Source organism: Sphaeramia orbicularis, chromosome 20 (assembly GCF_902148855.1).
Source record: "Sphaeramia orbicularis chromosome 20, fSphaOr1.1, whole genome shotgun sequence".
In the NCBI taxonomy this organism is placed as follows: Eukaryota; Metazoa; Chordata; class Actinopteri; order Kurtiformes; family Apogonidae; genus Sphaeramia; species Sphaeramia orbicularis.
The window spans coordinates 31,979,379-32,051,467 of NC_043976.1; the positions used below are offsets into that span (position 1 = coordinate 31,979,379).

Here is a 72,089-nt window from a genome sequence, read left to right on the forward strand (position 1 = left end):
TTTTTTTTTAATTTTTTTGTTTTTTTTAATTTTGGTTTTTGAATATTCATTTTACAAATGAAGAAAGAGAACAATGGAACAAACAAATGTGACAAATACTGCCACCCTTGTTGAGCTGCATTATGTAATAAATTCCCATTATGTGATAAAAGTTCAAAATGTAATAAGAATGTCACGTCATCTTGTAACAAAGCCGCATTATGTAATAAACATTGCAATAAGCATTGCATTGTGGGTATTGGGCATGTTGTTGAAAATGTGTTATTTTTATGTGCAGGGGTTCAGCGGGGTTGTGGTGTTAGTGTTAATTTGGATTTAATGTGTGTATGGCAGTGTTTATTGGCCTTTGTGTGTTTGTTTTTGTATTTTTGTAGAGCTGCACCATGAGTCAGAGCCAGAGGAAGAACAATGGCTTTCCTATTCATCTGAAATTGTTATTGTACAGTGGAAGTCTTAATGTCTTGTCAAATTAAAAGCACTACCTGTACTGGCAAATAGCATTAAGTTAACTACCATTCATGCTACAATTTATATGAAGTTGAATTACTTCTTAACTATTTTAGTCAGGAATAGGATTTTGAGTTTGATTATTTAAAAAAAAAAAACAAAGTTGTTTAATCAATGATAAATAAATCTGGCTGCAATTGAGTAAATTAGTCAGTGTAACCTAAAATGCTGAGTTGAATGGTTGGATAGTGGGGTTGATTTTACAACAGATTTAAAGTACAAATAACTTGTCTTTTAATGTTTTCTACTTAATAGTTTAAGTTCAATACTTTTAGCATTAAAGTTGAACATACTTAAACCAATTGATTAGTCAATCATTACTCAAATCATTTAAGTGCAATCACTTGCCTCAATTTTTTTTGAGTAAACTCTACTTATCCGGGTTTACAGTGAACGAGCATTACAGTAGGATTAAAAATCTGATTGCGTAACCTTTCTGTCCATAAAACATTGGTCATTGTGTTTGTCTCTTCCTAATTCAACCCAGAATTTACTGAAAATACATAAATTACTTGAAAAACTGGTTGTTTTTTTTCTTCTTAGTCCTAAAATATTAGAAAAAAACTAAGGCTTCCACAACAAATAACTCCTTTTCCTTGTCAGTGAAGTTGATTTAAAGCATTGTGATGTATTGTTTGTATTTGTGTTGCGTTACTGGAGGCTTAACTCCCCTCAGGTTTTTCTTTACTTTGAGTGTATCCTACTGTATCAGCAGCAACAATAGCTTCAAAACAGCTTCTGTTTACGTGACACTTTTGCCACACGAGTGAGCGAAAAGGTGAATTTGCACACCTGCTGAGCTGTAACCTGCCCAGTGGGCGGAGTCTGCTTCAAAGCTCCACTTGTCAAATATGCTACCCCGCTGAAATACACCGCCTGAGGCCTGCGTCCTCGTCTACGGATTAAATTCTGTTTACAGCAGATGTAGAAAGTATTTTTGGTTTCTCTGTGCCCAATGGATGGTTGTGTTTGAGTAATGGGCTGCGGGACCGAGAAGGTGGTGCCTGAGGCGTCCAAGAGGGGCTATGTAAGGGTGGTGCAATCACTGGTGGCCTTCAGCAAAGCACATGAGGATGAGGAGGAGGATGATGGGTAAAAAGAAATGCATGGGGAAACAGAGGGGTCTGTGGTTTTCAGCCAACGTTAACAATCTGCAGCCGGCGTCAAATAACCAGCAGACGCAGGAAGTGAAATTCACCAAGTACAAAGATAAGTTTGATCCACGGGTGACTGCGAGGTAAATATTTAAAGATAATATCAATATATGAAGTTGTTATAAGAAGAAGAATGTGCAAATATATGGTAAATATGTGCATGATATTTAAATTTTAATCTAAATGTACATAAATACTTATTTTTTCTCTTGATATTTTATGCTTCATAAGTGTATATTTTCTGTTTTCTGTCTTTCCTGTATTTTATTTTTATATTTACAGCAGTCAAGAGAAAGTCAGTGCAGTCAGAGAAATTTCCCGAACTTGGTTTTATGTGGTTTTAAAACGGACTTTTATTGTGTTTTATGCATATTTTTAGTGTGGATGTATGGCTGTAATTTCTATTTTGTGTAACTTCTGCTGCTGCTGTCTTAGCCAGGACACTCTTGAAAAAGGGATTTTTAATCTCAGTGAGCTTTTTCCTGGTTTAAAAAGTGTTATAATAATAGAAATAATAATAGTGGGATCGATAAAGTCTATCTTATCTTATCTTTTCTTTTCTTATCTTATCTTGTCTTATCTTATGTTATCTTATCATGTCTTATCTTGTCTCATCTTATGTTATCTTATCTTGTCTTATCTTATATTATCTTATCTTGTCTTATGTTATCTTGTCTTATCTCATCTTGTCTTATATTATGTTATCTTATGTTATCTTATCTTGTCTTATCTCATCTTGTCTCATCTTATGTTATCTTATCTTGTCTTATCTTATGTTATCGTATCTTGTCTTATCTTGTTTTATCTTATGTTATCTTATCATGCCTTATCTTGTCTTATCTTATGTTATCTTATCTTGTCTTATGTTATCTTATGTTATCTTGTCTTATCTCATCTTGTCTTATATTATGTTATCTTGTCTTGTCTAATCTTGTCTTATCTTATGTTATCTTATGATGTCTTATCTTGTCTTATCTTATGTTATCTCATCTTGTCTTATCTTGTCTTATCTTATGTTATCGTATCTTGTCTTATCTCATCTTGTCTTATCTTATGTTATCTTGTCTTATCTCATCTTGTTTTATCTTATGTTATCTTGTATTATCTTGTCTAATCTTATCTTATCTTGTACACTGCAAAAAAGCGGTGTCTAAAAACAAGATAGATACACTACATCTGAGGAAAAAGGTACTCAAAACAAGTGATATATCTGTCCATGCAGCAAGATAATTTCACTTGACAATATTTCTTACAATTAAATTTCAGTTAAATCTAGAAATTAGCATGTCTACATATGTATGAACACTTAAAATAAGATAAATTAGTTAATAAGTTTTTCTTTTTTTTTTTTTTAATCTTGGTAAGAACCAAGCAATTTGCAGTGTAGGAAAGGTTGGCTGATGCCTGTGTCATATTAAAATATTATTTGTTAATAGAATTATAGTAGTTAAATAGTCAGTTTTCTAGTCTTTTCTTACATGCAGAGTCTACACAGCCTTTATCCTTTATTCATGAACAACCTATTTAATCTAATCTCAACTGTTAGTGCAGCGTTTTCATAAAGAGAAGCACTAAATAAAAATGATATAAGTGTGATTTAGGATGTGTTTTATCTCAATATGTGAGCTCCACTTGTCAGCATAAAATTAAATTATTTATATGAGCTCATAGAAGTGAAAATAATAGTAATAATAGTATTTTTTTTTTTTAAGATAAGGTAATTCAGAGGTTTAGACTTTGTCATATGTGAAAACGATGCCCCTTTATCAGCTTTAAGCAGGAAAAAAATTAAAGTGGGAATGTTGCATGTCTCTTTCTACATATGATAAGCCCCATCGAATACACTAGGGTACAAAAAAATGTTTTTTACAAGTTGTCTAGTCTTTTCAACTGAATTAGGACCATTTTGCGCCGCTAAATCCAAAATTGACATCTGTTTTTCTCAATCAGGTCAGGTTTTTCTGCTAATTTGATTTTGAAAAATTTGATCTTCTCACAAAATATAATAATTAATACCAAAATAAGATTGGTAAGCACACTTTATGAAACTTGTGACTTGATTCCTGTTAGGTACAATGGTGTATTCACTGCAGATGTAACAGAATACGTCAGGCTTATTTTTGCAAGATCTTCTAGTCAAAGCCATTTCATTCACCTGTAATATTAAAAAAAAACAATCATAAATTGGCAAAAGTACATTTTTAAAGGAAGGTAAAGGCAAATTTACACAATATAAGATATTACAAAGATATTATTGGACACCTGCAAGATTGAATAGATTAGGTCTGATGAATAACTCACTGTGTTGGAAATGTCAAAATGATAATGGTACTCTGATCCACTGTTTGTGGGAATGTCCAATCATCAAACGTTTCTGGATAGTTGTAATTCATACTCTAAATAATTGGCTGGACAGAACTGTGCCACTTTGTTCAAGGACTGGGTGAAAAAGGACAGATAGCTAATGTATCAAATGAAAAATGTTCTGTTATTATGGTTGGGGTTTCAGTAGCAGTCAGGATTATTCTTAAACACTGGAAAATACCTAAAGCCCCACAGTTTAAAGAATGGGTCAATAGGATGATAAAGACTGCTTCATATGAATGTATGCTTCATACGGTCAATAACAGGGATAAAACCACAGCACCAGTTTGGGAGTCATTCTGGTCTTACATAACTATGACTGACAGTCAGCAGGATGATAGTTGAACTACTTCCCTCGTATTTATTTAACTAATTAATTACTTATCATTTTTATTTTATTTTATTTTTTTTTCTTTAAGATCTTCCATGCTTTGTAGTTTTTTTTGTTTGTTTTTTTGTTTGTTTGTTTGTTTTTTATACTTTTCATGTATGTGCAGAAGCCCTCAATGTTATTGTTATTATTAAGCAACACTGTATGAATGTCATGATCCAAGTGAAAACTCTAATAAAAACTTGAATTATAAATATATATATATATATATATATATATATATATATATATATATATATATAAATTGGCAAAAGTAAAATCTTCAGAACTTGTTTATTGCAAGAAATATGAAAGAATTTTGTATCATATGATGTGAAAATGCCCATAAATGTAAGCAAAAATGTTAAAAAGCCAATATGTAGCATAGTTCAGATAGTTGACCTCATTGAGCAAAATTAATGTGGTTTTTGGATTCAGCACACCAAAATTATCCTAAATCAGCTCAAAAAACTGAAACAATACATTTGTTGTTGACCAGTGTTATTATTAGTTTTGAATAAACCAAAACATAATTTAACATAAACATGTCTAACAAATTGGTAATTCCTTTTTAAAAATTTCCAAAGTTCTGCCTCCTTCCTCATTAATGACAGTCTTGTAGTGTCACTGGAAAGGCCTCTGGTGAACGAATTCCTCCCCCTGGTGGATTATCTGTGTATTGCATGTATCTAATTGTATACATCAGGCTTTTCAAGACAAAAAATATCACACTGATCATGTAGAGGGCTTCAAAACTCATTTATCAAATATGATACATTTCTTTTTTTCCCCCATTTACTTATAACTACCTCGTTAACCCATGGGGATCAAAATTAATGTGGTTTTTGGATTCAGCACACCAAAATTATCCTAAATCAGCTCAAAAAACTTAAATAAATTTGTTGTTGACCAGTGATATAGAATATCACTGTGTTCATTAGTGATCTGAATGTGAATGTGTTGGGTATGGAAGTGACTTTTCCTGTGAAACTCTGCTGCAGTATTACTCCTGCATGCATTTATCTCAGCATACATCAAAGCTGCAGCTGCACTGAGGGACGCCGAGTGCTTTGCAACAGCGTGTCATGAGATAGTTATGCTGTAATGAGTCATCATTCCCCTTCTCCCCTGTCAGATACGACATCAAGGCTCTGATCGGTCGTGGGAGCTTCAGCCGTGTTGTGCACGTTGAGCACAGGGGGACTCGGCAGCCTTTCGCCATAAAAATGATGGAAGTAGAGGCCCCCGGGGGCCGTGAAGTGTGCGCCTCGGAGCTGGTGGTGCTGCAGCGGGTGAGACATGTTAATGTGATTCAGCTGATCCAGGTGTTTCAGTTTCCCCGGTGGGTTTATATGGTGCTGGAACTGGCCACCGGTGGGGAACTGTTAGACCGGGTTGTAAGCAGGGGCCGCTTTACAGAGCAGGATGCCACCCGGGCATAAGCAACAAAAAAAAATCTTAAATTAGGCAAAAAAAAAAAAAAAAAAGTGAAATTAAGAAAAAACAAATCTACCAATGGAACAAGTGAAAAGCAAAAATAAAATCTTGAATTAAGCAAAAAAAAAAAAAAATTCAGAAAAAAAATCATTGAATTAGGAAAAAAAAAAATCTTGAATTAAGCTAAAAAAAAAAAAAAAAAAAAAAAAAAAAAATCTTAAATTCATAAAAAAACTAGAAGCACTCGGAGAGCGCAGACCTCCGCCAAGGGTGATCAGTGGCCCCCCCGTGGGCCCCCCCACCCCCGATCACCACCAAAATTTAATCATTTCTTCCTTATCCCATTTCCAACAAACCCTGAAAATTTCATCCAAATCTGTCCATAACTTTTTGAGTTATGTTGCACACTAACGGACAGACAAACAAACAAACAAACAAACAGACAAACAAACAAACCCTGGCAAAAACATAACCTCCTTGGCGGAGGTAATCATTGAATTAAACCAAAAAAAAAAAAAGAAAGAAAGAACAACCCTGCCAATGGAACAAGTGAAAATGATTCAGCTGATCCAGGTGTTTCAGTTTCCCCAGCAGGTTTATATGGTGCTGGAACTGGCCACCGGTGGGGAACTGTTAGACCGGGTTGTCAGCAGGGGCCGCTTCACAGAGCAGGACGCCACCCGGGCCCTTCACATGGTACTGGCAGGGATGGGGTACCTCCACCATTTAGGTATAACCCACAGAGACTTGAAACCGGAGAATCTTCTGTATTACCAGCCCGGGCTGGACTCCAGGCTGCTGGTGACTGACTTCGGTTTGGCCACGTTTGGGGACAGGGGCCCGGACTCTGTTGGAGGTGACAGGTAGGGATGGGAATAGAGAACCGGTTCATTTTGAAAACCGGTTCCCAGGAGTTAAATTCCTTCACTGGAAAAAAATCTAAATTCTACCAAGTGTATTTTGATCATTTCTAGTTAAAATATCTCATCACACTTAAAATAAGACATGATCACCTAAAGACTAACTTTTCTGTGAGATATAAGAACAGATTTTTAGACAATAGATCTTGAAATCTTATTTCAAGAAATCTTACCAAGATAATTTTCACTTGTTCCATTGGCAGATATTTTTGCTTAATTCCAGATTTTTTTTGCTTAATTCAAGCAAAAAAAAAAAAAAAAAAAAAAAAAAAAATCTGCCAATGGAACAAGTGAAAAGCAAAAAAACAAATCTTGAATTAGGAAAAAATAAAAAAAATAAAAATCTGGAATTAGGCAAAAATAAATAAATAAATAAAAATAAAAATCCTTGAATTAAGCAAAAAACAAACCTTGAATTAAGAAAAAAAAAAAAAAAAAAAACTTAAATCTGGCAAAAAAAAAAAAAAAAAATCCTTGAATTATGCAAAATAAAAATCATTAATTAAGAAAAAAAAAAAAAAAAGAAAGTGAAATTAAGCAAAAACAAATCTGCCACTGGAACAAGTGAAAAGCAAAAAAAAATCTTGAATTCAGAAAAAAAAAATCCTTGAATTACGCAAAAAAAAAAAATCTTGAATTAAGAAAAAAAAAAAAAAAGAAAGTGAAATTAAGCAAAAACAAATCTGCCAATGGTACAAGTGAAAAGCAAAAATAAAATCTTGAATCAAGCAAAAAAAAAAAAAAATCGTGAATTCAGAGAAAAAAAAAAAAAAACCTGCCAATGGAACAAGTGAAAATCATCTTGGTAAGATTTCTTGAAATAAGATTTTCAAGATCTGTCGTCTTAAAATAAGTTCTTAAATCTCACTTGTATCTACTTAGCGATGCTTATGAATCTAGCGATCAAGATTTTATTTTTGCTTTTCACTTGTGCCATTGGCAGATGTTTTTGCTTAATTTCACCCTTTTTTTTTGTTTTTGCTTAATTCAAGAGGTTTTTTTTTTTTTCTTAATTCAAGGATTTTTTTTTTTTTTTTTTTTTTGCTTGAATTAAGCAAAAAAAATCTGGAATTAAGCAAAAATATCTGCCAATGGAACAACAAGATTTAGATTTTTTTCCACTGATGGAATCGAGCCACTGGGAACCAGGGCATCATCCAGGCCTGGTTCTGGGGGGGTGGGGGTGGGGGGGCAACAAACATCTTGGCCCCTAAAATAAATGTTTCCGAATGCAGGGAAAAGGAAAATGAGGTGCACAACAGCTGGAGACACAGAAGAAGTAGTAAAGCATCTTAAGTTTCACTTTCATTTTCACTTTGTATGATTGTATGGTGACACCCCCAACCGGGCCTGGCATCATCTGTTATTATTAACTGTGCGTAGTGTATATGTTATATTTTCTGTGCAGAGGATGGAAATATATAAGACACTTTTATTGTACTTTTTTTATTCCCTCACCCAATGAGAATTAATAAGAGAATCAATAATGGAATCTGACTCATTAAACTCTTATCAGTTCCCATCCCTAGTGACAGGACAGATGTATCCTGGTTCCTGAAAACCACATGTGGAACCCCTGAGTACATGGCCCCTGAGGTGGTGCTGAGGAAACCCTATACGTGTGCTGTGGACATGTGGGCCCTGGGTGTGATCGCCTACATTGTTCTGAGTGGATCCATGCCTTTTGAGGACGACAGTCGCACACGGCTCTGCAAATGCATTATCAGAGGCAAATACAGCTTCCACACAGATGTGAGTATCATCTGTGTTTCATACCAACTCATATATGTAGTGAGTATTTTTAGAAGAATGAAACATCTCATAACAGACACAAACTAGATGCACTCGGAGAGCGCAGACCTCCGCCAAGGCTGATCAGTGCCCCCCCCACACACACACCAAGGAGGTTATGTTTTTGCCAGGGTTTGTTTGTCTGTCTGTCTGTCTGTTTGTCTGTCTGTTTGTCTGTCCGTTAGTGTGCAACATAACTCAAAAAGTTATGGACAGATTTTGATGAAATTTTCTGGTCTGCGCCCCCCTGGGGGCCCCCCCACCCCCAATCACCACCAAAATTTAATCATTTCTTCCATATCCCATTTCCAACAAACCTTGAAAATTTCATCAAAATCTGTCCATAACTTTTTGAGTTATGTTGCACACTAACGGACAGACAAACAGACAGACAGACAGACAAACCCTGGCAAAAACATAACCTCCTTGGTGGAGGTAAAAATGTTAAGTTGTGCAACAAATTTGTATACCATGTTAATTAGAAACATATAAAGTCAGGGTTTTAGCTGCAAATCAAACCTGCTATGTTTAGTTTGTAAACTTTGAGTACCCCTAATTCAGTGTTTCTCAAGCTGTGGGGAGGGGCACGAAGCTCATTACCTCCGCCAAGGAGGTTATGTTTTTGCCAGGGTTTGTCTGTCTGTCTGTCTGTCTGTTTGTTTGTTTGTTTGTTTGTCTGTCCGTTAGTGTGCAACATAACTCAAAAAGTTATGGACAGATTTGGATGAAATTTTCAGGGTTTGTTGGAAATGGGATAAGGAAGAAATGATTAAATTTTGGTGGTGATCGGGGGTGGGGGGGCCCACGGGGGGGGCGCAGACCAGAAAATTTAATCAAAATCTGTCCATAACTTTTTGAGTTATGTTGCACACTAACGGACAGACAAACAAACAAACAAACAAACAGACAGACAAACAAACAAACAGACAGACAGACAAACAAACCCTGGCAAAAACATAACCTCCTTGGCGTGGGGGGGCCCACGGGGGGGGCCACTGATCAGCCTTGGCGGAGGTCTGCGCTCTCCGAGTGCTTCTAGTTACTGGGTGTGTTTTTTATTTTTTTACCTTTAGGTTAGAACAGCGGTTCTCAGTCTTTTTCTGTAGGGCCCCCCTTTGGAGGACAAAAAATCTCCTTCTTCGCTTGTTGTAACGTACGTCAGCATCCGTTTTTTTAACTCACCTGACTCTAGTTGCGAAAAAAGGTCTTTCCATTGCAGTTTTTCGTGATATACCATTTGCGCTATGCCTGAAAAACCACCTCTTGCCAGCGCAAAAACTTTTAATCATAAAATGAGATTTTTGGCGAAATTGTTGATTTTTCCATTGGGTACATTTTTCTGCGCAAGTTATATTTGTGCAATTTGAGAGTCAATGGAAAAGCGACTCCTCATTTTCTAGGAGCCACTGTTTTAAGTGAGTTTTAAAAGTGTTGTATGTTGGACTCTCTTATTGACAGGGGCAGGCTATTCCAAAGTTTACCTCCTACTATTGACAGTAAGTTTTGTCCAACAGTGGTGCGTCTCAATGGTGTCACACAATTCCCATTTACAGAAGCCTGTGTACTACCTCCACTTTCAAGTCTTTGGAAGAAGTCATGCAGCAAATTTCCTATTTTTATTTGGAAAAATATTGTCTCAGGGAGCAGTCTTGTTGAGTTTATTTGTATTGTTCAAGCAAAAATCTAAGTTATTTTTAATTTGGACATCAAATTATTCAAGGAAATGCAACAAGTATTGTTCCAATGTTGATGTTTCTGTCAATGAAACTTATAAATGCACCACTGTTTTATTGTTATTGGGGTTGAGGGGGGCCAGGAGATTTTTCGTCCTAAGAGAAAAAGATTGAGAACCACTGTAGTCACTTTCCATTGACCCTAAATTATGCAAATATAACTTGCGCATAAAAATTTACCTAATGGAAAAACTACAATTTTGCCAAAAGTCTTATTTTTCGATTAAAATTTTTTGTGCTGGCAAGAGGTGGTTTTTCAGGCCTAGCGCAAATGGTATATCACGAAAAACTGCAATGGAAAGACCTTTTTTCGCAACTAGAGTTAGGTGAATTAAAAAAAATGGATGTTGACGTACGTTACAAGTGAAGAAGAAGAAACATGTCACGGTATGTGTGGACACACCAGGAAACCACATCATTTTTTAATTTAGTTCGACATAGAGGGGTAATATATAATAATAATGAATATATCTGTAAATCAACACCATATTTACATTTGTCGCCATGTTTATGGAATGACTTCTCATGTCATCTCACAATAATAAATAAATAAATCATTGCATTTGTGATTTAATGGAAAAACCGACATTATGCACTTGTGTTTTTTTGACATTGAGTAAATATCAGTAAAGTTTTGCGCAGATGTCCAATGGAAAAGCGACTTGTCAAAATTTAACAAAAGCGCAAACTTAACACATCTTATTGCGTACATTTCACTCTCACACTGAATATTTTGGCCATAAAAGTAACATTTCTGCGTTTTTTTCTCACTATATAAGCTTCTATAATTTAGATTACCTAGTTTTAACCTGAGCAAATGATTATATTTCACATAAACACCATGTACTGCATTTTCTGTCAGTCTAACATGAAGCTGGTTGTTATGAATTTGAAACTAACTGTGCACCAGTGAAGCATGGGATTGTTTTCGCTCCTTTTATGAAGTGATTAGATGTTGTAGCTAAAGAATGAACAAAACTTGTTTGTGTGAAAAGCAGTTCCACATATTAAGAGAGTTTTTTTTTTTTCCACTTGGCAGGATTTTGCATTCTCTCTTGGATGCTTTAACCCATAAAGACCCAAACATCCACCAGTGACCGAAACCATTCACTGATAGAAAATGTTAAATACCTGCTGATTAGGGCTGTGTATCGGCAAGAATCAAGCGATACAATACAAATCACAATACGATATATCACGATATATCATGATATTGTTAAAAAGGGAATTTTTAGTTTGTTTCTTTTTTTTTTTTTAATGATTATTTCCTTGAAAAACTGAATTACACCAGAAATCTGCACAAATACTAAACACATTTTTATTTGATCACAACAGGATCTAATGCTATATCACAAAATGTTCCTGTGTTCAAACTGAAATAATGTTTTACAGACATTACAGTTTAAGATCCTGTTCAAATAATTTCTTTCTTTTTTTTTTTGGAGATGCATAATGAAGATAAATTAAAAAATAAATAAATAAATTTTAAAAAAAAACAAAGATCCTGTTCAAATGTTCATATTCTATTATTTCATAACTAACATCATAACATTATTTTGGTGCAATCCCAACAAAGGAACTAACATTGTTTAATAAAAGAGTGTTAAATAAATAAAATAAATATAATATATAACAAATAATAATCAATAAAATATAAACAACAAAGAAAAACAAACATCTACAAAATCTGCATCTGAATAAATATCTAAAAATATCGATGCGATACTTCTTGATATCGATACGGAATTGTGAAATGAAATATCGCGACATATTGCAGAACTGATATTTTCTTACACCCCTACTGCTGATCCACTAATCCCAGCAATACATGTAAATAATTGGTGTAAAATGCAGTTTATCATCTTTCATGGTCACTTGGACGTTCAGAGGCTCCGTAGTTACCATGGAAACACTGTCATCTTCTACAACATTGATTCACCAGTAAATCCATGGAGTTGGATCAATGAGTGTTTGCATTCTTCACATAGGCTACATGTATTTGTCTGGTACACCATATTGTATTGAAGGCCCCAAACTGAAATGGTTCAGTACAAATGAGTACACCATTACATCCCTATTGGTAACTGAACATAAAATAAAATAAGGCTACATTCAGACTGCAGGCAAATGTGGCCCAAATCCGATTTTTTTTGCCCATGTGACCTGTATCCGATCTGTTAAAGACAGTTCGAACAGCACAAATCCGATTTTTTTCAAATCCGACCTAGGCCATTTTCATATGTGGTCCTAAATCCGATAAGTATCCGATATTTTGCAATGCGACTTAAGTCTGAACGGCCAGGTTGTGTTTATCTGACCTTTACGTTATTGAAATGCGACAAACGTCACAATTTTGCGTCCCGGGTGTGTCACTTGTATAAACACAGTGCGTGCCTGTGTGGTCATGTCAGGACCTCTTTTACTCATGTGGGTCACTTCAGGGTCGCATTCAGTTCATACTTAAAACTGATAGAAGTCGCATTTAATGTGTAATATGAAAAAAAAAAAAAAAAAAATCAGATTTCACCTAAAAATCCAAATTGTGCATTAAGCCTGGTGTCTGAATGTAGTCTAAGTGTGTCCAATCATAAAACAGAATAAAGATGACGAAGAAGTCCGTTCTGAGCCACTGGAGAAACATGACAATGTTTGTGTCCTGTTCATTATGTCAGAACAGATTCAGCTATTTACTGCTGAAATGTCAGATTTATTTCCTTTGTAATATCAATATTGATTCTATGTTGCATGGCTGCAGTAGTCAAATAATCAAGTTACAACTCAAAATTGTACTTTGGTATCACGAAATGAATCTGAATCAATCAATTAATACTGAATCAAATTGAATCGAATCGCAATTACAGGAGGTCCTCGGGTTACGCGGTACTCGACCTACATTGTTTCAACTTTACGACGCCTGAGTCTAGAGTGTCTGTGTTTGTGCTCCGTAATTTTCTCGGTAGCCTCGCCTTTTTCACCCTCCTTTTTCACATCATGGCCCCAAAAAAGAAAGCAGGATCTTCTAGCGATGCTGGTCCAGCCAAGAGGAAAGCCATTACGATGGAAATGAAGCAGGATATCATCAAAAGGTCGGAGAAAGGTGAGACGCCGACGAACATCGGTAAAGCCTTAGGCTTCAGTCGGTCGACCGTGGCGACCATTATTAAGGACAAAGCCCGTAATATGTGTATTTGGATATTTATTTAGAGATTTAGGGGGTATTTAGGGGATATTAAAGGGTTAATTCCGACTTGCGCGGAAATTCGGGTTACGTTGCCAGCGTAGGAACGGAACTCGTTCGTAACCCGAGGACCTCCTGTAATCAAGTCAGAACCTTATGAATCGAAATTGAATTGATTAAGGAAATTGGCCGTGATACCCAGCCCTATTCGTAAAGCGTCTTTGAGTGTCCAAAAAAGCGCTATATAAGTGTGAATTATTATTATTATTATTATTATTATTAATAATAATAATAATAATAATAATAATAATAATAATAATAATAATAATAATAATAATAATCCTCGACTTTAATCTGAGCTTTAATGAACATCTTTATAATCAGTTCAGTAAATATAGGAAACTACCTGATTTTCACTTAACAAATGCAACATACAGAGCATCATATTAGAATAAATGGTGATAAATCACTTAAGAAAGGTTAAAAATAGAGAAAAATTAATTTGAGAACTGATACAAAAGCATCACTGGCTCTTTATGGGTTATGTTGAAAAGTCGAACTGCACCTCCTGCAGCAGATGAATACAGAATATTTTTGGAATTGACTGTCTGCTTGGAAAGTGTCTGTTAATGCTCCCCAGATGCTTTTGTATAATGTGGACTTGACCTTTGCAACAAGTGTGGCAGTTTGTCAGCTAGCTCTACTGTTATGCAGTCAAATGGAAACTTTTTTTTTTTTTTGTCTTTTGGGCGCTAACTATCAGCCTCAGCGACAAAATACAGCCGGGGAAGATGTCATTTTGGGGCCAGGGGTAATTTCTTTGGCAGTCTGTGGTTTAACTCAATGAATGAGGCAATTTCTGCTCCCAGGATGTATCTGCTTTCAAAAGCCATTTTTAACAAAAACTCCCATCTGCCATTTCCATTTTGACATCCAGCCTTTTTCACTGAAACGCAATCTGGTTTGCTTGGTTTGAGTATTAGGTGCATGGTTTGGAATTATACAACCTCACCAAGACTTCCATTCACACGACTGTTGCATCTTCTCTTACAAAATGATTCACACTGTAGCGATTATGCTGTTGGAACTTCTGGAAATAGCATCATTATTCCAGTCTGGCCTCGTATAAATAGAGAAGTTTTTACAAAGCGTGGAGCGGTTGCAGGTGTGGTAACAAATTTTTCCTCATTTCCCAACCCCTTTTTTTTTTTTTTTTTTTTTTCTTCTGCAGCATTTTTAAAGCACAAGTTTGTTGTGGCGTCTTGACTTTTCCGCTCGGTTTGGGTCTTTTGAAAATGCTCCGAAATGAGGAAAAGGCGTGTTTTTCCCTTTTCCTCTGTTATACGACTGAAGTGAGTATTTTTAACAGCCTATTCTGTTGAGCTGAGCGGTGAGTTCAGGCTTGTTCTTTCACGCTGATTACACCCAAGGCTGGATTATTCACAAGGCTTAAAGCTTGGCCCGATCCTCAAGAATACAGTCTGACATTTTAGTCTGGCATACAAGAGGTTTCCTTACACAGACCCTGGACTATTATCCTTGTGTTTACCGCTGCACTGACCACCAACTGAACAATAGTGCAAAATCCTCCCTAGACTTTATGCAGGGGCTTATTTCGCAGTTTTTTTCACGGTGGCTTTTCGACGCAGCTCATGTATGCCAAATCTGTAACGCCAAATTGAATACCGCAGTTTTCCTCCGCATCAGTTTGATAATTTATGCCAGGGGAAATATGAAGACATCACACATGGCTGAGTAGCAGTCCTCAGTTTGATAGATTGGCCATCACATTTCCATGTTGACAAGATACTTACTCTCCTTCAAGTGCCGCGATCCGTCGTCTCTGATGGACAACTCGGCACTTGGCTAGTACATGCGATAATGCCGTAATGTGCGCTGAAGGCTCACAAGAGTCCGCATGTGAACTTAAACGCCTCTTTGTGTCACTCAGGAGGGTGCTTCACTTCGGAACAAGAACACTCATGTATTAACCCTTTTATAGGGCGCTCATAGGAATACTCTGAAAGTCTAATTTTAACCGTAGTGTGTTATTAGAGGACATAATAAGACTTTAATACTTTTGGGAAATTTTCAAAATTTTTTTACCATCACGTGGAGAATCAAGGTCAATGAATAGGGGTGTGCCAAACAATTGATTCATATAAAAATCGCGATTCTCATTTACTATGATTCAGAATCGATTTAAAATGTCCCAAAATCAATTTAAATGAAAATAAAACAAATCCGCTGGCAGTCTGCCTCAGTTTTGTACGTGGGACATCCTGACATAATCATGCAGCCGATTCTGGAACATACTAGGGATGGGAATCTCAGTTGTAAGGCCGATACGATACGCATCTCGATTCAATATCTCCGATCTGATATATTAAAGGTACAGGGGTTGGACAAAATAATGGAAACACCTTCACCTCAAGATGATAATGCCCCAATCCATACAGCTAGAATTGTTAAAGAATGGCATGAGGAACATTCTAATGAAGTTGAGCATCTCGTATGGCCGGCACAGTCCCCAGACCTCAACATTATTGAGCATTTATGGTCAGTTTTAGAGATTCAAGTAAGACGTCGATTTCCACCGCCATCGTCTCTAAAAGAGTTGGAGGGTATTCTAACTGAAGAATGGCTTAAAATTCCTTTGGAAACAATTCACAAGTTGTATGAATCAATACCTCGGAGAATTGAGGCTGTAATTGCCGCAAAAGGCGGACCTACACCATATTAAATTATATCTTGTTGATTTTTTAAGGTGTTTCCATTATTTTGTCCAACCCCTGTACATGTATGGCATCTCATGATGCAATGCAATACAATTCACACCCAAATCACAATACAGAGCGATTAAGCACATTCTGATTGAACACATTCATTCTGGTAAAAAAAATAAAATAAAATATGCAGTGCAATTCAATGAGTTTGATTATTTATCAAATAAGACCATGACTTTTTACAAAGTGTCTTTAGTTCAGTTTCAGAACACGTGGCTCACATTCAGTCAGGTGACAAAGGTAGGACTTTGTTTCCAAAGTCGTTTCTCTGTATGTCTCTAACACTCATCTTCTTACTCCCTTGCCGAATCCATTTGTAATGTATTTGTAATGAAGGTAAAACAGAAAAAAGTTCTGTCACTTTAAGAGACACCTGCGCAAGGTATTCTGGGATGCGCTGTTGAATATGTATAACACTGTTTAAGGAAGTATCTCTGGTATGTACTGCAGTATTCAGTACAGCTGATCTAGTAAAAGTACACGTCCAGATACCACATGTGGTCTCCTCCCTTCTATGTCTGTCAGATTCACATACAGACATTACAGTATTCATCGGTGGCACTCATGCCACATTGCATCCACGGAGCTCATACTGTTAGTGTACACATCTGCGAATCCGCGTCACACATTAACTAATACATTTGCAAATGTATTTTAACTATATTTTTCTGTGAAAAAAGAAAAAATTTCTTTTAAAAAATTGAAATTTTATGTTTATTCACAGTTACAGTTTTTTTTGTGTTATTTTACATTTGACGTGTAAAATCACAGTCTATTTTTGTCATTTCATTGATATTTTGCTGTATCTTAACCCTTTCATGCATGAGCTGTAAGAACCTTAGTCAAGATTTTTTTCTTCAGTGTTTTATTCCTCCTTAAGCATGAAAAAAACAATGTGATCAAGTTTTTTTTTTCCTATGGAGTTAGAAAAATATCCATGCATTTAATTTTTGAAGTAAAGAAACATATGTTTAAAACCCAATATCAGAAAGTGATATCAAAACAATGCAATAAAAACATTGTTAATGCTGCTAATCTGATGTCTTCTCACATTTTAGCATATTCTAATGCTAGTAATTACTCACTTCATGGAGATAATATGCAAAAAAAAACCAACTTCTTGTCTAACAAATAACAACTGATTTACACTTAAACATGTTACTGCAGATCAGGTTTATCAAGAACAGCAAAGTTACTGTAATGGTCTGAATGTCAGTGTATGGGGATGGTGCGTAAGTGTCCACTGTGTTGGCTGATATGGAACTAAAACATTAAAACCCATGAATATACAAGAAAACAGCTGGAGAAGAACTGTCCACTGGAATGGCCTATGCATGAAAGGGTTAAAAATACAGGACAAATCTGTAAAATAAACAGTGAAAATTCTGTTAAATTACAGGTTTTTTTTAACAGTGTAGAAAATCAAGGTCAATGAAGTTACCATATTTGGTTGCTTGCCCACAAGTGACAAAAAAAAAAAAAAAAAAAAAAAAAAATCTAAGAAGTATACATAAAAAAACATACAAAAAAAACAGATGTATGGTGTAAAGAACATGAGCTCTCTCCCATAGCTTTTAGTTGATATGAATTTTTTTGTCGAATTAAGTCAGTTTTTACTCTAATTTCTTGACGTTATTCCTCAGTTTTGATGTCATAAAAAGCTTCACCACTTATAAAGAACTGTTGAAAGACAAAAAATATTCCTTCTCGTAGCTGTAATGTATGCCATCCTCTTGTTTGCTATATTACAACATGACCTTCATTACCACCAGTGCTGTTTCCATCCTCCTCAACCAAGAAATAGACTGAATCAATGCACGTTGGAGGAAAAAAACTTGCCTTTTCCACCACATATTCCACAGAGACGTCGACTTGTACTGACATTATCACAGAACCTCTGTTTGCTGAAACTGTGTAGGTAATTTGCAGTTGAATTTTTACTTTACGAATTACAGACATGGCAGATTTGCACAGGATTCAGATCACAGACGACCTCTGCAATTATTATAAATTACCCGAAGTTCACAGGCAATACTAGTCCTGTGTGACCTGTGTGACCTTTATGATGGATCAAGTGCAGGTTCATTACACAAAGCAACAACAGGGATGAGGCTTTATTATGTTATATTACGACATGACCCTCTTGGGCTTCCGTCTAAATTTAGCATCACCAGTACCACCTCCATGAATGAATGAATGAAATCTTTATTTTGAACATGTAGACAATAAAATAAAAACAAAAATCAACCAGCAAAATATAAGTACTGGTACATAAATGATTGATAAGCAAACAAACCACAAAAATAAGTACATTAAAAATAATAATAATAATAATAATAATAGTAATATTAAGAAGAAGAAAAGAAAACAAAGGAAATTGAATTATACATGCTCGGAAAGGAGTAGGAAGAAGTAAAAACTTATATACTCCTGCCCCCGATTACTATTTCTCATGATCACTATATAGCGATTATTATTTTGCATGAATATCAATATAATAATAATAATAATAATAATAATAATAATAATAGTAGTAGTATAATAATATCTTACATCCTTTTTCCTATATAAACTAATGTAATATCCATCATCCTCAAATGGGAAACAGAATAAATGCACAAAGAAAACTAAAAAATCCTGTCCATTTTCACAGGACTAATATTGTCACTGGACATCTGTATTTGCTGAAATTTCTTTTACTTAATAATTTACAGACACGGTTGATTCGTGCAGGATTAAGATCACAGATGACCTCCGCAGTTATTAAAAAAAAATTACCAAAGGTTCAAAGATAATATTAGTCCTTTGCGAATAGGAATTAACACAGATGTTTTGCAAAGTGAACATTATTTCGCTACATTTGTGCCTGTTGTCCATGCATAAACAACAATTTTTGACTCTGAAAAACCTCGATTTTTAACGCGTATCTGTGTGGAAAATAAAGATGAATGAACAATGGCATCACACCCTAATTTGCTTTTAACAAATGGTTGCTTTGTGCATTAAAATATCTTGTGATACATCAAATAAAGGTTTTAAAGGTAGCATGGGACTAGTATCAGCTTTAAACCTCAGGTAATTTGTGATCCTGGGATTTTCTTCCATTTCTGTGATTTGGAAGGGAACATTTTAACTATATATTACTTAGACAATTTTAGCAAACACAAAGGTCATGTGATATATTGATATTGGTTCCATACAAGCTGACATTTCTGTAACTTCAGGGGACGTGCAACAGTTTTCTGTTTCCGTTGTACACTGGTTTAGGATGATGGAGGCTCCACTGGTGATGATAAATGACACTTAAAAGTCGTTTTTGGTGCAAATACAGCAAGGACTTTTTGAATAAAGGGCAAATTTGAAGATGATGAGACAGATGACATCGATGACAGCTACGGGATGGAGTATTTTTGTATCTTTCAACAGTTATCTAAGTATTGGTGTGGGGCAACAATTGAAATTCTTAATCGCAATTAATTGCATGGATTTCTGTGATTAATCACAATTAATCACATAGTTATATGCGGGGGGGGGGGGGGTTGCCAGCATCAAGTGATCATTAAGTGATATTTCAGACTGGAAGTACTCCGGTGATAAAAATAATTCCACATTGCAGTGCTTACAGACAATTTTGTCCTTCTCAACGCCACCATCTGAAGACATTTAAAATGAAAATGTCCATGTAAAAGACCGCTACTTTTCTCCATGTTTACGTCCACACCAGTTTATTTCCGGTTGTGAGTGACTGACAGGAGTCTTAAGCCCACCCCAAATGCTGTCATTGGTTGAAACGCATGATAACGCCGATTGGCAAACCAACCCTGATCAACATCCCCCTCTTCCTGTGACCCATGGTTTACCTACGTGTATTCACAGAGCGAGAGCAATGGACTTTCAAAATAATATGTGATGTTCAGTTGTTCAAAGCAAGCAAAGGGGGCCGTCTATTGGTCAGAATAAGTTGCACTAACGTATGTTTTGTCCTTTCGGTGTTACCATAGCCAGTTCGGACATAAGAAGGAACTAACAGACACGTTTCTTTCACTCTGTTTGTATGGCCCGAAAAACGTTTGCCTGTGAGTATTTTATGTTCAGTTGTTGTCAGAGTGAATAGTATAAAATATCTCTGATGTGAACCTTTGTTGCTGGATAAAAAGGTGTTGTAAATCTTAAATTAATCTATAAATGCTAATCATTAGCGTGTCTATGGATTTTCCTATTCAAGTTAGCATCGAGCTAGCAATCTTTTTCTCATTCATTTAAATGTATAATGCCATGTAAATGTACTAAGGCAGTGAACAGAACTGAGACATATTTTGTATGTATGTTGCAGTTTTACAGCGAGTCTACAGTAAAAGATTTGGAGAGAAGTTTTCGGCATTTGGCTTTTCTTGGGAAACCTGTTGTCTATCTGCCGAGCTAATCGCTACATGCACACAAGCAGGGGCAGAATAATATAAGTTAGAATAAAATGGCATTAATGTGAGATAAAAAAAAAAAAAAATTGTCGGCGTTATTTAATGACTGCGTTAACGTGGTAATAACGCATTAATTTGCCCAGCCCTACTAAGTATTCTTGACATCAGAACATGGGACTTTTGTACAATATTTTGGAAAGTTGAGTAGGTTTTTTCCTTTTTTTTATGATGTGTCAGATTAAAATACCTGTAAATATCCACATCAGCGCAGACAGGGCATGATTTTTAAACACTTCCATCAAATTTGTGTTTAACTAATTTACTGACATTGAATGCAGAAATTTCCACTTTCCAGTTCAAATAGGATGCATCGCAGAAACTCCAGTCAAATCTCCTCAGAGATAAATTTTCCAAAGAACTCGGAAAGTTGGACCAACTTCAAAACTCAAGGCACTGTGTTACCGACTCCAAATTGGAGGAATATCTAAACCAAACTTCAGGTTTATAGATGAGGAAACACTGTGAAACCTGCAAAGAATAAATAAAAATGGTTACTCTCCTGGTAGCCCTTCATTGTTCACTGTTTTCATGAGCTGTCTCCTGAAGCTGCACCAGATCGCCATCTGTTGGTGACATAGTGTAATGATCCTAATGTCAAGCTGCACAATATGTCAACGCAATGTTAGTGCAGTTATTAACAAAAATATGGAAAACTGGGGGAAAAACGAGAATTATTGCATTGTCAGCCTACTACTTTGCAAAACTGTTTTAACCCTTTGATGCATAAATTATGAGAACCTTAAAGATTTTTTTTCCTGAGTGTTTTTTATTCCTCTTTAGGCATGACAAAAACAATGTGATTGAAATTTTTTTAATGAACCTATTTTCTATGGAGTTACAAAAATGTCCGCTCAGCTGGACACCATGTGTTTAATTTATGAAGCAAAGAAACATGTATTTAAAAAGCAAAAACAGAAAATGATCTACTGTGTGAAAACTATGAAATAAAAACATTTTTAATGCAGCTAATTTGATGTTCTCTCACATTTTAACATACTCTAATCAGTCCCTCCAGGAATTCACGATGCTGCAATCTCAACTATTAATGCAATTTCGTCCAATCACCATGAATTTTCCGCAAATTTGACAAATCACCTTAGCCCCCTTTCGCCCACCCCTGTCTACGTGACATGTACGTCATCATGTTCTCTTCCTTCTTGACGGTTGAGAAGATGAAGACGTGCAATTCAAAACATTCATATTTACCGACAAATATCCCTGCCAAAGTTCGTGCAAGTCCGTTTCCAGATGTGTTACAGAAAGCGGAAGTCTACTGTTCTGCACTGCCTGCAGTGTTGTGGTGGAACACGAATGAAAGTGGCCGCTCCACAGACACTTTTCAACCGCAAAACATGCAGGAGAACGGCTGAAACTGGAAGAGGAAAGACCAGACAAGTCCCAATGACAGAGGCTGTTGGATCCAGAACAACAGCAGGAGCTGAAAGGGTCAAGGTTAGCGCAGATATACTCTACAGGGGTTGGACAAAATAATGGAAACACCTTAAAAATATCAACAAAATCTAATTTAATATGGTGTAGGTCCGCCTTTTGCGGCAATTACAGCCTCAATTCTCCGAGGTATTGATTCATACAACTTGTGAATTGTTTCCAAAGGAATTTTAAGCCATTCTTCAGTTAGAATACCCTCCAACTCTTTTAGAGACGATGGCGGTGGAAATCGACGTCTTACTTGAATCTCTAAAACTGACCATAAATGCTCAATAATGTTGAGGTCTGGGGACTGTGCCGGCCATACGAGATGCTCAACTTCATTAGAATGTTCCTCATGCCATTCTTTAACAATTCTAGCTGTATGGATTGGGGCATTATCATCTTGAGGTGAAGGTGTTTCCATTATTTTGTCCAACCCCTGTATAAGGCAATAGAAGAGAAGAAGTAAGAACCTGTGGAGGCATGCTTTCCTTTCTGTGTATTGTGCGTGTGTGTGTGTGTGTGTGTGTGTGTGTGTGTGTGTGAAGTTAAAAAATGAGCTCACAAACGAAAATAGTCCTGAAACGTGGTGTTAATATTAATGTTTACTCTTATCTGTTAGATACGCCCTATTTCCACTGCGTGGTATTGGCACGACTCTATTCGGCTCGACCTTTTTGCATTTCCATTACGAAAAAGGGCCACGTCATCTTGTAATAAAGCCACATTATGTAATAAACTGACGCATTTTGTAATAAACTACGTCAACGCATTATATAGTAAATTTTTTCACATTATGTAGTAAGTTATTACAATTTGAGAAATTTATTACAAAATGCACTTGACACATTTTTATTTTTAAAAAATGTAATAACATGGTTCATTATGTAATAACAATCCAAATTAATATAATTTCAGAGCAATTTAGAAGAAATTAGTCACAGGAGCTACAGGTAATGTAATCAGAACTTTAACCACACAGTTTAAAGATTAATTTAGCACATTACATTTTCCTGAAAATAAAAATGTGTCCAGTGCATTTTGTAATAAATTTCTCAAATTGTAATAACTTACTACATATTGTGAAAAAATTTGCTACATAATGCACTGAGGTAGTTTATTACAAAATGCGTCAGTTTATTACATAATGCGGCTTTATCACAAGATGACATGACATTCTTATTACATTTTGAACTTTTATTACATAATGGGAATTTATTACATAATGCGGCTCAATAAGGATGTTAAAATAATTTTAGGTCAATTTCATCTGAAGTGGGTCAGACCAGTAAAATACTATCATAATAAACTATAAATAATGAAAACTACAAATTTTTCTCTTTGTTTTAGTGTAAAAAAAAACCAGTAAAATTACACAAATGTTAACATTTACAGACTAACCTTTTACAAAAAATGTGAAAAACCTGAACAAATATGAACAATCTGAAATGTCGTAAGAATATTAAGTGTAATTGTACCAATATTCTGTCTGTTATTAAATGTTTTGCGTATTTGTAGATCCACTGTGATCTGTACGTTACGATGAACATGTGAAAATGAGAAGCTGAGGCCAAATAATGGCATAAATTGTTAAAAATTGCACTTTTTTTCTTCATAGATTTCATTTTGGTCATGGTTGTTCACGTTTTTCCACATTTTTCTTAAAGGATAGTTTGTAGGTGTAAAAATTTTGATAGTAAACACAGTAATTTTTCTTTTTTCACTCTAAAACATAGAAATCGGACATACAAATTTTGCAATTGATATTATTTATGGATTATTGTGTTTTTATTTTAATCATCACCAACTAACATGAGTTTGACACCCCTGATATAAGAGAACAGATGTAAAAAATAACTGTCCACTGGAGTGACCAGGATGCATGAAAGGGTTAATTGAACACACAAGGGCTTCGGGTGCAAACGTCAAATGTCAGCTTTGTGGATTTAATGATGCTGTATTGAAGTGTGTGTGTGCATGTGTGTGTGTGCATGTGTGTGTGTGTGTGTGTGTGTGTGTGCATGTGCGGGTGGGTTTTGTTGCTCAGCGGTGACATCAGGGCGAGGCTTACTCAAAAATGCAAATGGCCCCCGGCACCTGTCCACACATCGGGTCCCTTTGCTCCTTTAGACGTCGCCCACCGTTTCCCCGACGACACACACATGGTTTCGTACATGCACAAACACACAACACACACACACACACACACACACACACACGACACGACAGCCTCTGGCCTGCAGACCAGTAGTGCAGATTCACACTGATGCGTTTACTCAACAGTGGAAAAAAGGGGAGGGTGGGGGTGGCGGTGGGAGTCAGGGATGGATGACAGGGTGAAGGAGGTTGGGAGGAGGGAGGGGGAGGGGGGGAAAGAAATTATGGCACAGAGGACGAGCAAGGCAGAGGAAGGAACGGGTGCAGCCTTGGGGGCTTTTCACACCTTATCACTCAATCTGTGCAACGCAGGTCGGACCTAACATTTCCCTTGCACGGAATCTTATCACATGTGTGTGTTTGTGTGTGTGTTTGTGTGTATTTGGTTGTGTGTGAATCGGTTTCAGCTTGTGTGTCGTGTGTGTAAAGCACAAATCCATGCATTAGCTCAGCCCACACACAACCTTCTCTCAGCTAAAATTTACTTAAGGGGTCAAAGCAGTGGCCATTTTTGTCAAAAAAAAAAAAAAAAGTGGAAGAAATGCATAGAATTGTGTTGAAGTAATGCTAACACATCTGTGCGCAGACTACTGATATTATTTGAAAGTGGAAGTTATATTTTCAGAAATATTGGATTTTGAATAGCAAAGCCCTACTTTAGTCTGAAGTGGGTCAAATCAGTGAAATACTATCATAATGACCTACAAATAATGACAATTCCAAATTTTTCCTCTGTTTTAGTATATAAAAAAAAATGTGAAATTACATGAAAATGTGCACATTTACAAACTAGCCTTTCCCAAAAAATATGACAAACTAGAAATGTCCTAAGAGCAGTAAATGCAGTTTTACTAATATTCTGCCAGTTATTAAAATATTTTGTGCATCTGCAGATCCATTATGATCTGTAAGTTGTAATGCAGAGGCATAATATGGTTAAAATTGCACTTATTTTTCCTAATAAATTTCAGTTTTTTCCTGGTTGTTCATGTTATTCCCATTTTTAAAAGGACAGTTTATAGATGTAAATATTTCCATCATATAATTTTACTTTTTTCACTATGAAACACATTGACATGTCTGGAGTTGGCATTATTTATATATTATTATGTTATTAATTTACTGGTCCGGCCCACTGCAGATCATATTGGGAGGATATGCCCCCTGAACTAACATGAGTTTGACACCTCTGGGTTAAACTCTGTCCATTTCATAAAATTATTCGGCTGAAATTTACTTTGGGGGTCAAAAGAGTGGCCATTTTCGTCAAAAAAAAAAAAAAGTTGTAAGAAATGCATGGAACTGTGTTGAAATAATGCTAACACATCTGTGCACAGACTACTGATATTATTTGACAGTGGAAGTTATATTTTCAGAAATATTGGATTTTGAATAGCAAAGCCCTACTTTAGTCTGAAGTGGGTCAAATCAGTGAAATATCATAATGACCTACAAATAACACTGGTCTACAATTTTTTAGAAATGATTTGCTTCAGACATTAAATGTGCTAAATGTTACGTATTTTAATAAGATTAATTAGAAAATAAATGACAAAAGTGCCGGTTTGCTGATGTTTTCAAGGTATATGATTAAGTGTTATTACACATATATATTGGTTTATGTACATTTATATAATAGTTTTATAAATCTTCCACTAAATAGAACCTGTAAAGTGAATGTATTCTAATGTGTAGACAGTGTTTTGAAGTAGATCTTGTCGTTCTGACACAAATATTCCTTTTGAGTCAAACCCATTCTCTCGTTAATTCTTGAATTTCACATTTTGACCCAAGGCTGTATCTTGGAAACTTCAGCCAACCAGCATTTTTGACTTGACTGTTCTTTATCGGTGACTCTCATGTGGTAAAATTTCTGGAAGCATTTTCCTTGCAGACCAGTGTAATGACAATTCCAAATTTTTCCTCTGTTTTAGCATAAAAAAAAGAGAAATTACATGAAAATGTGCACATTTACAAACTAGCCTTTCCCAAAAAATATGACAAACTAGAAATGTCCTAAGAGCAGTAAATGCAGTTTTACTAATATTCTGCCAGTTACTAAAATATTTTGTGCATCTGCAGATCCATTATGATCTGTAAGTTGTAATGCAGAGGCATAATATGGTTAAAATTGCACTTATTTTTCCTAATAAATTTCAGTTTTTTCCTGGTTGTTCATGTTATTCCCATTTTTAAAAGGACAGTTTATAGATGTAAATATTTCCATCATATAATTTTACTTTTTTCACTATGAAACACATTGACATGTCTGGAGTTGGCATTATTTATATATTATTATGTAATTAATTTACTGGTCCGGCCCACTGCAGATCATATTGGGAGGATATGCCCCCTGAACTAACATGAGTTTGACACCCCTGGGTTAAACTCTGTCCATTTCATAAAATTAATCGGCTAAAATTTACTTATGGGGTCAAATGAGTGGCCATTTTTGTCAAAAAAAAAAAAAAAAAAAACAGTTGTAAGAAATGCATAGAACTGTGTTGAAATAATGCTAATACATTGCTTTATTAAGTTATAATACGACATGACGCTCTTGGGCTTCTGTCTAAATTTAGCATCACCAGTACCACCTCCGTCATCCTCAACTGGGAAACAGAATAAATGCACAAAGAAAACTAAAAAATCCTGTCCATTTTCACTGGACTAATATTATCACTGGACCTCTGTATTTGCTGAAATGTCTTTTACTTAATAATTTACAGACATGGTTGATTCGAGTAGGATTAAAATCACAGATGACCTCCATAGTTATTAAAAAAAAATTACCAAAGGTTCAAAGATAATATTAGTCCTTTGTGAATAGGGATTAACTCAGATGTTTTGCAAAGTGAACATTATTTCGCTACATTTGTGCCTGTTGTCTATGCATAAACAGCAATTTTGACTCTGAAAAACCTCAATTTTTAATGCGTATCTGTGTGGAAAATAAAGATGACAGCTAAAATTTACTTAGGGGTTCAAATGAGGGGTCATTTTTGTCAAAAAAAAAAAAAAAAGTTGTAAGAAATGCATAGAACTGTGTTGAAATAATGCTAATCCATTTGTGCACAGACTACTGATATTATTTGACAGTGGAAGCTCTATTTTCAGAAATATTGGATTTTGAATAGCACGTGTATGAAAACTTTTGCTGGTGGACGGACATGACATTACCCATGATGCTCTGGTCAGTACCAGTACTTTATTAGTAATAAACTTATATACTTACTATTGCTAATTCTCCTCTTATTCATAAATGTTAGTATTGTGGATCTAAAACAATAACAGCTGACACAAAAACACAAAATGTGGCAGTGGACGGATGTGACATGGTTGTTACAGATCCCATCATACTGATGCTCGGCAGCCATGTCACCGTTTACACTAATGATCCCTGTGCAAAAACTAGGATCAGAATTATTTATTATATAGTTTATCATCAGACTAAAGAGGAAATAACAATATAGAATTGTTATTTCTTTATAAAAATGCTTATTATTAGAAAACTGTTGATTTAGAAAGTGACGTGTGACATTCTTAACCCTTTCATGCATAGTGGTCACTCCAGTGGTCACTCCAGTGGACAGTTCTTCTCCAGCTGTTCTCTTTTTTATTCATGGGTTTTGTTGTTTTAGTTCCATATCAGCCAACACAGTGGATGTTCATGAACCATCCCATAATACACTGACATTCAGACCATTACTGTAACTTTGCTGTTCTTGATAAACCTGATCTGCAGTAACATGTTTGAGTGTAAATCAATTGCTAATTGTTATGAGACTGTAATTAACAGTTTTCTGAAACAAAAAGTTTTTTGTTTTTTTTTTGCATATCCTCCTGAGACCCAGCAATGCATTTTGTGCTCTGTAGGGGAGAAAAGTTTGACAGTTTAACTTTAAAAATGCTGTGCATTGCAAAGGACATTCCATTAAAAAATCAATCAATAAATAAAAATTATTTTAAAATGCATCTGAAAAAAACTGTTGCTTTATGCAGTTTCCAATCAAGACAATTTTTTAGTGTAAAAAAAGCTAAAATAGTGAATTTCCTGGGTCTCAGAGGATATTATCTTCATGAAATGAGCAATAACTAGGATTAGAGTATGATAAAATGTGACAAAACATCAGATTAGCAGCATTAAAAATGTTTTTATTTCATAATTTTCACACAGTTCATCACTTTCTGATGATGACTTTTAAATTCATGTTTCTTTGCTTCAAAAATTAAACACAGTGTCCAGCTGAGTGGACATTTTTGTAACTCCATGAAAAATAGGTTCAAAAAAAAATTCATTTGCATTGTTTTTTTTTTTCATGCCTGAAGAGGAATAAAAACACTCAAGAAAAAAAAAACAAAAAAACTAAGGTTCTCATCATTCATGCAAGAAAGGGTTAATGCATGTATTGGCGTAACATAAGCAGGATGGATCAGCACCATACTCCATATTGAACCTGTAAAAATAAAATGTGATATGTAGTGGATAATCTTGTAAGAAAAATTAGGAAATCTAAAAGAATAGAATATTTGTTTTTCAGGTAAATTCAGTTCAAATATAACTTGGCCATTTGTGACATGAAAATCTAGCATTAATTGTGATGAAATTGGACATTTTTGAGCTGAAAACATAGTTCATATGACCATCAACATGTTGCAACAGAACTGAAATCCTGTCAATTTGCAGAACTTGCATTTACCAACACAAAGTTCCTTTCCTTATATGGATTTCTTATGCACAAAGACAGAAATAAGACCTCTAAGTAAATCTTAGCCGCTCTGCATTCCGTCTCGAAGCTGCACCAAACCCACACATCTTACATCTGTGAGCAGCAAAGGAATCTGGGTAAGGGTAAGGGTTAGCCCAGTCTGCCCCCTAGTGAGCACCGTGTGAACAAGTCCAGCCTCGACTTGGCCGCAGCGTATGCTTCATAACAACCCCAATCACTCCTGCATCCGTGTATTGATATTTTGATTACTCCGATCTAGCTGCGACTCTCACCTGAATTAGCAACATGCCACCTTCTCCATTTGGACTCATTACGCTGGAGCATATTTAAAACCTTGGCTTTGCTGCTCAGGAAAAACACTGCCAGGTGAATCAGATTGGACTAAATTATGAGGCTCATGTAGAGTTGTTCATTACTCAAAAGTGTATTATCCTTGTGATCACATTAGCTTAATCCAACCTTCTAGCGTTTCCTTCATTTGTTGCAATTACAGCTTTGTCAGATAAAGATGTAGCGTGTCGCAAACTCAGTCAGTGGAGCTTCTCATTCACTGTAACAAGATGTTGCTCAATAAGCCAAGGCCCTGTAGGTTTTCTCCACACACTCTTGCTCAACAGTGATGTATAACGCCTGCTCTTGCCCCCTTTCTTCTAAATCCAATAAAGCCTTTGTGTATTTTGACGTGAAAAATGTTGGAAATAAGGGCGAGATAAAACTCCTGCAGGGAGACAAAACTGTTCCATCTCCTCTTCTTCAGGTACACGGTGGTGATAGAAAGAGGTGCATTTGAGTTACATTTAACCCAGTGGTTCCCAAGCTTTTTTGGTTCGTGAGCCCATTTTAACAGCAAAAATTTCTGGCGACCCCAGATATTCAAAACAGAGACTTTTTTTTTTCTTCTAAAATTAATTTGTTTTTGATCATGTAATAGTTTGCTATACTATGTTGCAAATAAACGTTAACTTTAGATGACATTTAGTCAATATCAGAGGTGTCAAACATGCAGCCCAGGGGCCAAATGCGGCCCGCCGAAGGGTCCAGTTCGGTCCCTGGGATGTTTTTGCTAAGTGCAAAAATTCCACAATCTTGAATTGAATTAAGCCAAAAAAAAAAAAAAAAAAACTTGAATTAAGGAAAAAAATCTTGAAAGCAAAAAAAAATCTCAAATTTAGCAAAAAATCTAGAATTAAGCCGAAAAAAAAAAAAAAAAAAACTTCAGTTAAGTAAAAAAAAATCTTCAATTCAGCCAAAAAAAAATCTCAATTTTAGCAAAAAAAATCTTGAATTAAGATAAAAACAATCTTGAATTAAGGAAAAAAAAAACATCTTGAATTAAGCCAAAAAAATCTTCAATTAAGTAAAAAAAAAAAAAATCTTGAATTAAGCCAAAAAAAATCTCAAATTTAGCAAAAAATCTAGAATTAAGCCAAAAAAAAAAAAAAAAAACTTCAATTCAATAAAAAGTCTTCAATTAAGTAAAAAAAAAATCTCAAATTTAGCAAAAAATCTTGAATTATGCAAAAAAAAAATCTTCAATTAAGTAACAAAAAAAAAATCTTGAATTAAGCCAAAAAAAAAAAAAAAAAAAAAAAAAAAAAAAAATCTGGAATTGACAATTTAAAGTTTTTCTTTGTTTTAGTGCAAAACATAACATTAAATTATGAAAATATTTACATTTACAAACTGTCCTGTAACACTAAAATGTGAATAACCTGAACAAATATGAGCAACCTGAAATGTCTAAAGAAAATTAAGCACAATTTGAACAATTTTTCTGCCTGTTCCTCAGTGTTTAGTGTCTTTGTAGATCTGATCCATAATGCACATGTAGAAATGATAAGTTGAGGAATAATATTGTTAAAATTGCACTAAATTTTCTTACGTTTTTTCATTTAAATTTCAGTTTTGTCAGGTCTTTTTTTTTTTGGGATAGTTTATAAAAGTAAGTATTTTCATGATTTAATGGGTTTTTTACACTAAAACAATGACAAACATTTGGAGTTGTCATTATTTATAGGTTATTATGTTATTATTTTAGTTAGTTAAAAAGTGGATCACATATTTGATTTTTGCAGCCTGGCATATGTCAGTGATTAACTCCAACATTGGTTAATTTGCATTATTATTTTTGGCGCTAGGTCAAATGTTCAAAAATACTAGCATCTGTCACCAAGTGTGCGTAAAATGCACACCTATAAATCAAACTATTAAATATTATATACTGATTTATTTTTCTGCTCTAATTTGATTTTATTTTTGTAAATCAAGGTCAGCCCTAATCATGCATGTCAAATAATCATTCATTTTACATTTTTTTTAACCTTTTAAACAATCTCTTTTCATCATGATGTCACTACATTTTTTGATGCAAAAAACACAAAATATGATTTTTTTTCAAAATACTACATAAAAATTGGATTACATATTATTTGATTTTTGCAGCCTGGCATATGTCAATAATTAACAGCAACATTAACAACGTTAATAAATTAATTTAGACCCTCACCTCTCAAATGAAGCCCTGATATCAGTAAAAGCAGGATTTATGCCTTAATGGCTTTGGGATCAAAAACAGTGGTTATAATGGGAGAAATAGTGCATTTTAGGCACACTTGGCAGACAGATGCTAGTCTTGTCATTTTCTTTTGTTTACAATGTGCACATTTTAGTTGGTGGCCAGAATTTTAAAGATCATGCAAAAATGAAAAACTTTTGAATTCTAACCTTATTTTAAATTGTGAAAAATAATATGAAGATTTTTAACATGAAGTGCAAAGTGTGCCTAAAAGGTGCACCTGGATACTGGAGGGTTACTGTAACTGTTTTTTTGGGGTTTTTTTCTGTTGATGTGCTTTATAAATGTATAAATTGTAATCCTTTTACTTTGGGAATGGACCCCAGGAAGAACAGTCACTACTTTAGTAGAGACAAATGGGGATCCTTAAATAAAGACAGAAACTACAGGGTGGGGAAGCAAAATTTACAATGAACATTTAGTTGTTTTTTCTCAGCAGGCACTACGTCAGTTGTTTTGAAACCAAACATATATTGATGTCATAATCATACCTAACACTATTATCCATACCTTTTCAGAAACTTTTGCCCATATGAGTAATCAGGAAAGCAAACGTCAAAGAGTGTGTGATTTGCTGAATGCACTCGTCACACCAAAGGAGATTTCAAAAATAGTTGGAGTGTCCATAAAGACTGTTTATAATGGAAAGAAGAGAATGACTATGAGCAAAACTATTACGAGAAAGTCTGGAAGATACTATTAAAGAAGAATGGGAGAAGTTGTCACCCCAATATTTGAGGAACACTTGCGCAAGTTTCAGGAAGCGTGTGAAGGCAGTTATACAGAAAGAAGGAGGACACATAGAATAAAAACATTTTCTATTATGTCCATTTTCTTGTGGCAAATAAATTCTCATGACTTTCAATAAACTAATTGGTCATACACTGTCTTTCAATCCCTTTCAATCAAAATATTGTAAATTTTGCTTCCCCACCCTGTATGTAGTTCATCTATATGTACAGTCTACTCTCGTTAAACCGCCCGCCGTTATACCGCCATTTCCACTTATCGCCATCCGCCAGCCCAGTTCCATGCACAAACAACACTTATACCATTGATTTCCCGACCGTTATACCGCCAGCGTCGCGGCGCGGCACCTCCGAGGTGCGCCGCCGTGGCACCTCCGAGGTGCGGCTCCCAGTGTTGTCTTTTCCGTGGAAACCGGGTCGAAATGGCTCTTTGAGTGTTAAAGGTTGCCGATCCCTGCCTTACAACATAACAGAATCAAGATTTATTTAGAAACGCAATTAGAACGGGTTAACGGAGGCAGCATAGACATCATATAGTAAAGACATGCACATTATGGACGCAGCCCGTTGTAACGCCATTTTCGCTATACCGCCAATTTGGCCGTGAACGGAAGTTGGCGGTATAAGGAGAGTAGACTGTAGTTTAAGTCTCCCCAACTCTGCCAGCAGCCAGTAAAGCTTTCACTGTCTCTACAACATAACCGACGCTAAGCTGGTGCGTTTCTGTCATTGCAGATCAAGGACTAAAGCCATCTGCTATAGCCGCGGCTGCTATCAAATGTGTATTTCATGTCACGCTAACAAGGATTCTCAGTGAATCACCAGCAGGAAGCGCGAAGTCAGACTTGTTAGTCATGGGAGCTCATTTAAAAGCCCCCCCCCCCCCTTCCTGGTGAAACTGTGTGTCACTCTGTCTGCCTCTCAGGTGTGAAATAACAACACAATGAGAGAAAGTTCAAGTGAGAAGCGTTTTTATGACTGGTTCGGTAGTAGCTTTGCAGTCTGGCGCTCACTCCCGCCGCTTCTCTTCAGTCGGCGCGCTGTGAGAATAAGCCAGAACGGTGCTTCTTTGAATTCCTCTCACCGGCAACAGTCTCGCAATTGTCAATTTCATGCTTGATTAATTGTCATTACTCTGCGAGAGACAAAAAAAAAAAAAAAAGGAGAGAGAAATGCGTTTCGGGATTAAAATGGAGAGCGAGACCTCCCTAAAGAGTCAGATTTAGTCTGTGCGAAGCTGAGCGGAGAATGAGAGTTTTTACACGTTGAGATTTGACCGTATTTAGCTTTTATTCTCGGTGAGCAGACACAGGAGAAGATTTATTTGAATGAACTGACGGGTGACTGTGGAATGGTTTGTTGCGCGTTAGACAAAAGAATGAGATGGAAGTGATTAAGGAAGCAGTCGTCTAATTGTTCTTCTGAATCGTTACCTAATTTTCATTCATATACAATCTCAGCTCGCTTTGAAACAGTATTAAAATGAAGATAATGTGCTATCATGTCATTTTCTCTATAGGTGAATCCATAAAGAGTGGAAAAAACACGCCGATCATGACTACTTTTACAGTTTTTTTATGCTAAATAAGGACATCAGGGTCAGATCAGGACTAGATCTTGAGAGATTCAGTCCCTTATGAGAATACAATACGAAACAATTCTACATTTTTCTGCTTTCATTCGTATGTATTCATTTGGCCAATAAATTAGGTACACGTCAGGTTTTGGCCTATGGTTTCTGTTTGGACTGAGGTGCTGTATTTGTGGCATTAGTGCACAGGTGTCAAACTCATTTTGGTTCAGGGGCCACATACAGCCTAATATGAGAGAAAGTGGGCCAGACCAGTAAAATATAATATAAATAATAGAATAAGAACTTATGAATAATGTCAACTCCAAAGTTTTCTGAAAAAAGTAAGATTCAGTAATGAAAATGTTTACGTCCAGGAACTGTACTTGAACATAACATGAACAACTTGAACAAATACAATCAATTTTAACAATATTATGCCTTAGTTTATCATTTATACATGTGCATCACAACTTACAGATCACAGTGGATCTACAAATACACAGAACATTTAATTAACAGACAGAATATTATTAACCCTTTCATGCATGACTTATGGGAACCTTTGTCAAGATTTTTTTCTTGAGTGTTTTTATTCTTCGTTAGGCATGAAAAAAAATGCACTTGAGTTTTTTTGGTTTTTTTTTCATGTAGTTACAAAAATGTCCATGCATTTAATTTTTGAAGTAAAGAAACGCGTGTTTAAACCCCAATATCAGAAAGTGAGATAAAAACAATGAAATAAAAACATTTTAATCCTCCTAATCTGATGTTTTCTCACATTTTAACATATTCTAATGCTAGTTATTACTCACTTCATGGAGATAATATGCAAAAAAAAAAAAAAAAAAAAAAAAAAACTTTATGTCTTACAAATAATAATTGATTTACACTCAAACATGTGACTGCAGATCAGGTTTATCTAGAACACCATAGTTACGGTAATGGTATGAATGTCAGTGTATGGGATGATGCATAAGTGTCCACTGTGTTGGCTGATATGGAACTAAAACAACAAAAACCCATGAATATACAAGAGAACAGCTGGAGAAGAACTGTCCAGTGTAGTGACCACTATGCATGAAAGGGTTAAAATTCCACATTCCTCTCTTAAGACATTTAAGGTTGTTCATATTTGTTCAGGTTATTCACATTTTTTGTAAAAGGCCAGTCTGTAAATGTAAATATTTTTTGTGCAATTTAACTGTTTTTTTACACCAAAACAAAGAGAAAAATGTGCAGTTTTCATTATTTACAGGTTATTATGATAGTATTTTACTGGTCTGACCCACTGTAGATTAAATTTACCTAAAATGATTTTAACATCCTTGATTGTTACTATCTTCAGTGTTGTTTTTGCATTTGAAAAATTCAACCCACAAGCCACATTGGACCCTTTGGTGGGCTGGTTTTACCCCCAGCGCTGCAGGTTTGACACCTGTGGACTAGGGTATCTACAGGGGTTGGACAAAATAATGGAAACACCTTTAAAAAAAAATCAACAAAATATAATTTAATATGGTGTAGGTCCGCCTTTTGCGGCAATTACAGCCTCAATTCTCCGAGGTATTGGTTCATACAACTTGTGAATTGTTTCCAAAGGAATTTTAAGCCATTCTTCAGTTAGAATACCCTCCAACTCTTTTAGAGACGATGGCGGTGGAAATCGACGTCTTTCTTGAATCTCTAAAACTGACCATAAATGCTCAATAATGTTGAGGTCTGGGGACTGTGCCGGCCATACGAGATGCTCAACTTCATTAGAATGTTCCTCATGCCATTCTTTAACAATTCTAGCTGTATGGATTGGGGCATTATCATCTTGAGGTGAAGGTGTTTCCATTATTTTGTCCAACCCCTGTAGATGCTTGTACAGATTCATAGACCTCTTCAAAAGCAGGATGCGAGATTTCATTGTAACAAAGCAATAAAACTATGATCCCTGTGCTGTGCAGACCTAACAAGCAGAACTAAACTCAAAGGAAAGCTAAATGTCACTGGGCAAAGGGAAGCAGCAGTCTTGGCTGGATGAATGCGGAGCAGGCCTGCCATATGTGTGGGATTTTGGCGCATGTTTATTCTTAGCCTGCATTAGCTTCACAATAAAAGGCACCACAACTGAGCCTCGCTGGGATCTTTTGCTCTTTGTTAATTCAAATAACGACCCATTTCCATTTTCATGGCCCAAGCTGACATTCAAGAAGGCTTCAAAACCGTCTTTCCAGTAGAAGGAGAGACGCTAGAACATTTATCATGGTTCACAATCATCAAATAATGGACGGTTGCTTTGGTACTTTGTCATGGAACTAAAATGTGGCCTGATTGGATGAAATTATATGTGTTATAATTATTCTGATTTAATTCGAGGTAATTTTCCTTTTTAGGAGTACTCAAATACACCAGAATTTAATCTCAACAAATGGAAAATAATAAAAATGACAATAACCATTGTAAAAAGAGCTTATGAAGGTATACAGATATCATGCAGTTATCTTTGCAGTTTGTTGATCCTTGGTTCAGACTAAACTGTGAAAGTTCTGACCTTGTAAGATTTTTATTTTTTTTTTAATCTTTTTTTTTTATTATTTCAAATTATACATTCACACAAACATGTACCCATACACAGGGAACTACACAGACACAACATATACAAACAAAACCATACAACAAACCTACCAACCCCCCCCCCCAAAAAAAAAAAACAAACAAAAAAATTTAAAAAAGCAATAGGATAAATAGCGTCATCAACTCCTCTTTACAATACTCAGGGCTGAGTCAATACAATGCAAACCAACAATGCATTTCTCTGTCAAAAGGACATAGGAGACAGCAGGACACTCTTGTTGACAGTAGAGAAAAAAGGACTCCATTGTTGATAAAACAAATTAATTTGTCCACAAACACGGCCTTGTAAGATTTTTAGCGCTATTGAAAATACAAAACCATACAGAGAACAGGTGATTTTTGGTTTTACTGTGGCTGTTTTCTGTCTTAAAACAGAGCTAAGCTAACAGAGTTATAATAAGCTGATAAGAATATGAATGAATGAATGAATGTTTTTATTATTGTGTCTTGCATAAAAGAACATGCCCAGCCCTTACATGGGCTTATAAGACACCAAAAATACAAACCAAAAATCAAACACCAGACAATAGACACAATAGATATGAACAAAACAAAATACTGACCTATTTAAACAAACACATCTGCCGCTTTTTCCAGGCTTTACAAACAAATAATGCTAATTTATATACATTAGAACTAAACAACCATTTCATCTCGTCATCACCAGTGCTCCAGAACATATCAGGATTTCGGATACACATATCATCAAACAAAGGGGCTCTCAGTTCATCATATAGAGGACAATACAAGAGAAAAGTAAGAGTTACTTAAATCTAAATAAAAATGTGAAAATTTAGCTCTAAGTTTACATGTAATTATTTAGAACTATTACAATTACATTTTCCTGGGTAATGAAACCAAAACCCATGACCACATGACCCATTAATGCTACAAATACAGCACCTCAGTCCATACAGAAACCATAGACCAAAGCCTGACTGGTGTACCTAATTTATCGGCCAGATGAATACATATGAATACATATTCCTAAACTAGAAAAGCACTCTGAGAGCGCAGAACTCCACCAAGGCAGATCAGCCCCCCCGGATAAGGTTCGGGTTAGCCCTGACCCTAACCACCAAAATTAATTTAATCATTTGTTCCTTGTGCCAGTATCAACATTTCCTGACAATTTCATCAAAATCCATCCATAACTTTTTGAGTTATCTTGCTAACAGACAAACCCAGATGAAAACATAAACTCCTTGGTGGAGGAAATAAGAAAAAAAAAAAAAAAATTCATCTCATATTCTCATAAGGGACTGAAGCCCTCAAGATCTGGTCCCAAACTCACCCCTGATGCAAATTAAACTATATTTTATTTAGAAAAGACAAACTGGAAAAGTTGTCATGATTGGTGTGTTTTCCAGAGTTTCTCATGTAAATGCTATTTCATATGCTCATTTCTCATTTAGCAATGAAAAAGAAACAATATTGATGAACACAAGCTGACTAGAGAAAGTAAGAGTAACTTAAATCCAAATGAAAATGTGAAATTTAGCTGTAGGTTTACGTGTAATTATGCAGAATGATTACAATTACATTTTCTTGGGTAATGAAGCCAAAACCCATGACCATATGATGCACTAATGCACAGGTGTCAAACATGCGGCCCGGGGGCCAAAACCAGCCCGCCAAAGGGTCCAATCTGGCCCCTGGGATGAATTTATGAAATGTAAAAATTACACTGAAGATATTATCAAAGATGTTCAATCTAAAGTGGGTCAGACCAGGAAAATACTATCATAATAACCTAGAAATTATGAATAAAAGCTATTTTTTTCTTTTCGTTTTAGTGTCAAAAAAGTAAAATTACACAAAAATGTTTATATTTACAGACTAGCCTTTTACAAAAAAATATGAACAACCTGAAATGAAGTATGTAGTATTTTACCAATATTCTGCCTATTATCAAATGTTTTGTGTATTTGCAGATCCACTGTGATCTGTAAGTTGTGATGCACATGTATAAATGATAAACTAAGGTGTAATATTGTTAAAATTACACTTATTTTTCTTAAGAATTTTCAGGTTGTTCATATTTGTTCATGTTACGTTCAAGTACGGTTTGTAGATGTAAACATTTTATGTACGGAATTTTACTTTTTCACTCAAAAACACAGAGAAAACTTTGGAGTTCATATTATTTCTAAGTTCTTATCCTATTATTTACATTATTTTATGGTCTGGCCCACTTTATTTCATATTAGGCTGAATGTGGCCCCTCAACTAAAATGAGTTTGACACCCCTGATCTACATGATCAGTGAATTAAATATAGAAAAGCAGTTGATTTTTACAGAAAAAATGCAAAATTCAGAGGATGATACAATAATAAATTGTCATAAATCACTTTGGAAAGGTTAAATGGAGAGAAAAATTCATTTGAGAACAGCAACAAATATCACACTGGGTCTTTTACGGGTTAAACATGGGAATAACATGAACAACCTTACATTTCTTAAGAAAAACAAGTGCATTTTTAACAACAATTTTATCATTTACACATGTGCATTACAATTTAATACACAAAAATACTCAAAACATTTAGTAACAGGCAGAATATTGGGAAAATTACACTTTTTTTTCCTTTTTTTTCCCCTTCTCCACTGTTATTATGTTACTGATCTGGCTCATTTGAGATCATATTGGGCTGAATGTGGCCCCTGAACAAAAATTTGACATCCCTGTTGTAGAGTTAGTGCTTCAAAGTTCCAACCAAAGCTAATCAACCTGCTTTGGTTCTTCTCCTCCATAGCCATGGCCATCTGTGTCCAGCCTGGCCAAAGACTTTATCCAGAGGCTGCTGGCGTTGGACCCGACCACCCGTCTGACTGCCGACCAAACCATCCGTCACCCCTGGGTGGTCACCATGGCCGCCGGCTCCTCTACGAGAAATCTGCATCGACCCATTTCTGAGAACCTCAGGCGGCGGGCATCTCGTAGCTCCTGCCGGTGCCGGAGTACACTGTAAGCCTGGACTTTGTATTTACTAAAATACTTTAATTACAATGTACTTAAATGATTTCAGTTTTATTCCATTACTATAAAATGTTCAGTATATTCTACTAATTTGTAGACAGAGTCGAAAGTACGGAAAAGTTTAAGTTGAATGCATTTAAATCATTAAGTTTTAGTCATGACCACACCTTTTTATCTGCGCATTGCATTGTGGGTAGTGGGCATGTTGTTGAAAATGTGTTGTTTTTCTGTGCAGGGGTTCAGCGGGGTTGTGGTGTTAGTGTTAACCCTTTCATGCATGAATTGTGAGAACCTTAATCAAGATTTTTTTCTTCAGTTTTTTATTCCTCCTTAGGCATGAAAAAAAAACAATGCGATCGAGTTTTTTTTTTTTCCATGGAGTTACAAAAATATCCATGCATTTAATTTTTGAAGTAAAGAAACATGTGTTTAAAACCCAATATCAGAAAGTTATATGAAAACAATGAAATAAAAACATTTTTAATGCTGCTAATCTGATGTCTTCTCACATTTTAACATATTCTAATGATAGTGATTATTCACTTCATGGAGATAATATGAAAACAAACCCTTCTTGTCTAACAAATAATTGATTTACACTCAAACTGTCACTGCAGATCAGGTTTATCAAGGACAGCAAAGTTACAGTAATGGTCTGAATTACAGTGTATGGGATGTTGCATCAGTGTCCACTGTGTTGGCTGATATGGAACTAAAACAACAAAACCCATTAATGTACAAGAGAACAGCTGGAGAAGAACTATCCACTGGAGTGGCCTATGCATGAAAGGGTTAATTTGGACTGAATGTGTGTATGTCAGTGTTTATTGGCCATTTTGTGTTTGTTTTTGTATTTTTGTAGATCTGCACCATGAGTCAGAGCCATAGGAAGAACTATGGATTTACTGTTTATCTAAGATTGTTCTTGTTCTGTGTAAATCTTTATACTTTGCCAAATTAAAAGCACTTCCTGTACTGGTTAATTACATTGAGCTAATTTCCTGCCCAACTTTCATCTGCGCTCCAATTAGTGATGGGACTTTTGGCTCTTTGAAGGGAGCCGTTCAGTCAGGAGCCGTTCACTGAAAAGAGCCGTTCAAAAGACTGGCTCTTTTATGTTTTTTGCATTATTTTGAAACACCAATGTTTTAATGACTAAATAGGCTACATGTGATGATTGACATTACATTTTAAAGGTGTTTAATTGGCGTGGCAGTAAATATTCTTACCATAAAAAAGAATAGTTAGTTCAAACGTGTGGGTAAATACACGACATGAGAGGTGACATTAGGCAAATGCTGGAATTTGACCAAAAACATCACGGTACATTATGTGGACTAGTCTGTAGCCTAAAAATGAAGAAGAAAATAAAACATTTTCTTGTGAAATAACATTTTATTCTCCTCAAAACAAGAACAATAAATGTGTGTAAACATAAGGAAAAAATTCCACAAAACACAACAGTGATTAATCACTGCAGTTACTTAAATACCTGAACTATAGTGTAATTCTCAAGTTGCGTGCCCATCTTTTCTTTCTGAAAAGTGCATCCAAATACTCCTTTTTCTTTGGCTCATTACTCACAGGTGGTCACTCACTCACTCTCAAACTTCTCTCCAGTTTTGACCAGTCTTCCAGCTCTGCCTCCTCCAGTATGCTCACCTCACGCTTCAGACTGTTGTTTTTTTGCGAACTTCTTGCCATGAGACATGTGCAGTGCACGAGCACTCTTTTTTTTTTTCTGCTCGAACATTCTCCTCCTGCCCAATGCCTCCCCAGTGACGCTAAATTGACAGGCAATCAGACACTCCCTCCTTAAAAATAATAAATACATAAATAAAAAAATGAACAGCTCTTTACAAAGACTCGGTTCCCATCATTCATTTCAAAGAGCCATTCAAAAGATTTGATTCATTCATGAACGTCACATCACTACTAATTTCCTGCCCAACTTTCATCTGCGCTACAATACATTAAGTTGAATAATTTTACAAAGCAATTTATATTACAAAATATTTAATGTAAATCAACTTGGAATCGAGTTCGTTGAACTGATGATATTCAGTCTAATGTTTATACATAGCAATTGACATTGAAGCCAATTTTAAGTTAAATTAACTTGGCATTTAATGTGTTGTACTTAAAGTAGCAATTCCATTCAAATCAAGCATTTCAGCTTAATACACTCAAGTTTTCATTACTTAATTTTTTTATGGCAACGAGTTACTTGAGATTTTTTAAGTAAACTCAACTATCCAGTCTTACAGTCTGTGCGTTTACATGACAACTTTTATTCCTAGTTTAATCTGATTAAAGGTTAGATTCTATTTCAGATGTCCATGTAAACACCTTATTCCAGTTGAAAAAGAAAAGTTTGGATCAAATTTAAACCCGATTAAAGTCACTGGTTTAATCCACTTTTAATTCTGGTCCAAACTCTTCCTCGGACGTGTAAACCCTTTATTCCATTTGGACTTTATTCCTGCCATTCTGCACATGCTCGTCGTCTTGTCCTGTCGCGATGACGCACACTTTCTGCGCTGGCGGAAGAATATGCAATGCAGTCTAGTCTTACCAAACCGTACCAGTGGGCTATTCTGATGGGATCTACCAGCCTGGAAAACCCTGAAGGAAGAGTTCACCACCTGGTTTTTATTCATTCATTTGTCATGCACTAATGAGTTCGGTAAGTGGGCAAATCAGTTTGCACTGCAGTGCACCGACTGCCTTGTTCTCGCAGCCCTTCCGTTAGCTTAGCTTAGCCTAGCTTAGCATAATGGCTTCATTCCTATGGTCAGATGTAGCCAGGCTTTTATAGGTGATCCGTAGTATTTTATGAGTGATTTTGTGAAATTCACTTCTCCCTAATCATTACTTTAGTCCGGTGTTACGCTCCGGCCTAGGGATTCACCAGGGCGAACATAATGTGCTCTACTTTTGTCCCCTCCCAGCTCCCAAGCACATACGTCAGTCGAAAACTAAAGTTCACAGTGTTTATTACAACTTTTTTTTTTCTAAACAACTAAGGAAGGGTTAGGGGAGGGAGCGGCTAAAACAACAAACAAAATATCTTCTGTCAAGTTTAAACTAACTTACCTACTCAAAATAAATGCAAGAAATAAAATACAGAAAACTAACCTAACTTCCTAACCAAAAACAGGAGAAAATGTTGAGAAACAAAAGAGCCGACCTCCCCTACCAGAAAAAGGTTCAATTTAACAAAACTATTTACAACCATGAATGTACAATCGAATTATCACACGAAGACTGATGGTCACACACACGAACACAGGGTTGGAAGCTGGCAGAAGGCAAGAGAGAGCGCCGAACGGAAGCTCCGGGGCCATTTTTAAAGGGGCCGGGCAATCACCCCCCACCAATCCGCTTCCTGCAACACAAACAGACACAAAAGGACACAGCACACCTACAGGACGGGGGAGAACACACACTAAACAGAAAACACATATATGTCGAGGCCCAAAACGGAATCTGGCCCGATTCAGAATCGGGCTGGCCCAGAATGGAATTCTATTCTAGGCCGGCCTAGAATGGAATCCTGCTGCTATAATGTTATTTTTATACCAAGTTTAATGCAAATGATCCATAATTCCATAATTTGTCATAATTTTACATTTTCAGTCTTACATATCTTGAGTAACTATTGTCAATTTCAGTCGATTTCACTGTACCATATATTGGTGGGGAGTACCACTAGGTTCTATTTGTAAATAAAGTGTATTATAGTTTACAATTAAAATGTTTGTTTCATTTTTTTTTTCACATGTTTGCAAATTCCATGTATTGATTTTTGTAATAATTTAGATCATTTGCATTAAACATGGTATAAAAATAACATTATAGCAGCAGGATTCCATTCTAGGCCGGCCTAGAATAGAATTCCATTCTGGGCCGGCCTGATTCTGAATCGGGCCAGATTCCATTTTGGGCCTCGACATATATATATAAATAGACAAATTATGACCCAGGGTCATAACACCAGTGGGGTCAATATGATCACAAATTGAGGCTCAAACCATGGCGATGTGACTTACTGCACTAATAAAATCTGGGGAAATAAAAACTAATGCAAAGCTAAAACGGTAAAGCTAAGCTAATTTAGCGCATGCATCCCTTCCAACAAAAAGATTTTCCAACTTCCGTCAACACAACAGTCCCAAGATTGTATGAGTGCAGTAAGTCGTGGATCTAAAGAAATAATTAGGGACACTCGGATTTCACAAAATCACTTACAAAAGACAACAAATCACCTTTAAAAAACTGGCTACGTGTGACCATGGGAATGCAGTGACTATGCTAAACTAAGCTAACAGAAGGGCTGCGAGAACAAGGCAACGTCAGCACTGCGGCGCAAACCCTTTAGCTTACTTATCTACCTCATTAATACCTCATGTAAACTTTTATTCGGGTTTAACATTTCCATGTAAACAGAAGAGAAAATACTTTAGCTCCGAATTAATTTCTTCTGGAAAAATAAATCGGATTTAAAAAACATCATGTAACCGTACCCACTATAGCGACGCAAACTCCAGCGACGTGGGCCGGGGATAGCTAATGTTGTCTGGGAAGCATCAGTGAGGCAGAGCATCTGGACCGACTCAGCCTGTGAGAGTGATGGAACAACCAGCCAGAGGGCTCCAGGAGCATCCAGGAAGAGCAGCAGATTCACGAGAAGGCTAATGAAGGGATGGGACCAGCTGCCCCGGCTCAGTTTGTAATGGCATCACAAACCTCAGAGGCGCCAACAGGCAGCCAAAGTATCTGCGACAGGTGTTATGACAAAATGTCTCCCTCCTTCTTTGGACTTCTCTGCTCGACTAATAACCCTGGTTGGTCTGAAGGCTGACATCCATCCTGCATTAGTTTCTCGTGGTGGGTTAAGCTGTTAGTGAATATCCTTCAATTTTTAGACCCGGGCTTATATTGAGAAAAAGCTGTCCACCTCCACAAGGTCTGTAGCCCCTGGTTATTCACACACAGCTCACACTAATGGCTTCTCAGTCTCATCTAGATCATTATGAGTCACCACATTACCATTACCTGCCTCTGAAGATATTTATTCCAAAACTGAGAAATTCATCATTTGAGAAAAATGGGAGCTGGGTCTTTGTAGGATGTAAAAAGCAGAGGGGAATTTGTTTCTACCACTCTGATCTTTTTCCGTTCTAATATAGAATTTAAGCCCCCCCACTACCAAACAGCGGGGTGACATTTTTTTTTTTCCCCACAATCTGAGGCAGACAGATGCAATAATGCTGTAGTCTTTCCTTTTGTTGTCATTCCTCCTACGTGGCAGCACCCACAGCTCTGCACAACCGACTGAAAGCACATCCCAGATAGTCCAGACAGGCCTCTATCACGTTAAAATTAAGCTGAAAAGAGCTCTCTGCTTCTCCCCAAACATCATATAATCTGTAAACAACAGCAAACACTTTCAGAACTGTCCTTTTCCGCAGTGAGACGTCTTAAATCAAACCGTAATACAAACACACGACAGGAGGGAGAAGAGAAGTTGCATTGAAATGTAAGTAGGATGCAAAACAGAATTAATGGCAAAGTCAAATTTTGCTTATTGGGTGTGTTATATGTGCTGGATTTTTTTTTTTCCTGAGTTGTTTTAATCATTCACACTGTTAAAAAAAAAAAAAAAAAAAAAAAAAAAACATAAAAAACAGTAATATTCCGGCAGCAGGGGTGCCGAAAAAATACTGTTAAATAACGGAAAATAACCATCTCATAAAAATACAGTAATTTTCCATAATTAAAATACAGTTTTTTGCCCTAACTTTACATGAGATTTTGCATTTTTTTTTAAACTTTTTCATGTTTAATAAAGAATATTTTCACGTATTAAAAAAATCTAATTAGCTATAAATATATTTTAAAAATTTTCAATGAGACTAAGTTGTACAATCCACTGATAAAAACTGTATTTGGACAGTTTATCAGTGCTTCTACATGTTATACGTTCACAAAAATACATTTAGTTAACATTTTTGTAGTGAAACCTCCTGTAATTACACAAGATATTTGTCAATTAACAAACAAGTCTTGTTAAACTTACAGAACAAATATTTCTTTTCCGGTTAATTGTCAGTAATTTTATCTGGTTTTATTTTTTATTTTTTCTACAGTATTAAACTTTAAATTAACAGTGGAATCTCATAAATAGAAAAGAAAGATTTGTGAAATTACGATACATTTGCAGATGTATTTTAACTGTATTTTTCTGTGAAAAAAGAAAAAAAAATTCTTTTAAAAAATTGAAATTTAATGGTTATTCACAGTTACAGTTTTTTCATGTTATTTTCCATTTGACGTGTAAAATCAGTCTAGTTTTGTCATTTCATTGATATTTTCCTGTATCTTGAAAATACAGGAAAAATCTGTAAAATAAACAGTGAAAATTCTGTTAAATTACAGATTTTTTTTTTTTTTTACAGTGCATATTAATACATACCGTCACAGATTTATGTTGGAGTTGATTGGAATAGCTTTGGTGAAAATTATAAGTGTTATTTTGTTAAAAGATTTAGACACTGCACCGTAGGAAGAGTCTTATTTTACTGATATTTTGTTAACTTGATTTCTGAAAGGAGATGATTTTAGTAGTTCTGTTTCCAACCGTATGAGAGGATTCACTTTGACATGAAGCTTGAAAAACTCTCCACAGATATAGTTTGGTTTGTCCATTTTGTGAATCCTCTACATATGCTCTTCTCAATTTCCTTTTTTTCTTTTTACCTCCTCGACTCCTCACTGCCTACTTGCGACCCTCCATCTTGACGGATATCTCAATCCCAAAAATGGACATCGAGGATCAAGCAGCAATGACATTTTCATTTTTTCTGTGATCGGACCCGTGAAGTGTAAAACAGACATGACACGTCTGGGTTATAGGAACCACAGCAGGAGCAGGAGTTAAAAACTGACAGACTTTTTCAGTTTTGAAGTTGTATTTTTTGGTGGGAATCTAAATAAAGGATGTCAAAAAAACCTTAACATCTGCCAGCAACCAAAACAATCTACTGATCTAAAATGTTGAATAACTGTTTTGATCCACTGATCCTTCAATACATGTAAATAATTTAGGAAAAATACAGTTTCTCAGCTTTTCGTCGGTATCAGATATGACCTATTTGGATGTTCAGAGGCTCCGTAGTGAACATAAAAACATCTTCTGCAATGTGAAAATCCATGGAATTTTCCAAATGACAGTAGATCTACACATGTAAATATTTAGCTGGAGAAGTCACTTTTTTATTTGTTTTCTCTGTTCTGGTATAATAACCTTTGAATTTACTCTGAGCTGTAATGAACATCTACTTAATCAGTAAATTAAATATAAGAAATTACCTAATCTATATTATAAAAGCCAGGTAGACTCTGTGTGTGTGTGTGTGTGTGTGTGTGTGTGTGTCCAAGGATTCACACAAAATCCGTACAGAGCTGACTACTGCAGTTTGTCATACTTATGTATTTTTGGTCCAGGAACAGACTAGTGGAAACAGTAAGTTCATAGGACCAATATTTGGGGAGATATTGGTCATGCTGGAGTACAATAACCTTACAGTCATGTTGTTATGGCCAGAAGGCTTTGGCGGTGACTGCTGGACAAAAGTGGTACAGCATGCATGAAGATAAAACAGCATAAAAACTACCGCATCTAGAACCTGTGGTTCCCCATGGGTCAACGCACTAGTTTTCTCTGTAAAATACAAAATACAGAAAATAATATTTTAATAAATTAGGAATTGGGAAAGGTTAAATGAGGGGGAAAAAATTATTTGGTAGTCGCCACACTTTTATTCTGTGATTATTTAACTATAGATACATATACATATCGTACATACTATAATGTTATTCAGTACATAATATTGTAACATAATAAGCTTTTTTTATTATTATTATTATTATTTACCACTTGTTTCTACTAGTACTTTTATTTTGTGATTATTAAACTGTGTATACATATTGTGCATATTATATTATACAGTATATTATAATATTGTAACATAAGCTATTTATAATAATAATAATAATAATAATAATAATAATAATAATAATAATAATAATAATAGTTATTATTATCATTATTATTATTATTATTATTATCATTACCACTTGTTTCTGCTAGTACTTTTATGCTGTGATTATTAAACTATATATATATGCATATTCATATACATATACATATTGTGCATACTATAAGATTGTAACATAAAAGATAATAAATACCAAATAATTACTTTGCCACTTGTTTCTACTAGTACTTTTATGTTGTGATTGTTAAACTGCATATATTGTTCATAGTATAATATTATACCGTATATTATAATATTGTAAAATAATAAGCTACGTATTATTATTTACCCCTTGTTTCTACTAGTACTTTCATAATGTGATTATTAAACTATATATATTCGTGTACATATTGTGCATAATGTAATATTATAACATTATAACATAAGTTACTTACTATTATCATTACTTACCACTCGTTTCTACTAGTACTTTCTAATGTGCAATTGTAATTTTTATTTACGTATTTTTTTATATAGTTATTGCATTGCTTTTTTCTTGTATTTCTTGTGTGTATATTCGATGTTGTGTTGCTTTTGGATCCTCAGTTACCTGAGGACTCTGCCCAAAGGATCAATGAACTCCTGTCTAATGTAATCTAATAATACAGTCGCGAAAAAAAATTATTAGACCATTAAAAGTCATAAAAAACAATGGTTATGCAATCAAGTACTAACTCCTGTGTGTATCATGTGACTAAAACAGACAGAAAAGAAAACATGGAATGTCTAAAAGCACTGTTTTTGTCAGTACAATGCCATAGATACTGATGTAAGAACTGAAGTGATTTTGGTTATTATCAAGAAAACATGGAAAATGGATAGATATCAGCTCTGAAATTAAACTATTATGAGCTATTTTTGTTGTTATCATTATATTTGTCCAAATAAATGTATCTTTAGTTGTACCAGGCATTAAAATGTACAAGAAATTGAAGAAAACAAGGGGTGGTCTAATAATTTTTTCCACGTCTGTAGTTCTAGGACTTAAATGGTTAAATGACGACCATGATAACACGTTGAAGAAGGTTTATACAACAGGTAATCGAAACAAGAACACAGCTAAAAAACCACAGAAGTCAAATGACGGACTTTTCCGTTACAGTACTTGTAATTTAAAGTTAATTTTGTGTAACATTCTTAAATTTCCCGCTTGTGTCATATTATGAATAGAATTAAAAGTTGACATGAACACAGAGGTACATTACATCATAAATAACACACACATGCAGCTGTTCCACACATCATATTCAACAAACATTTATTGAAAGTGTCAGCTCCAAGGAGAGGATGTCTGATTTTGGTAAATGCTTGTCACCTTGGCTCACATCTCAGGTGGGAGGGGGGTGAAGAGTCAAGGTGAGGGCCGGAGGAGCTACGACTTGAGGAATGAGACGTGGGGATGTGAAATGACACTTCCTGTCTCTGAGGTGGGCTGAGAAAACCACACGGACGATCGAGGTAGATTAATAAGGTCTGAATAAAATAAAAATCCACTAATGCCACATGTTTAGGTCACGGGCAGATGGGCTGTGGGCTACTGTGGAGGTGTCGTGTCTGGTGGTGGCAGCGTGGCGGTGCGTTGGCGTCTTCCTTTGCCATTTTAAACATCTCTGATGAAACTACAGGTCAGATTCTTATCAAATTTTCTATTTAGCTTCCTTGGGATAATGTCTACAAAGTATGTTTTTTTTTTTTTTATTCAGTTTGAGGAATTTTTTAAATGCCTTTACTTATGGCCAAATTTTGACGGTTTATACCAGGGGTGTCAAACTCATTTTCTTCCAGGGGCCACATTCAGCCCAATTTAATCTGAAGTGGGCCAGACCAGTCAAATAACACTGGTCTACAAGGAAAATGCTTCCAGAATAAAAGTAATGAAATTTTACCACATGAGAGTCTCTGATAAAGAAAAATCAAGTCAAAAATGCTGGTTGGCTGAACTTTCCAAGATACAGCCTTGGGTCAAAATGTGAAATTCAAGAATTAACGAGAGAATGGGTTTGACTCAAAAGGAATATTTGTGTCAGAGCTACAAGATCTACTTCAAAACACTGTCTGCACATTAGAATACATTCACTTTACAGGTTCTATTTAGTGGAAGATTTATAAAACTATTCTATAAATGTACATAAACCAATATATATGTGTAATAACACTTAATCATATACCTTGAAAACATCAGCAAACCGGCACTTTTATCATTTATTTTTCAGTTAATCTTATTAAAATACGTAACATTTAGCACATTTAATGTCTGAAGCAAATCATTTCTAAAAAAAATTGTACACCAATGTAATAATAATAATAATAATAATAATAATAATATTAATATAGCTTTATTTGAATAGCACCTTTAAAAACAAAGTTTACAAAGTGCTTTGACAGAGGGCACAACAGCAGGACACAAGAAGCAGGTAAAATTACTAAAACAGAAGCAACACCATAAGACAGATGTGTACAACAAATGCAAAAAATATGGTACTTCGAATAAATTAAGTGAATCGGAGTAAAGAGGGCAGGGATAACGTAACATGATGCTGTTAAATCAATGCAAAAATGAATAAATGAGATTACAAAAAACATCATGTATGACGATATAAATTACACTGGTCAACAACAAATTTATTGTTTAAGTTTTTTGAGCTGATTTAGGATAATTTTGGTGTGCTGAATCCAAAAGTCACATTAATTTTGCTCAATCAGGTCAACTTTTTTGCACTATGCTACATATTGGCTTTTTAACATTTTTGCTTACATTTATGGGCATTTTCACATCATATGATACAAAATTCTTTCATATTTCTTGCAATAAACGAGTTCTGAAGATTTTACTTTTGCCAATTTATGATTAATGTTTTTTTTTAATATTACAGGTGAATGAAATGGCTTCGACTAGAAGATCTTGCAAAAATAAGCCTGACGTATTCTGCTACATCTGCGGTGAATACACCATTGTACCTAACAGGAATCAAGTCACAAGTTTCATAAAGTGTGCTTACCAATCTTATTCTGGTATTAATTATTATATGTTGTGAGAAGATCAAATTTTTAAAAATCAAATTAGCAAAAAAAAAAAAACCTGACCTGATTGAGAAAAACAGATGTCACTTTTGGATTTAGCGGTGCAAAATGGTCCCAGTTCAGTTGAAAAAACCTAGACAACTTGCAAAAAACATTTTTTTGTAACCCAGTGTTAGTAATCAAACAGGATAAAAATCAAATTCAAAAATTAAAAAGGGACAGACATCACATAAAAGCAAGTCTATAAAAATGTGTTTTAAGAAGTGATTTAAAAGATGTCACTGATTCCGCTGACACTTTACATGTAGAGGTGGTCCAAAAAAAAAGAGTCTCAAGCCAATTATTCACATTTTTTAAGGATACCATGTAACTGTACACATTTGCGAAACATAATTTTAGTTTCTTCGCTGTTATAATTTACTGTTCTGGGCCAGTTGCGGTCATTTCAGGCTACATATATATACACAGGGTGGGGAAGCAAAATTTACAATATTTTGAGGCAGGGATTGAAAGACAGTGTATGACCAATTAGTTTATTGAAAGTCATGAGAATTTATTTGCCACAAGAAAATTGACATAATAGAAAATGTTTTTATTCTATGTGTCCTCCTTCTTTCTCAATAACTGCCTTCACACGCTTCCTGAAACTTGCGCAAGTGTTCCTCAAATATTCAGCTGACAACTTCTCCCATTCTTCTTAAATAGTATCTTTAAGACAGTCGACATTGCTGTGTGATGTTCTGTTGGTAGCATCTTCTAAAACGCCCCAGATAGCATAATCCCAGAGCAGACCTGGGCAAAGTAAGGCCCGGGGGCCACATGCGGCCCGATACCTGACCCTGACTGGCCCGCATGAGGTCACTGGAAAATTAAAAGTCAATGCAAATAAATATATATCATGGTAATAGATGCAACCAATGCAACGGCACAGCTTTTATTTTGTAGGATCCGCTAAATTAGCATTTTTTCACACATACTTTCCGTACTCAGCATAGACCTTATGGTTATAATAAAGCTTATTGGTTTGTTGGTCAGTTTCAGCCCATTAAGATGTCAGCTAAGGCCAAAAAAAAGAAAGAAAGTTTGATTAAGAATGCAAAGATTTTAACAAGACATGGACTTCTAAGTATTTCTTCACTGAAGTCAGAAAAGGAACTGAGATATGCAAACAAACAAAGCTGCATTTATGGTTTTTCATGTAAAGTTAACATGGAGTTGGTTTTGCACATTTTCGGAAATGTTTTTGTGAATATTCATTAAATAGTTGTATTCTGTGCTCCACATTTTCATTGTGTCATTGTATTGTTTCATTTACTGTTTTTATAGAGATATACTGTATTTTGAGCAGAGCTGCAAGTGCATTGATTCAGCCCTTAATAATCATCAAAGTTTCTCATGTGGCCCCATGAGAAAATTAATTGCCCACCCCTGATCCAGAGGATTTAGATCTGGGCTAGAAGGCGGCCATAAACATGATTCCCAAAAATTGCTAAAGTTGGATTTGTTGCTGTTGTCAACAAGTGTTTTGGTGTTCTTGCGTAAGATTTTAACTTCAAATCCTATTTTACTGCATTTCTAACGGTCTTGTCGTCTACCTCAAGTTCAGTTGCCATTTTTCTCATGGATTTGGTTGGATCCTTTAGGATTTTGGATTTGAGAGCGTTAATAAAAGCTTTGGTACGTTTTTTTTGTTGCTTCCTCCACTTCCAGACTTTCTCGTAATAGTTTTGCTCATAGTCATTCTCTTCTTTCCATTATAAACAGTCTTTATGGACACTCCAACTATTTTTGAAATCTCCTTTGGTGTGACGAGTGCATTCAGCAAATCACACACTCTTTGACGTTTGCTTTCCTGATTACTCATATGGGCAAAAGTTTGTGAAAAGGTATGGATAATAGTGTTAGGTATGATTATGACATCAATATATGTTTGGTTTCAAAACAATTGACGTAGTGCCTGCTGAGAAAAAACAACTACCGTATTTTTCGGACTATAAGTCGCTCCGGAGTATAAGTCGCACCAGCCAAAAAATGCATAATAAAGAAGAAAAAAACATATATAGGTCGCACTGGAATATAAGTCGCATTTTGCATCCTTGCTCTGATAGAGAGGCGGTTGCGTTGTATGAAGCGGTAACACCAAGAAGGTCCTCCTGCAAAGTCATTTATATTCATCTCCTTGGCAACTACCTGGGCATGGAGACGCAACTGCACTGTTGACAAGCCTCTCCCGGCTGCATGTCGTTCAAGCACCCATGTGCAAACTCGTTCCTCTAGTTGTGGCCACCTAGCTTTTAGCCCGCGATTAGCTTTTTTTTTTGTTTTCTTCATTGCAGTAAGAGTAACCTCCGCTTTTCGCCAGTCCCTCACAAGTTTCTCGCTCACTCCAAACTTTCTTTCTGCTGCTCGATTACCGTTTTCGGCTGCATATTTCACTACCTGCAGCTTGTAATCTGCAGAATATGATTTTCTTTTTGATGGCATTTTTTTTCAGCCCTTCTCAGTTGTCTTTATAAGTTACTGGTAATGTTGAAATTTTAAATTTTCAGTGGTACAGATGTAGCAGGTACAGGCACACAAGCCTAGAGCGCCCTCTTGTGGCTGTCAGTGTGAAAATAACGAGCATGTGAAATGATAAAATAATGTGTTAATAATTTCACATATAAGTCGCTCTGGAGTATAAGTCGCACCCCCGGCCGAACTATGAAAAAAAGTGCGACTTATAGTCCGGAAAATCATTGTAAATTTTGCTTCCCCATCCTGTATATCCCCCTAAACTAAAATGAGTTTGACACCCCTGCTGTAAATCCAACACACTGGTCCTTTTAAAACAGATGAAACACTGCTTTATCTCTTCGGACGACCACATTCTAATCGGTCCATTCCATTCAGCGATGGAAACATGCTTTGTATCTTCTTTGTTTGTATTTTGGTGGCGTTTAGACTGTGGAGGAAGCGTGTAAAATGCAGTGATGCGGTTGTTAACATGAACCGCAAACACTTAACTTCAGACTCTTCTGCATTACTGAATATACACGAAGTCATTTAGGGATGGCTCATGCATTATTTCTCCTGCTGGGGGGCCTTGGGGGGTTTGTAATGCCCCTTCAATGGATGCCAGGCCCACACTTAGCGACCTGAAATGAGTCTCCCAACAGGACAGGGAAAGAACTGTGGTTATATCGAGGAAATAACGGGGAAGTAGAATTGTAGAGTGCCTTCCCAAGAATAGGCTCTTACAGGACATTTCTTATCCTCCTTCTAACACCCTGTGATGAGAATAGTGCTCCATTTGCTTGTGACAGAACTTTTCTTTGAATTGTGTTATGCATTTGACTCGCACCTGACATTCAATCACATTTCTTTAGCTATACAGTCACGGAAAAAAGGGATTTTGCTTTTTTTTTTATGCTTTTTTTGTCTGCAAAATAAAAAACCCCTCTCCCAGGCTGATAAAGAAGAAATCCGAATTGAATTTAACTAAACTGAGGTCAGCGATAATGGAAACGTTTAATTTTTTTTTTCCTTCCTCAAACCATTATGATTCCATTCTCCGTGCTATTATCTTTCAAAGGGGAATAACAAACCAACTGTCGCTCTTATGCATTGTGCGTTTCATTTCTGCACCGACTAATTCTATTGTCTTTTGCTGTTGCAGTGGATTTAGAGTGGGCAGTGCAAGCTGCTTGATCTTGAGGAAACTGTGCATATTCACTTCTAGGCTTTACAGACTACTGTGGTTAATCCTTCTATTATTTTTGCCTGTGATGCCATGTGATCGTTTCACACTTTTCTGGGAACTGGTTCTTCTGGGGGATACATATGAAATCCTACCACTTAGATGCATCATTAGCTGTGGATAAGCTCCCATTGGATGTATTTGAGTCCTCCATTTGTAGTAAAACTTTCCAGCCTGGTAAATTTTAAGCAAAAAAAAAAAAAGAAAAAAACAACAACACTTGTCCTGAGTGCACAAATTATGAGAACCTTAATCAAAATTTTTTCCTGAGTGTTTTTATTTCTCTTTAGGCATGAAAAAAACAATGCGAATGAAAATTTTCTTCTGAAAAATAAATTTAAAAAATAAATAAATAAATAAATAAAAATGATTAAAACAAAAATACATTTGAAAAATAATAATGAAAAAAATAATTCTTTTGAACGTATTTTTCATGAAGTTGCAAAAATGTCCACCACACATTTAATTTTTGCCGCACAGAAACATGTATTTACTGATAAATTGTGTGAAAACTACGGGGAGGGCTTGTGGTTCTGGGGGTTTATCTACATAATGTTACCAATTTATGTTAGAAAAGATATGTAGTGTCTTAAAACTTTAACCCTTTCATGCATAGTGGTCACTACAGTGGACAGTTACTCTACAGCTGTTCTCTTGTATAATCATGGGTTTTGTTGTTTTAGTTTAATATCAGCCGACACAATACACAATACACTGCAATTGATAATATTACTGTCACTTTGCTGTTCTTGATAAACTAAATCAACATGTTTGGGTGTAAATCAATTCCTTGTTATCGCTATTAGACTGTAATTAACAACAAAAGTTGTTTATTATTATTATTTTTTTTTTGGCATATTATCTCCATGGAGTGACTAGTATTGGAGTTCACAACAAACAAAAAGTTAAGGATATTTTTTTTTTTTTTTTGTCATTTTTGCCATTTGTAAATAAAACTATGTCTGGTCATTAAAAAATGTGTTTCAATTCAATTCACACACAAAAAAAGTAAAAAGCGTTGTGCAAAAATCCCAACTGAAAAAAATAGCCCCCAACATTTTAAATATCCATAACTTTTTGTTTGTAGTGTATATTAGAATGTGAGAAAACATCAAATTAGCAGCATTTAATGTCTTTATTTCATAGTTTTCACACAGTATATCAGTAAATACACATTCTGTTGCTTTAAAAATTAAACGCACGTTTTTGCAACTCCATGAAAAATAGCTTCATAAAAAAAAAAAAATCTCGTTTCTTTAAATGCCTAAAAAGGAATAAAGAAAAAAATCTTGATTAAGATTTCTCATAATTCGTGCATGAAAGGGTTAATAAAGATATGCGTAGAAAAAATAAATAAATAATCTGTGAATATACAAGAGAACAGCTGTAGAATAGCTGTTCACTGTAGTGACCACAGTGCATGAAAGGGTTAACTTGTGCTGTAGTTGGGTCAATATCTTTTCCTAGTTAATAACTTTTATTGTTAAAGGTTTAAGTGAAGTTTTAACATAAATTATATGAATTAAATAGTTCTAGTGTGAATATTCTGCTTTTCCTTTTAGTCATTTTGGTTATTACCCCGCCCCCCAAAGAGGGAGACAAGGGGTATTGTTATTGGTTCAGTTCCTTTATTTGTTTGTTAACATTTTAGCAGGAAAACTATTGGTTGAAATCATACCAAATTTAGTTTATAGATTACCAGTGACCCAGAATAGATGTCATTACATTTTGGGAAAAGTAGGTCAAAGTTCAAATTTTTTATGAATTTTTCAAATCTTTTTTTTTTTCTCCCATTTACTTATAAAGGGCAAAATTTCAAATGTCTGTAGCAGCAAAACTATTGGTTGAATTCATACCAAATTGGATTTATAGATTACCAGTGACCCAGAATAGATCTCATTACATTTTGGGAAAAGTAGGTCAAAGTTCACATTTTTTATTAATTTTTCAAATCTTTTTTTTCCTCCCATTTACTTATAATGGCCGAAATTTCAAATGTCAATAAAAAAAAATCAATTTTGTTTCAATTTACTTCAAACTTGGCTCATATATAGAGGCAGTTGTTATGCTGACATCAGCACATGCATAGACATGATGACATCAGCTGGATCGATGCCAAAATAAACTACAATACATGTGAGGGGCGGGGTTTGTTGTGCCTGGAACCACTTGTTTGTTTCTTTGATTGATAACACTTTAGCAGCAAAACTATTGGTTCAGTTCATACCAAACTGGGTTTATAGATTGCCAGTGACCCAGAATATATATCATTACATTTTGGGAAAGGGAGGTCAAATTCAAATTTTCTAAGTTCAAATTTTATTTTATTTTTTTTAATTATTCCCATTTATTTATAATGGGTGAAATACCTGCAAGGGGCAGGTATTATTGTGCCTGACACCACTTGTTTAGAGGTTTGCTTCGTTGATTGGACTCATTAGCATTGTAATAGAGTCAATTTGAGCTTGAAGAGTTTTGAATTTGCACTTTTTCATACAAATACTGCAGTTAAGTACAAAGTAGTACAAAGTTCTGCAGTAATTCCTTCTATTATTTTAGCCTGTGATGCCATGTGATCATTTCACACTTTTTCAGGGTTGGATACATATGAAATCCCACCACTTAGATGCATCATTAGCTGTGGATACGCTTCCATTGGATGTATTTGACTCCTCCATTTATAGTGAAACTTTCCAGTCTGGTACATGTTGAGCAAAAAAAAAAAAAAAAATTCTCCTTGGAATGAGTTTAACTTGTGCAGTAGTCAGGTCAATATCTTTTCCGATAGGCTAGAGTCTTATATAGATAGTTTAATGATTGACTGAAAATGTATGAATAACTTTTACTGTTTAAGGTTTAAGTTTTAACATAAATTGCACCGATTTTCAAAGTCGTAGCATCAGTATTCTGCTTTTCCTTTTAGTCATTTTGTTTATTTAGTGGTTTCCTATGTTGGTTGGACACATTAGCATTGGAATGGAGTCAATTTGAGCTTGAAGTCTTCTGAATTTGTACTTTTTAGTACAAATATTGCAGTTAAATACAAAGTACTGCAGTTAATCCTTCTATTATTTTAGCCTGTGATGTGATCGTTTGACACTTTTTGCGTCATTAGCTGTGGATACGCTTCCATTGGATGTATTTGACTCCTCCATTTATGGTGAAACCTTCCGGTCTGCTACATTTTGAACAAAAAATAAACAAATTGTCTTCGGAATGAGTTTAACTTGTGCAGTAGTCAGGTCAATATCTTTTCCTATAGGCTGCAGTCTTATATAGATAGTTTAATGATTGACTGAAAATGTATGAATAACTTATACTGTTTAGGTTCAAGTTGAGTTTTTGCATAAATTACACCAATTACAAGTCGTAGCATGAATATTCTTCTTTTCCTTTTAGTCATTTTGTTTATTTAGAAGTTTGCTTTGTTGTTTTGGACACATTAGCATTGGAATAGTTGACTTGAGCTTGAAGACTGTTTTCTGAATTTGTACTATTTAGTACAAATACTGCATTAAAGTACAGCCGTCAATCCTTCTATTATTTTAGCCTCTGATGCTATGCAATCATTTCACACTTTTTGCACCATTAGCTGTGGATAAGCTTCCATTAGATGTATTTGACTCCTTCATTTATAGTGAAACTTTCCAGTCTGCTACATTTTGAACAAAAAAAAAAAAGAAATTGTCCTTGTAATGAGTTTAACTTGTGCGGTAGTTGGGTCAATATGTTTTCCTATAGGCTAGAGTCTTATATAGATAGTTTATTGATTGACTGAAAATGTATGAATAACTTTTACTGTTTAAGGTTTAAGTTAAGTTTTAACATAAATTGCACCAATTTTCAAAGTTGTAGTATGAATATTCTGCTTTTCCTTTTACTCATTTTGTTTATTTAGTGGTTTCCTATGTTGGTTGGACACATTAGCATTGGAATGGTGTCAGTTTGAGCTTGAAGTCTTCTGAATTTGTACTTTTTAGTATAAATATTGCAGTTAAATACAAAGTACTGCAGTTAATCCTTCTATTATTTTAGCCTGTGATGTGATCGTTTGACACTTTTTGTGTCATTAGCTGCGGATGAGCTTCCATTGGATGTATTTGACTCCTCCATTTATAGTGAAACTTTCCAGTCTGCTACATTTTGAACAAAAAAAAAAAAAAAAGAAATTGTCCTTGGAATGAGTTTAACTTGTGCGGTAGTTGGGTCAATATCTTTTCCTATAGGCTAGAGTCTTATATAGATAGTTTATTGATTGACTAAAAATGTATGAATAACTTTTACTGTTTAAGATATAAGTTAAGTTTTAACATAAATTGCACCAATTTTCAAAGTCGTAGCGTGAATATTCCGCTTTTCCTTTATAGTTATTTTGTTTATTTAGAGGTTTGCTTTGTTGGTTGGACACATTAGCATTGTAATAGTCAACTTGAGCCTGAAGACCATTTTCTGAATTTATACTATTTAGTACAAATACTGCATTAGAGTACAGCAGTCAATCCTTCCATTATTTTAGCCTCTGATGTGATGCAATCATTTCACACTTTTTGCATCGTTAGCTGTGGATAAGCTTCCATTAGATGTATTTGACTCCTCCATTTATAGTGAAACTTTCCAGTCTGCTACATTTTGAACAAAAAAAAAAAAAAGAACTTGTCCTCGGAATGAGTTTAACTTGTGCAGTAGTCAGGTCAATATCTTTTCCAATAGGCTGATAGTTTTATACAGTACAGTGAAACGCCAAACAGCTGAGGAAGCAGCTGTGGATGATGGGATTTGCTCTCTTAACACCAGCCCAGTGCTATATGAGGACAAGTATGACATAAAGTGTCTTTTTCTTTTCTTCAGCTTCTCTCAGCAAAAAAAAAAGCAAGGATTTATTCTCTTTATCTTTGGCCTTACTTGAAGAGATCATTTACTGCTCAGGACCCTGAAACATAAGCTGGCAGATCCACTTGTGGCTGCTAAAAAGAAAGAGGATATAACAAAAGGGCGGGAGTGGCAGCGGAGTCCCCCAGGCCAGCTAATGTCCTCTACAGAGGAAAGACACCCCCTCTTTCCTTAATGTTCTTCTCCACACACTGAATGGTAAGTACCTCCTATTTCTCTTGTATAAACCAAACACCCGGTGGATCAAATATTGGTGTCTATTGTCTGTGTAGAGATTATTTTCCTTAAACAGCAATTACAACTCCACTCCAGCTTAATGATTCGAGAGGAAAGAACGGTCCTCATTTTTAGTCGGTAAATTGCTTTCCTTCGTCTTTTTTCCAGATCAGTCCGCCGTTCGCCGCTGTCCTGTTATTGTGCTGCAGATACAACGCCACAGGAACACAAGGTGGGTCAATACTTTTCTCATTGAGGATGCAATAAAAGTAAACTGTTTCATTATTCTTCCTGCTCAGAAATTCTCATTTAGATTGTAACCCCCGCTGGCTGTTTGCCAGTCAAAATTTGCACATGTCGTCTCCTCAAGGCTCAGTGGCTCAGTTGTAAATGCAGTCAAGATTCAGGTGTAATGAGTAAGCAGGTGGACATGTACCCAGTTCTCGGAGGAGTTTTTGGGTGTTGTGTTAGTAAAATGAAAAAGGATGGATCGGAATTATTGGTTAAAAGCTGGATCTAAAAATCGGCTCTGTGCAAGTGTGCATCCAAAGTGAAAATGAAAACTTCTTAAGCAGAAAAAAAGTGTAATGTGCAGGTTTGGTCAGTGGTGGTGGGTTGAATTTGGTAAAAACAATCCCATCATGTAAAACAGGATAATCTGATATGCTTTATGTCCCAAGAGCCAGACTGTGTCCGGGGATCAGGTTGTCGAGCCCCTGCCGTCGACTGCCACCCAATCCTCAATGCACCCAGCCCCTATGGTTCCCTCGGTGGGTGGTGGGTCCACCGAAGGAAGGGCCCACGTCGCTCTTTCGGGCTGTGCCCGGCCGGGCCCCATGGGCAAAGGCCCAGCCACCAGGCGCTCGCCTTCGAGCCCCAACCCCGGGCCTGGCTCCAGGGTGGGGCCCCGGCTGTGCCATACCGGGCGACGTCACGGCCCAAGGGGAGGAGTTCAAGTATCTTGGGGTCTTGTTCATGAGTGAGGGAAGGATGGAGCGTGAGATTGACAGACGGATTGGTGCAGCGTCTGCAGTGATGCAGTCGCTGTATCAGTCTGTTGTGGTTCAGAAGGAGCTGAGCTGAGAGGCGAAACTCTTGATTTACCGGTCAATCTACATTCCTACCCTCACCTATGGTCATGAGCTTTGGGTCATGACCAAAAGGACAAGATCCTGGATACAAGCGGTCGAAATCAGTTTCCTCCGTAGGGTGACTGGGGGCACCCTTAGGGATAGGGTGAGGAGCTCAGTCACCAGGGAGGAGCTTGGAGTAGAACCGCTGCTCCTCCGCGTCGAGAGGGGTCTGCTGAGGTGGCTCAGGCATCTGTTTCAGATGCCTCCTGGACGCCTCCCTAGGGAGGTGTTCTGGGCATGTCCCACCAGGAGGAGACCTTGGGGAAGACCTAGGACATGCTGGAGTGACTATGTCTCTCGGCTGGCCTGGGAACACCTCAGAGTCCCCCTGGAAGAGCTGGAGGAGGAGTCTGGGGAGAGGGAAGTCTGGGCATCCCTGCTTAGACTGTTGCCCCCGCGACCCGGCCCCAGATAAAGCAGCAGATAATGGATGGATGGATATGCTTTATCAGATAACGGCAGTAATCTGACTATGAGATATCAGATAAAAACACCTAATACTCCGACGTCTTCCTGCATGTATACAGGTTAATCTCAATGTGATATCATGAATTGTGCACAAATAATACACCACTTTTAATTGGCATGTTATCTGCACACATTAGAAGTTTTCTGCATGTATGTTCATGCCATGTAAAATACTATGTGATTAATGGTTAGGTTTAGGGTTCATGGTTATGGATCTTGGTCTACAATGACATGCGATCAAATGGCGTTGAATAACACGCAAAATGATGAAAATGCATACATATAGCACACCAAATGCCATAAGAACTGGCGTGACATACAACACGATTTCATGAGATCAGCCTATTAATCTGATTTATTTCATTCTTTCACGTCTGCACATGTGTAAATATAATTAAAATCATAAAGAACAGAAGGAACATAGTCAAACACGAGCAGAAGACAATCACAGGAAGTTGAAGCCCACCATCACTGTGTATGTACTAGGGGTGCAACGATACGGTCTTTACACCCCTAGCGTTTCAATATGGGCATGTATGGCGGTACAGCTCATTTGTCATTTTCAGATGACATTTCCAGACAACTCACGTTTACAGTAGAGCTTTGCAAGACGACTGACATGGAATTCTACCGTCATTGGTTGGAGCTGAATGCAGAGCCCTGCTATGTGCTGCACTCAGCCCGTTTGACTTAAACAGAACTCTGATCCAATTCCAAGTAAGGTGCAGGCGGACACGGGCGGAGTGTTCTGTCCATTTTCCGGAAGCTTGCGGATCCATACCCAGACGGAGAATAGAGGAACTTTTCAAAGAGTGACTGTGAGTTAGTGAAAAATGACAGACATAGTATTTATGACAACTACCCTTATCAATATTGACACTAGTCTCCACATTAGTAAAACCTCCTCTGTTGTCGCCCTGTTTGATATTATTAACTTTCTTCTTCTTCTTCCTCTCAAAAAACTTAACTCTTTTTCATGGTATTCGACCAGTATGGAAATTAAAAGTGGCGCCCTCTGGTGGATGGATTCAGAAACGCTCATTCCAACATACATGACGCATGGAAGTATGAAGGCAGTGACGCATGACAACATTAGAAACAGATTTATTTATGTACGTAAAGCGAACAGAAATGAGCCTTAATGCTCCCAGTTATGTTTTGGTGCACAGCTGGACTCCGGCTGACCTCTGCATCCGAACCATACCATGAACCATGACTCAACAGCTGCAATATGTACCGAACCGTGGATAAGCTGTACCGATGCATTCCTAGTATGTACGTACTCCGAAAGAAATCTGATAATAGACTGGCGTGTCTAAACCAGGGTTTTTACATTATTGCATTTCTTAAGTGCATGTAAATGCGTTAGATCTGATTATTACAATTATTATTAATTATTCCCAGTTATCGGACTTTTATGGTCATGTAAACAGGCTCAGTGTTCAATAGGTGAACACTGCAAAAATACAAGTCAGAAGCACTGATTTAAAAAAACTAAAGTCTGTTATTACCTAAAGGGATGCTATACCCATCCCTTTTTTTTAATACATATTCTTGTCAATAACGTCTGATTATATTGACTATTATTCAGTTCTTGAAAGTAATAAAAGGGGAAAACAGTCAATTGGATGAATGCAAAATAGATGTGAATAATGTTCTCAGGCCAGATGTGGTACATATTTAGTTCACATGGATGTACTAAGTAACTAGTACAGTCTTGGAAAAAAGCAATTTCAACAAAATGATGATTTTTTATTGTATTTTAATCTTATGAAGGTTGAGTAACAAAGAAGAAAAATGTTGAATTTCCCTTCATCATTTTAATGTATCAGTCTTAGTCTTTAAGGTGGGCTGTGGGAGTCTCTTTAAGAGGCACTGGCAGTATAATTTTTACAGTTCCATTTCAGTTATAACATTTCAAACCTGCACTAAATGTATATGATTTAAACCAAATCAAATTGGTAATGCGATCCAAAGTGCACCATCTCTTAAAACCACAACGTGTGCAAAATCTCAGCAAAGACAAGCCCAGCGCAGGTTATGATATGGTCCATTTATGCACCGGGTAAAAAAAATAAATAAATATATATATGTATGCAGCTTATTTCTGGTTTGTGTTGCATACAGCCCATTCCGCTCACGGCTGCTGGAGTCAGCAGGTCAGGAGCTGTGGAGAGAAGGGCCACGCTGTGCTCAGAGTGTTGAGGAGGTGAGTGGCCTCGGAAGCACACTCTGCCTCTTTCCTTGAAGGGATCAGTGTTAACGCTGCTCTAGGAATTGTTTGGAACAATAGAAAATCATAGAAAAGTCTCACATAACCCCACATCAAAAAAGTTGGTTCTATCAAAAACAGTGATTTAGTCTAGACTAGGGATGTAACGATGACCGGTATAACGATAAACCGCGGTAAAATTGCAGACGGTTAGTATTACCGTTTAAATTCTAATTATCATGATAACTGTGTTTGATTACCGCACTTTTAGGGGAAAAAAAAAAAACACCTATGTAAAGATATGCTGTTAATGTCAAATATTTGAGTATAGTTTTAATTTATTACAATTTTGATTTTATATACCTAATATTTGGAACTAATATTCACTTTTAAAGTCTTTGAAAAGGTTCATTAAGCATCTTTGTCTTATTTGTGCGATATTGTATATACATTTTTCAAATCGGATTTTATATTTTTTTGTGTTTTCTGGCCTTTTATGATTTTATAGTAGATTAAAGTGAAACAATATAATAGGCAGATGAGATAGATAGATGAAGTTGTGCTGAAAAAAATGGGTATAGTAAACATTTGTTTATATAGTATATAAAGGCAAAATCAAAAGTACTGAAAAATGGCCAAAATAGACTCAGACCACTAAGGGTTAATATTTGAATGTTTCTGCCAACAGAAAGTACATTGTGCCTATTATTTTATTTTATTTTATTTTTTTAAATACAACTTGGTTAAATCAGTTCAGTGTGTGAATAATATAAGTACTTTTTGAACATTTTGAGCACAATTTCAACAATACCGCGATAATAATGATAACTGTGATAATTTTGGTCACAATAACCGTGATATGAAATTTTCATATTGTTACATCCCTAGTCCAGATGGAGATTCAAAGTCCCCAAATCTAAGACCACTACAGGAACAGTTTAGTTCCTGCTGCTATTTCTCTGCTAAATAAGCCTTGATGCACTTGACTTCACTTTACTTTAATTCTTGGTGTCTGGCTTATTTATCATTTACTGTCACTTGTATCATATCATGTATTTGTGTTTTTATCATGCTTTTAACAGGCTTTATTTTAGTGATATCTAATGACTTTTATTAGCCCGCCCCCTGAAGGGGGGGCAAGGGGTATTATTTTTGGTTCACTTTGTTTGTTTGTTAACACTCTAGCAGAAAAAGTATTGGTTGAAATTATGCCAAATTGAGTTTATAGATTGCTAGAGACCCAGAATAGATATGATTACATTTTGGGGACAGAAGGTCAAAGTTAAATTTTTTTATGAATTTTTGAAATAGTTTTTTCCCACATTTACTTATAATGGGCAAAATTTCAAATGTCTTTAGCAGCAAAAGTATTGGTTGAATTCATACCAAATTAAGATATAGATTGCCAGTCACCCAGAATAGATATCATTACATTTTGCGAACAGTAGGTCAAAGTTCTAAACTTTTATGAATTTTTAACCCTGTAAAGCCTGAACCATTAAATCATTAACAGAAAATTCCAGTTCTTTAAAACTGGAGCCTTTATTGGTCCTTCTGAACAACCAAAAAAAAAAATATTTTTTTCAAATATCAATTTCCATGTATGAGTTTCAATTTTGTATCATATTTGATACATCAGGTCTTAATGCTCAATTACACTGGGTTACAAAAAAATGTCTTTTGCAAGTTGTCTAGGTTTTTTCAACTGAATTAGGACCATTTTGCACTGCTAAATCCAAAAATGACATCTGTTTGTCTCAATCAGGTCAGGTTTTTTTTTTGCTCATTTGATTTTGAAAAATTTGATCTTCTCACAAAATTGATTACATTTTTGTGACTTTATCAGTTGATTTTTTATATAGTTCTCACCCAAAATAGGTTTTAAGAGAAAAAAAATCATTTTCTAACAGGATTCCTGTTAGGTACAATGGTGTATTCACCGCAGATGTAGCAGAATACGTCAGGCTTATTTTTGCAAGATCTTCTAGTCGAAGCCATTTCATTCACCTGTAATATTAAAAAAAACATTAATCATAAATTGGCAAAAGTAAAATCTTCAGAACTCATTTATTGCAAGAAATATGAAAGAATTTTGTATCATATGATGTGAAAATGCCCATAAATGTAAGCAAAAATGTTAAAAAGCCAATATGTAGCATAGTTCAGAAAGTTGACCTGATTGAGCAAAATTAATGCGATTTTTGGATTCAGCACACCAAAATTATCCTAAATCAGCTCAAAAAACTTAAACAATAAATTTGTTGTTGACCAGTGTTATTATTAGTTTTGAATAAACCAAAACATAATATAACACAAACATGTCTAACAAATTGGTAATTCCTTTTCAAAATTGGCAAAGTTCTGCCTCCTTCCTCATTAATGACAATCTTGTAGTGTCACTGGAAAGGCCTCTGGTGAATAAATTCCTCCCCCTGGTGGATTAGCTGTGTATTGCATGTATCTAATTGTGTACATCAGGTTTTTCAAGACAAAAAATATCACACTGATCATGTAGAGGGCTTCAAAACTCATGAATCAAATATGATACATTTCTTTTTTTCCCCCATTTACTTATAACTACCTCGTTGACCCATGGGGATCCACGGGTTCTAGATGTGGTATTTTTTATGCTGTTGTGTATTCATGCATGCTGTACCACATTTGTCCAGCAGTCACCGCCAAAGCATTGTGAGTATAGCAACATGATGGTAAGGCTATTGTATTCCAAAATAACTAATATCTCCCACAATGTTTGTCCTATAACTTGTCGTTTTCACTAGTCTGTTCCTTGACCAAAAATACAAAAGTATGACAAACTGCAGCAGTCAGCTCTGTACGGATTTTGTGTGATTTTGTGTGTACATATACACAGACGCATGCACACAGAGGTCACTTGGCTTTTATTATATAGATGGGCGAAATTTTACATGTCTGTAGTAGCAAAACTATCGGTTGAATTCATACCAAATTGGGTTTATAGATTGCCAGTGACCCAGAATAGATGTCATAACTAATCTATAATAAAAAATCCAAAACTATTCTAACCTTGGTCCAGACCTGAACTCCAGTGAGAATCTTTGGGATGTGACGGAGACGACTTGACCCACCAGCCCAGACTTTCCGTCATTACCGCAAGATCTGAAACAAAAAGTAATGAAACTATCGACGGAAATACAGTGTATGTTATGACCTTTAGTGCATTGTGAAGTATAAACATAGCCATAGTAAATGCATCCTGTAATTCAAGCTAAAGGGCGTCCACAAAAATACTGTGGGACTTTTGTTTTTGGCTGGACAGGGTATGTTGTGTTCTTATCGTCTGCAATGCAATAGAAATACTTGTTAAAGTCACTGGTTTCTTTTTTCAATACCATATCTACTTTTTCTGGGGCTCTATGTTCAGGTTTTAATGTTTACGACTTATCATATATTCAAGAAATATTTGATAAAATTGTTATAAGATAAGACATTCCTTTATTAATCCCACAAGGGGAAATTCCAGATTTACAGCAGCATTAGTGGAGTACAAACAAAACACACACAAGAGCAAAAAAGAGCAAAATCAAAAATAAACACAAATCAGAAACATTATAATTACTATTTACAGCTGTGCACATGCTGATCATGCCACAGGTTGGATACATACACCTATACACACGTAGTTATATATATACTATATAGAACATGTACACAGATTATACATATGTGTACAGTTTATTGCACAGAATTATGTGGAGATTTTAACCCGTAAAGACCCAGTGCTAATTTTGTGTCAGTTTCCAAATTATTTTTTTCTCTAGTTAACCTTTCTTAAGTGATTTATCACCATTGATGCTAATATTTTCCTCTGTATTTTGCATTTTTCACTGTAAATCATGGATTTTCCCATATTTAATTTCCTATAGTTAATATAGATGTTTATGAAAATTCAGAGTTAATTTTAAAGGTTATATCAAAACAGAGAAAACGGAAGATAAAGTGACTTTTTCAGCAAAGATATGACTTTATCCTCTGGTTTTTTTTTGTTTTGTTTTTTTCTGTGTAAATCAAGTATTCTCCTGTATTTAATTCACTGCTCATGTCGATGTTCATAAAAGCTCAGATTAAAGTTGAGGTTTATTATATCAGAAACAGACAAAACTGAAGGAAAAAGTGACTCGTTCAGCAAAGATATCAATAATTGAACATAAAAGCAAGTGTCTCCATCCACTGTCATTGATCCAACTCAATAGGTTTTACTGGTGAATCAGTGTTGTAGAAGATGACAGTGTTTCCACGGTAACTAGGGAGCCTCTGAACGTCCAAATAGGTCATATCTGATGACAATGAAATGATAACAAACTGTATTTTACAGCAATTATTTACATGTATAGTTAGGATGAGTGGATCAGCAGGTATTAAACATTTTAGATCAGTAGATGAATTTGGTTGCCAGTTGCTGTTTGAGTCTTTATGGGTTAATTTTTTGAATTTTTCTTTCTATTTGACATTTGCATTTTGCATTTTCTTCAGTGAAAATCATCTGCTTTCCTATGTTTAATTCACTGATCATGTAGATGTTCATTAAAGATCAGAGTAAATTCAAAGGTTATTGCATCAAAACAGAAAAAAAATGAAGAAAAAGTGACATTTTCAGTAAAATATATCATTAATAACTGAACATAAAAACAAGCGTCTCCATCCACTGTCATTGATCCAACTCCATGGGTTTTGCTAGTGAATCAATGTTGTAGAAGATGACCTTGTTTCCATGGTAACTAGGGAGCCTCTTAGCATCCAAATGGATCATGTCTGATGACCATGAAAAGATGACAAACTGTATTTTACACCAATTATTTACATGTATCGATAAGATTAGTGGATCGATAGATATTAATCATTTTAGTTTAGTAGATGCTTTTGTTCGCTGGTGGAGGTTTGGGTCTTTATGGGTTAATTAACTTAAATGTAATCTTGGTATATCTGATTTTTTTTTTTTTTTTTTTTTTAGGCTTTTCTGCCATGATATCATCTATTTAAGTATTATTTAATTGGTAAGATATGTAAATATATTAATATGCAGTAGTCTCATAGATATGTTATTGTGCTTTTACAATTTGAAAACCATATGTTAGAAATAATTACAGCATCCTTGACATGTTATTCATCTGTTGTGTTAAACAATAGCATAACCGTTACTGCTGACCCAACATAAATGCTGTCGAAGGATGTACGGAATTTTATCATCTCAGAGGGTATTGAATCTGAAAACATGTCATTTTTAATTACATTTATTTGCATATTGGATGCTGCAGCTGTACTAGGTGCACGGACGATGCATGCAAACAGGAGCCGTTATTCATTATCACATTCCACCCTGTTGTTATCACTGTCATCGACTACATCGCTGATATGTAAATTGCTGTATTATAATATGCACCACTGTGTAATATAATTTTCTGATGTTTTTTTCTCCTTTATCCAAGCTTTAAAAAAAAAAAAAAAAAAAAAAAAGTTTACAACAAAAGGGGTCGAACTGTTCTTCAGCTTGTGTCAGGAATTTTCTAAAAGTGGGTTGGCACGTACTGTATGCAGGAGATGTGACACAGCTTGCTGCGAAAGAGGGGGGTGGGGGTGTCCTTTTGATTGCCTGGAGGAGCCCAGAGGTTCTGTCCTTCTGTCTGACTGTCCTTCGCAAAAAACCCAAAACATGACCTTCCACCTTCAAGAACAAAAAGCCCGACGGCAGCAGTAATGTGTCACCCAACTCCAGCCACAGACTGTTCCTCCACACCTCATGTCAGTTGACATTAATCACCATAATCAGCCTTTTTTTTTTTTTCTTTTTATATCTGGATCACTGTGTTGAAATTATTAAAATGCATTCATGTTAACCCATAAAGACCCAAATAATCACCATCTAACAAAACTATCTACTGGTGTAAATGTTTAATACCTGTTGATCCACTCATCTTGTCAATACATGTAAATAACTGATGTAAAATACAGTTTGTCATCTGTTCATGGTCATCAGATGTGACCCTGTAGTTACCGTGGAAACACCGTCATCTTCTACAACATTCATTCACCAGTAAAACCCATGGAGTTTGTTCAATGACAGTGGATGGACGCACTTGTTTTTATCTTCAGTTATTGATATATTTTACTAAAAAATGTCACTTTTTCTTCATTTTTCTTCTGTTTTGATGCAATAACCTTTGAATTGACTCTGATCTTTAATGAACGTCTACATGATCAGTGAATTAAACATAGGAAAGCAGATAATTTTCACTGAAGGAAGTGCAAAATGCAAATGTTAGAGAAAGAAATTAATAACATTAACTCATAAAGACCCAAACATCTACTGGTGACCAAATTCATCTACTGATCTGTTCATCTGCTGTTGAATACCTGTTGATCCACTAATCCTATCAATACATGTCAATAAATGGTGTAAAATACAGTTTTGATGCAAAACAAACAACATTTTAATGATAAAAGCTTTGGCAAGAAAGACAATACTTTTCTAATTTTCTCTCAATGTTGTCTTTTCATGGATTTTGTTTCCAAATTGTCTGGCACTTAATGGCTTTTCTACTTCATGAGGTGTAGTTGCATAATTCAACTGTTATTACCATCATTGCCATTGGGGTACTTCTACTGAGTCCACATGTCAGTTGGTCATCTTTTCATGGTCATCAGATATGATCCATTTGGACGTTCAGAGGCTCTGTAGTTACCGTGGAAACACCATCATCTTCTACAACATTCATTCACCAGTAAAACCCATGGAGTTTGTTCAATGACAGTGGATGGACACACTTGTTTTTATCTTCAGTTAATGATATATTTTACTGAAAAAGTCACTTTTTCTTCATTTTTCAATAACCTTTGAATTGACTCTGATCTTTAATGAACATCTACATGATCACTGAATTAAACATAGGAAAGCAGATTATTTTTACTGGAGAAAATGCAAGTGTTACATAGAGAGAAAAATTCATAAAATTAACCCATAAAGACCCAAACAACTATCAAATTCATCTACCGATTTAACTGTTTAATACCTGTTGATCCATTGATGATCAATGAAAATATCCATGTAAATAATTGGTGTAAAATGCAGTTTGTCATCTTTTCATGGTCATCAGATATGACCCATTTGGACGTTCAGAGGCTCTGTAGTTACCATGGAAACACCGTCATCTTCTACAAGATTGATTCATCAGTAAAACCAATGGAGCTGGATCAATGACAGTGGATGGACACACTGCACTGAAAAAAGCAAAACATTTAATCAATGTAAAAAAAGTTCTTTAATTGGTCACATCTAATAAAAGAACCCTGATTTAAGTGTAAATTGTATCAAATATTTCTAGAGTAATGACCTTCCCCAGTTAAGTGACCTCTGGAGTCAGTCACAGAAATATTAACAACAGGTCTGTGAGCTGAGATTTGAATTTAGCTTCACCTGAAATGTAGGCTAATATCATTTTTCTTAACTTTTTTATGTCTACAGTCTCCTTCTATGGTATACCCTGGTGTCACATTCACACAGTTCCACACCTGAGAGCTGCCCAGTACAATCATAATCTTACTACTGGCCACTGAGCAGCGCCACCGGAGCGATTGGGGATTAAGTGCTTTGCTCAAGGACAGCTGGTAGCTGTTGAAGGAAAAGAGAGCATTAGTTATTCACTTTCCACCTTTCAGTCAGAAAATCACTTCGGAAAACTTTACACTATCTCTTGCCCCCTTCATTCATTCCACTTTTAAAAGGTGCGGGTGCGTTTGTGGAGACTAATAACTAGGGAAGTGATAAGAATTTAGTGATTTCAGGTTGATTATTGACATCACTTATCTATTCAATTTCCTTTAGATTCTTATGGGATTAGAGCAGGGGTGTCAAACATACAGCCTGTGGGCCAAAACCGGCCCGCCAAAGGGTTCAATCTGGCCCATGGGATGAATTTGCAAAGTCCAAAAATTCCACAGAGGACATTGAGTCTTGACAAGTTGTTTTGATATCAAAATTAACCCAAGAAGACCCAAATAACTACTGGCAACCAAATTCATCTATTGATCTAAACTGTTTTACATCTGTTAATCCACTAATCCTATCAATACATGTAATTAATTGGTGTAAAATGCAGTTTGTCGTCTTTTCATGGTCATCAGATATGACCCATTTGGACGTTCGAGGCTCTGTAGTGAATGTGGAAACACCGTCATCTTCAACAACATTGATTCACCAGTAAAACCCATGGAGTTGGATCAATGACAGTGGATGGACACACGGGGTTCAGTTATTGATATATTTTACTGAAAAAGTCACTTTTTCTTTAGTTTTATCTGTTTCTGATATAATAAAATACAATTTTAATCTGAGCTTTTATGAACATCTACATCAGGGGTGTCAAACATGCGGCCCAGTGGCCAAATCTGGCCCGCCAAAGGGTTCAATCCGACCCCTGGGATGAATGAATGAAATGCAAAAATTACACTGAAAATATTAATAATCAAGGATATTCGGCCTGTTATTTAATATTTTGTGTATGTGTAGATCCACTGTGATCTCTAAGGTGTGATTCATGTGTATAAATGATCAACTAAGGCATACAGTTGTTAACATTGCACTTATTTTACTAAAGAATTTTCAGGTTGTTCATATTTGTTCATGTTATGTTCAAGTACAATTCGTAGATGTAAACATTTTAATAATGGAATTTTAAGTGTATTTTTGCATGTATTGTAGGATTTTTGAGCATAATTAAGTGTATTTTTGCGTGCATTGTA

General features: G+C 35.6%; 1 pseudogene; it reads left to right on the forward strand.

The window, feature by feature from the left end:
* The first annotated feature begins 1,405 nt into the window (after window positions 1-1,405).
* LOC115411063 (serine/threonine-protein kinase H1-like) lies at window positions 1,406-39,525 on the forward strand (annotated as a pseudogene).
* The last annotated feature ends 32,564 nt before the right edge of the window (window positions 39,526-72,089 follow it).